This window comes from Calonectris borealis, chromosome 3 (assembly GCF_964195595.1).
Source record: "Calonectris borealis chromosome 3, bCalBor7.hap1.2, whole genome shotgun sequence".
Taxonomy (NCBI): domain Eukaryota; kingdom Metazoa; phylum Chordata; class Aves; order Procellariiformes; family Procellariidae; genus Calonectris; species Calonectris borealis.
This window is the reverse complement of record NC_134314.1, coordinates 72,490,179-72,561,712: the sequence shown is the minus strand read 5'-3', so window position 1 is coordinate 72,561,712 and position 71,534 is coordinate 72,490,179. Positions and strand designations below refer to the sequence as shown.

At 44.9% G+C, this 71,534-nt stretch overlaps 1 protein-coding gene across 7 annotated transcripts; it reads left to right on the top strand.

Annotated features, from left to right (window-relative positions):
• The first annotated feature begins 35,963 nt into the window (after positions 1 to 35,963).
• On the top strand, positions 35,964 to 68,046 carry AKAP12 (A-kinase anchoring protein 12). Of its 7 annotated transcripts, none has more exons than XM_075146161.1 (4): positions 35,964 to 36,229; positions 45,830 to 46,016; positions 58,224 to 62,038; positions 62,814 to 64,913. In XM_075146161.1, exons 1-4 carry the CDS (start codon positions 36,092 to 36,094, stop codon positions 64,824 to 64,826), a joined length of 6,153 nt encoding a protein of 2,050 aa, XP_075002262.1. In that variant the 5' UTR covers positions 35,964 to 36,091; the 3' UTR covers positions 64,827 to 64,913. The 7 variants fall into 7 exon arrangements, with proteins under 7 accessions (XP_075002262.1, XP_075002263.1, XP_075002261.1 ...); XM_075146162.1 differs by lacking the exon at positions 35,964 to 36,229 and adding an exon at positions 65,387 to 68,046 and having other exon boundaries at positions 45,630 to 46,016; positions 62,814 to 64,751; XM_075146166.1 differs by lacking the exons at positions 35,964 to 36,229; positions 45,830 to 46,016 and adding exons at positions 49,127 to 49,491; positions 65,387 to 68,046 and having other exon boundaries at positions 62,814 to 64,751.
• Positions 68,047 to 71,534: the final 3,488 nt, after the last annotated feature.

Below are 71,534 nucleotides of genomic sequence, written 5' to 3'. Positions count from 1 at the left end.
GGCCAGAATGTTTATGTAAAGTAAGCCAAATTCAAATACTTCCCCAAGTGTGGTCGTAGTAATATTTCCCTGCTCCATGCACTTGAGTGTAATATATTACATATACATGAGGGAGTATATATTTGTGCATGCAGTTTTTATGCAAGATCTTCAATATTTGCTTCCCAAGTAAACTTTTTAACTTAAACCTTTGAGTAACAATTAGGAAGAGAGCTAGACTGCTACATGCCAGCATAGGCTCAACTGGACAAGACCCTGAAGAACCTTTTTAAGTCAACCCTGCACTGCATTGGGGGATCTTCAGGTCCCTTCCAAGGTCAACTGTTCTGCGCACCTATGAACTGCAATGCTGGTAGAGGTGGTGCTGGGGAAGCACAGAGCTGAAATACACACACACGCTCTACAGGGACTGTAAGAACTTTTCTTTGCAGAGTACTAATAAAAAAAAGGACGTATCAAATACAACTCAAGCTCACTTTTATGCAATACACTAAATCAAGATTTAAGTTATGACATTTTAAAAGCCAAGTTGTTTCCCACTGGGCAATTCCCATCATGGTATTGCAACTCAATTACCATCAACATCTGGTCAAAGTTAGATTCCTAATGCCAGAGAAGACTTTCAGCTTTGCAGGACACAACCTGTTAGCTGCCCATACAACACAGCACCTGCATGTTCCCATCACATGCACAGTTTATATTTATTCTCCAGAAAAATTTAAATACGGCTGTATTTATACCAAACATGTATTATATACATGATATGAAACTATGCCACTATTCTAGGATGTTGTTTCATTTTTGCCCAGAGGCTCGAGGGGAAGTCCGAGAGGAGAAGAAAGCCTCATGTCTGACTTGTGGCAGCAGACCAGCTCCTACAGAGCTTTCGGTCAGCCAAAGTCTCTGCAAGGAGACAACGTCCCTGTATTTGCTGGTTCCACGGCTTGGCCAATACACATATTCCCACCCAGCTCCAGCTTATCTGGAGCACGTATCATCTTGGTGTCTCCACTGTGGTCAGAAAAAGCTGTATTTGCCAACCTGATTTTTTTCAGGTGTTTGAGGTAAGTGAACTCCCCCTGAGGAAGGTTTTTGGGGTGAGCAACAAAACCAACATCTCGTAACTCCAATCTGCTCTTTATGACATTAGCCTGAGGTAGCAGTTTAATGAACCAAGCCCTTCACGTCAGTTCCATAGAGTTGTTGATTTTTTCCCTATGTTTCATAAGTTCAACCGCTGTCATTCAGTATCAGATATTAGTGCCTGGCGAAAGCTTGTTGTTCATCCAGGATGAAACCTGGATCTAATTCCGCTTCTGGAACTACTGGAAGTCAGACAGACTTTAGATCCCGCTTTGTTAGTAATAACCAAGTATGCAAGTTATTTAATTCTTATTAGTAAGAGGAAAATGGAAAAGAATAAATAAAAGAAGAAAAATAATGAAGATGGCAAATGAAGGAACAAAGCACAGGAGTCAAATTTGCTCTTTTGGGTCAGAATTGTATGAAAGCAGACGGTGTAAATATAGATGAGCCTAAGAAGTTATTTCACTAAATCACTTGAAATATTCCTTTAAATTTAAATTTTTAAATTGAGCAGTGTATAACTTACCACCAGCAGTTTTTAAGAAGGCTATGTTAAAAAAAAATAAAAACTTTTAAAAGCACTTTTATCTGCAAAAACATACTGAAAAGGGAAAAGATACTCTCACAGAAGCATCAAAGCTTACTTTTAATACTAATTTAGTTTTAAAGAGAGACACTAAATCAGCACAATGTAATCAAATGGTGCTAAAAAACATCAGAAAGAGATAAGCAGCAAGTGAAAGATGTCATAAATTTAAAAAAAAAAAGTAGTCTAAAATATCTCCTGAGAGAAGGATATACTTGGAAATTAAGACTACTGGGGAAGACCCAGAGCCAATGCTTTAGTTCACAGCCAGCGTGCTGTTTCCCATCAATTCTTCCTCACAGTGTTGGCCACCAGATCCCCAGAGATGGGAGGAAGATCTTATGTTGAGCTCGCGCCTGGCATCACCTATAGCAACTGCAGCGAATTAACAGGGTGGCAACAATTACCATGGAGCCAGGGAGGAGGCACCAGTCTCGGACTCCTGCATTTACTGAGTCCCTCCTCATACGTGCCTCCTCTGCGGTGGGTCACTGCAACAGATAACCTCACCCTCTGCTAAATTCGGACATCTCTGTCCCATGACTGCATTTACTCAGCAACAAACAAACCACACGTCAGCTTGGAAGCAGAGATAGAAGAGTTATACCCAGTACGACCATATGATTTAAACATGTCTGGGAGCTGTATAGACAACCTGCAATTATCAAACCAAGACTGTCACGAGCTGTTTAAAAGATAGATGATCTGTTTTGCAAACCCTTCAGAAAGGACCAACAGCATCGTCATCCCAACACCTTGCTGGGGGAAGGAGTACAGTACCCATGTGGAAGAGGTTCCCTACTTTTCTGCTGGGACTGTAGTTTTGTCCCTTTAAGCTCTGACACAAAAAAACCAAAACCAAACCAAGCAAACAAGAAACCCTAAACAAACACACGGCACCAAAAGCTCACTCTCTCCCACTAAGAGAGGATCCCATCAAATACATTTGTATCTCTGTGAATGGATTCTTACCCCAAGCATCTCTAATGCTCAAGTTTTTCCACTGTTTGAAGACAAGTGGTAGGAAAAAATACTGACAGGAGAGTACACTGTTTAATCCTGTATAAGGGATGATGAAGTGAACTACAGAGTCACATCCAAACATTTATAGATACAAGCCTGGATGCACAAGAGCGATTTGGCTTGCATACTTGGGAAAACATGTTTGGGGAGGACCTTTTCAGTTCATAACTCCCGTGAAATGACTACAGTACCCAGCTGCAGGGGCAGATGGATGCTGGAAGAGCCATACCTTACTTAGTGCATCTGAAATGGAAACAATCCAAGTAACCATTTACTCATGTGCATAAACTTGAATCTTAAATTTAGCAGCATTTCACCTTTTGACCTTGAATTTCACATTGCCTTAACCAGCTTGACTTGAGCCTGAACAGCTACAGAAATGTTTACAGCCATTCCCTGCAGCAAGATTAAAGAAAGCCTTGCCTGGATCTTGAAACTAATGTCTGGGGACCGTTCAGACGCCATCAGCACTGGAACCAGTTCGACTGGAGCTCCCTCACCGCAGACATTTGCCAAATTCCAGTGTCGTGCTACAGTGCTGCCAAGCCCCAGGTCTGGCCAGGGTGCCCTCCCCGCAGCATGCCCCCCCTACAAAGAGGGCAAATCCTTCTCCCCACAGCCCATCACCAGGTGAAGATATAGGATGCTTAGTATGTGGAGAGGCATAGAGGGCATATTAAAAAAAAAACAAAAAAAACCCCAAAAAACCAACACAAACAAAAAACCCACCAAAACTCTCCCAAGATTTATAAATTTAAATGCTGGACTCAAAAAATAAAGCACATATTTTAAACTCTACATGCTTTGTTTAAATGCCAGTGCCCAGCAGGCAAATTGATGACAACCAAAATTTATAACATACAGGTACCGATAAGAACTGGCTCAGCAGTTTTGTTTTGTTAAGCGCCATACGAGCTATTATCAGATTCACACTTGGGTTTTTCTTCATGTCTAAGTAGAAACCGTGAAGTTGTGCCAGAAACTTGTAGTCATTAAGCTGGCAGGTGGGGAGGGTGGGCAGGGGGAACCCCTGCGCATCAGTAGTTTGTTCACGAACAGTCAGCAAGGACTACCTGGCTTTGCATCCCGATGTACCTGTTGTGAATAAAGCCAAGGTTCACATAGCCACTGCACATATCCCTGCAACGTACTCAGTGCATTAAGGAAACGCCGATGAAAAAGAGATTAACAAGCTAAATATCACCTATTTCACTACTACAAAATTAGTCGCTTTCCCTCTTCAGCTGGACATAAATTCAACAAGTATTGTATTTTACCTATTGTTCTTCATGTTACAGTCATGTAATTAAGTGTTATACAATTGCTAATAAGTGGAACACTCTTATACATTCCCAAAAAAGACAAAAGTGTTTCAAAATGTATATAACGGAGGCATTTTTCCAAGATCTGGTTGTGCCAAATATGGTTCTTATTGAAGTAGACAGAACTTGTAACACAAAAACTCCAGTTATTAGCTATACCCTCCATCTCCTCCTTTGGACGCCTATGCAATGTTGCAGATCCATCCTCTAATATGTTAAGATTCAGGTAGCTCCAGATAAATTCAAAACAATTTTTAAAAGTTATTTTCAATATAGGTGAGGATTCCAGTATAGAGTCAACAGGTTATAAGTCTGTATTTATTCTAATAAAATTATTTTAGAATATTTTAAGTCTTCGCATATACCATTAATTCAGGTCTGGTACAGATGCTGCCACTAAACACCCTGTTTACACAGAACCATTCAAGATGGAAAGGACCTTTGGAGGTCCCCAAGTCCCACCACATGCTCAAAGTTTTACTGATTAGCAAGCAAAAGTGCTTCAAGTAAATTTGTACTTTCATGTACAGATTTAGAGACAAACGTGGCAAAGCTAGGTCACACATTTTAAGGCCACTCACCAGCTGTAAACAGGAGGGCTTGCTCATTCATGTGAAGGCATGCTGAAAAACCAAAGGCTTTGGCTTGAGGGCCAAAATCAACACAAGCAAACAACCCAGCCGCTCCCCTGGGCCACAAAAGCATTACAGCTATTTCCCTACCACCTCTCAAAGGGACAACTTTAAGACCACTCACCTGCTTGCCCGCTTGAATGGGTTGCCACAGTCCAAGCAACATCCTGCAGACTTTAAGAGCACTGACCTAGTCTCTTATTTCAAACCACCAGAGGGGAAAATCGAAAAGAAAGAAGTTTAAACACCTGAACGAACCAGCTCTCACTCCACCCCCCGAGCCCTCAGCTGTTTTAGGTTTCTCTAGAACAGCCGAGGTCTGGCAGGTGCAGGTACTTCCTACCCCCACAGGTCCTCACCCCTGCCCACAGCTCCGGCGGGTTTGCACAGGGCTGCCAAGAGGTTGATTTGCTCTTTGTAAGACTCTCAGTAAATCCTGTGCAACTGATTTATCCATTTATCAGTCCCGACTGGAGATCAGCGCCAGCGGGACACCTCTGACACATCCCCGCAGCAGCAGCCGCAGCAGCCGCCACCCACCCCCTTTGTAACATGGCCGGCCACAGTTCATCCCCCCGTGACAGTTCAAATAATTGTTCAGCTTGGAGCCTGCAGCCAGCCTGGGATGGAGACATCGGTCCCCGCTCCTTCTGCAGGGGGGTTAGGGAGGACAAGGCTGGAAGCATAGCCCGCCCCACACAAGGGGGTGGGGAGTCGCTGGGTGCCCCGAGCTCATCTGCTCCCCACGGGGGGGAGGAAGGTGGTGGTGCCAGCTTTTTGCACTACCCTGAAATTGCTCCTGTCTGAAAATGTACTTCTTACTGTCGGATTTTTGCATTTTCCTTTTTTTCTAAAATATCCCAAACTCTCCCATTGCACAGAGCTTTCTTTTTCCTCTTTTGCCATAGGCCTTGGACTCACCTCGTTACCTTGCTTGCTCCCCTCTCCTACAAATTTCCAGCCAGCCCAGGGTTCAACTCATACTTGCAACAAGCCTCTTATCTGGAATACCACTTTCTCCTCGTGCCTCTTGGTCCCCCAGTTTTCCCTTTTCCCACCACACAGCATCTCCTCAGCCCGCTGCTGCTTCCCCCGCCAGGGGAGCAGCCATTACCAGCCCGAAGCCACGGAAGGACCTTACGCTGGTGCTGGAGCAGCCTGCGGTCACCAAAGCGTCCCGCAGACCTGCCGGGGTGATCCGGCAGCTGCCAGCCGGGAGGAGGAGGGCTGGCGGCGGGACCCCCGGCTGGCTCGGGGGGGCCAGATGTGGTGTGTGGGCTGCCAGCTGCAGGGACACGTGGTGGGAAGAGCTGTCCTCCCCAGCGCTGTGGTGGCACGGAGGTTTTGGTCTCCCAGCTGTTGGTCAGGATTAAGTTGTTGGTTCAGTGGCCGGCAATTACCCTCGCCGCGGTGGAGGCAGCAAAGCTGTGGCCCCTCCGCAGTCTCCTCCTGCGAAAGCCGAGGGGTGACTTTAAACCACCGCCTCCGGGGGCTTCAGCCCATGCAGGCGGCCTCGCCTGGAGCAGGTGGGACAGCGCCTGCCGGAAGCGCCCCACCGGCTGTCCCGCGGAGGAGGGTGCAAGGAGGCCGGCGGGAATAGCCGCTGCGGCTGAACCCTGCCTTCCAGCCAGCTCTGCCCGCTGTGCCAGCCCTCCCGGCACCGACCGGCACCGTGGTGCCGCGAGCCGCAGCACCGCACGTGCCTGGACTTACCTTGAGGCTATCGGCCCTCAGCCCGGCCCGGGACAGGGCTGGCGTCTGTGCCACCGGGGAAACGTCCCACAGGCGCCTGAGGAGGGGGCTGGTACCTGGGGAGTCTGGATGGCGTTTCAGGAACGGGTATCAGGCCTTGGAAATCCAACCTCAAAATACCGTGACCTGGCATGCAGGTGCTGACGAAGGTGTTCCCATAGCAGGACCTAGGCACGACCTGCCCAGTTTGCAAACATAGTGCTGTTATTTCGGTAGCACTTGCAGCCCCTGTTTGATAAGCCAGGGGTGCCCGGTCACCAGCCCGTGGCAAGCATTGCTCAGGGAGGGGAGCAAGGAAGGGGGGAGAAAACCGCAATTTACTTGCAGTCGTGCGCTTTTCCTCTGAAGTCGTTATCCCGCTGCCAACCCCCTTGGCGTTGGGGAAGTATCTGTGTTTAATCCCTGGTCTTATTGAACGTGCAAAATACCTTGCCTTGAGAGTCTCATAATTTAATCTCCTTTGGATAATTACTACCGACTAGACTAAGAGCTGGCAAAGGTCAAGTCATTGGTTATTCAAAGCAGGATTTCCCCAGGTTTACAAAAAAACTTCTACTTGACCTTGGACTTGTCGGCTGCAGCATGTGGTTGTTTTCACGACTGACAATCGCTGCCAGGTGGGTGTATACGTATGTGTGCATCTGTATACGCGCACACACGCACCCTTCACATACCTAAATGTGAACTGGAAATGGCCATCTTACTCAAACCAATGACATATGATAGCACAGATCACCTCCAAAATAATGTTAAGTAAAATTTATAGCCCTCCATGGCCCTTTGCATACATTTGCATATACTAAATTATTCTAAGGCTTACTAAGTAGTAAAGGGAAGGGAGCTTGTTAGCTTTATTTTTGTTCTTTCTCAAGAAAATTGATTTTATGCGACCATGATATTTTTGCGTGTTTGTCCATCCCCTAATATTGAACCTGTCCCTAAACAGTTATTCAGTAAATTGGTAGATAAGCAAATTACTACAGATTTCATGGAAGCAGGGAGCCAGTGGGAGAAGAAGGAATGAAATGGAAAAAGAGGAGAGAGACAAGAACCTTTCCATGGTGAGAGAGATACTTATAAGGAACAAGCCCATCCCACTTCCACTTCTCACCTGGTTACGTTTTCATTACACGGAATATTTTAATTATCACATATTTCTGCTTATGATTCAGTTGTTATATTTTAGAACCAGGAATCTTACTGACCTAAGTTTGGAAATCCGTTAGGAGACAAGATAATGTTTATAAAATCCTAAATTGCTACAATCCCACATGTAAGGGCCTTTACTCAGCCCTGAAAATGGGTCACAACCAATGACCGGGAGATAATCCAGCTGGCCCTTATTGCATCTCACCAATCGAAAATACTCCAAACAGGGCAAACTGACTTCACTGATCATTTTTCAACCTGTAAAGACTGAGAGACTGCAAAAATTTGGTTCAGAGGAGAGACTTAAGCTCAGGACCTCAATGCTGCTCTGATACTTAAATCCCATCAACTTTATTTTTGAGAAAGTGGGTGCAATAACAAGTAAAGTTCTCCGTCAAAGTGTAAACAACACACAGAAAAAGTGTCAGTTTCCAGCCATTCATTGCCCATGCTGGCAGGAAAAATTGAGGACTTCTATTGCAAGACCTGGGAGACACACTAAGAAACTATGGTTTCATGCACTGATAAGAAAAATGAGTCTTGGCATCATTTTTCAAGTGACTGTATTTTCCCCACACCCTGCAGGAGCCTGCCAAAACCCAGCTGCAGAGCTCTGACCCCCTCACCTTCCCAGACCCGCAGCCCCCCGGTGCTTCCCCCCAGGCCTTGTTCCCCCGCGTGCCCCAGCGCGGGGACCTCCCCGCGCCCCTACGGCTTCTTGCCCCGCCTGGGGAGCGCCCGGCCGCTGGGACGTGCCTTACTCATGGGAGCTGACCGGCAGTCCCAGCCTCTCCCTCCTGGTCGCTCACGTCTGCTTCATGGCCAGGAAGAGAGGTTTGCAGCTTTTCAGTGGTGCCACGCAGCTACAGCGGGGAAGGAGCAAAATCGAAGGGGCAACTCGCACGCTGAATGCGTTATAAGAGTAAAGTACCAAATAAATCACCCCTTGTCCTCTCCGAGGAAACGAGATTAATAATTATGTTACTTCTCTTTGCACGTGGGGGGAGGATCCATCCATGTTTATCCACTCTGTGGTGTCTGGGAAAGCAACACTGGTGTTTTTGCTCGCTGGTCTCCGCTGCCTCGCGATGCCCCAGCCGTGCCCGGCGCATTCCCCGCGTGCCCAAAGCAACTGGGCGGCTCTGGGGGTGCACCCCTGCATCGGAGTCCTCTTTCTGGGGAGGGAGCTCCCCGGCCAGAAGCGACAGGAAAACGCTTCTGATTGATGTATAAGAGGATAATTTATAAACAACATTTCAGTCTGAACGTTTTAATCATGGAAATGTGTGTAATTAGAAATCTTCTGCCCGTGATCAATACGCTGATACTATTGGGGCACAATGCAATAGCTTCTTAGCTCTCTGGGTAAATACTGCCCGGCAGTTCCAGAGCTGAAGTGGAGAGAAACGCCTTGGCTGCCTCTGGTAAAAGGCTCAGAAGCTGTTTTTTTAAAGAGAGGCCAGATTGCCTCTGCACCCGTGGGGGTGCAAATGTTTGTTTGCAGCTCTTAAGTGCATACTTGTGTCTTTCATTTAAACCATTCAAGGTCTGTGTTACTACTACTCGACGAACCCCTCCTTTGCCAGCAATGCCCCCTCCAGCAGGTCTTGCTGCTTGGCACTTGGTCAACGTAGCCCTTGCCTGCAGCGGAGCAGCAACGCCAGCGGCGCAGGTTTTGTTCTTTGATTTAAATATAGTTATAACGTCTCCCTAAGGGAGGCGGGGAGGGGGGCGCGGAGGGTCCCTGCACTGCCGTGAGCGGAGCTGCCCGGGCAGCCCTCCCCGGGGGAGAGCGGGAGGCTGTGTCCGTCCTTGGGGACCTCAGAGCCATGCGGAAGGGGCTGGGGACGAGGCTGGAGCTTTCATTTTTTGTTCTATGAGCAGCAAGAGGTGCAGCACGGGTAGGTTTGTGTCCCTGTGTGCGTACAAAGCAATGCCAGGCGGAGATACGGCTTATTTAAGTTGTCTGTTTAAAGTGCCGGGAGTTAGAGAAATTTGTAAATCACCTTCTTGTGGTTTGGTGCTTTTTTTTTGAAAAACAGTTTAAGAGATGAAAGAAAAATTAAAATAATGACTCAAAAATGGCAAAAGTCTTCAGCAGAGGTGGTGGCTTTATTTTGCACCCAATACTGCGCAGCTAGAGGACAGTGGGAAAGAGCTAACGTACACATTCGGTGTGATGTGTGCTGTTGTCAGTGGAAGTAGAGGCATTTGGCATTACAGAACTTTCCACATCTGATTTTTCAGTTCAAAAAAATAATCAATTAAACAGTACTTCTGGTTGGTTCAAAACCCTTTAAAATATTTTAAACTATTTAAAATATTCTGGCAAATTAAAAAATATGTGTGTAAACCTGGAAAATTTGAAATGAAGCATTTGTTTTTAAACATTTTAAATAAAAAATAGTACATTTCAAAACCATACTCTCTCGGATAAAAACACAGCTATATTTCAACATCGAAAAATACTGAAAGGCAAAGGTAAATTGGAGTTTTGGCTGACATCTTCAGAGCAAAATGAAATATGAAAGGGTGCATTACGTGGCTTTTTTCCCTATTTGCCCAGTCCCTGTAAGAAAAACTGGCTTGAATACACCCGAGATTTTATCTAGAATCTTTTACTGCTGCCTCCGACTCACCTATAGCCTGATTCAAAGTCTATTGATCAGTTATGAGCCCTTCCCCTGGCACCCGCCCAGCCTTACTGGGACCGGAGGAAGAAAGGGAGGTGGGACTACAGAGAAGGTGCTTAAAGATAAAATCAAAGGCAAGGTTACCAGGAATGAGGTCTTTTGTTTGAACGTGGAGATTGTTGGCAGGGATCAACATGCCAACAACTCATCGTCTTTCATCCCTCTGCTTAGATTTTGACCCAAACTCATTTTAAGTTCTTGATCAGCGCTTTGATAAAATGTATAGACTTGATAAAAGACTTATGTTGATTTTATCCTATTGAACCAATGCTCTAGGATAAGATAAAAAGATATTGTTGCTGAAAGATGGGAATGATTCCTTCCCAACCGATACCTCATTCACCGCTGGTAGGTACAAGGTCTTCATTATCAGCGGCACATAAGAAATAGTCGCGCTTACACAGGTAACATCGAATGTTCGAAGCATTTTGATTTAGAGAAAATGTGTGACTCAAGCAAAAGCATGTGGCAGAGAAGACAAAACCTCTCAGAAATGTGTTTTTCAAGATGAAAAATGGAAATAAATAGATCTTCAAATGTTCATTTCAGAACAGGGGGAGGATTTATTTTCTCAGCTTTTCATGATTTCCATGGGAAAATTATAGGAAATGGTTGGATTTATATCACTTTTGAATACTTCAAAAAACATTTTACTGCCTGACATTAATGGACAAATATTTGAGCGAGATAGAGAAGAAACTAAAATTCACAATGAAGCCAAGTTTTCTGTTGGGGCTCAAGCACTTTGATTTTATTTTTTCCATCACAGTTAGGGAGGACTAAAAGCACTAGGGCATAGCAAAACCCAATCCTTTTCCTCAGAAAGGAGGAGACCAGGGCTCCCATTGGTGGCTGTGGGCAGCACGGCACGGGGGAGGGCAGCTCCTCAGAGGGATGCGGCTCGGGACAGTGCCGGTGATCTGGCACCTTTTTTTCCAGGTGACTCTAAATTCTGCTGCGTTGCTGCCTCCAGACACCCTTGACATAGGCAACGCAAATGAAGGCAGAGCATTTTTTGCCGAGCTTCATGGGCTGGGGAAGGGTCCCAGTGCAGACCTGTTCTGCCTTCTCTACATGCTCAAAGTTTATAAAAAGAAAAATCAAGCAGATCCTCCCTGCCCCTGCCATGCTTGGTGAGATCTTACCCCCAGCCAAATCAACAGTGAAACTCCTGCTGCTCTCAGGGGGGGCAGGATTTCACCCAGAAGTGTTATCTGAACTTTAATTCAAGAGCATATCCTGGTGACTGCTGAAGCATTGCAGTTCACTGATCAGAAAATTTTGAAAAAACCCCATCCCTCGGGATGTTTAATGAACGTGATCCACCTATTCCACTCTGCAGCTCTGAAGGCCACAGAAGGGTTTATTCCCATGTTGTGTCACTAGCTGCTAGCTGCAATGCTTCTGCTCTCCATCAGTAAAAAATCCTCTCTTTGAACCTACAAGTTTCCACTATTCATAGTCCCTAAAAGTCCTTTACCAACTGTACATTTCGTAAGTAATGCCGTCATATGAAGCTAATTTGCTGAGTATGATGTTTCTTTTCCTTTGTCATCTTGAATTACAAGCAATTATGACTTTAGTCAAACATCATATGAAATGAGGGTCACATAATTTTTTACCCAGTGAGCTGCACTAACACTGTATGAGCTGTACCTGCAGTATGAAAGCCAAGGTTTAGATCAGTCTGTGGCTTCCTAAAACACGAGTAAGAGAAAGGTACTATAGTGTCATGAATAAGATAATTTAAAGGCCACCATTTTAATATGTAACTAAAAAAAACCCTAATGGGAGTATGAAAAATGTAAGCCAACGGGAGTATAAAATAAGTAAGCCAAACCTTTAGCTCATGTCACCTGGTACCTCTTCATTCCTGCCTAATATTTTAAAAATATTTCCTTAAGAGGTTCCCAAAAATACTAAATGAAATCCTTGAAATCTTTCTGAACATGTGGCTCCAAAATCTGGTAATACAACTGAAGTACCCCTTGGTTTTTCAATCACTGAGTAGGAAAAAAAGGTAATTGGATGAGTATTCTTGCTCACAGTAAATATCGTAAGTGAACAGTCACTCAGCATTATGCTCTCTCTTTTTTTCCCCCACCCAGTTCTTTATACCACTAAAAATTGTTCAGAACAATGTAAGGAAGGAGGCAGCTATACAGGACCTGTGGCTGACCGAGGACCCGGGGTGGCATGTAGCCTCCACAAGACCCAAAGAGATTGGCAGGCTGCTAATGGAGCCATTGCTTAAGTTGTTATATCCTGGGGGAGGACTTATTATTTCTATTTTGAAAATAGCTTACATTTTAGCTTAATTTCCTCTGATGGAGTGATACCCCATATTCCAGTGCTGGCAAGCTTCTAAAGGCTTAGAAAGTTGGCTAAGTACATGAAATTTTAGATAACCATACAAACCTCTTCTGAAAGCGGAGGGCTCTACGGACTTTGCAGTTTTTCTTTATGTCAAAAGTATCATATGAGCTACCTCTCACATTGTGTTCCCTTAAATCTGGGCCAAATTTCCAAAGTGCAAAGACTCACAAATAAATGAAGACAGTTAAATGTTAGTGTTTTGAGCCTTTTTGCAAAGTTTGGTAATGATTTAGGATTTCTTACCCATTCATTCTGCCCTATTCAGGTAATAGAGAGCACATTGCTGCAGGGGAAGGAAAAAGGCGAATAAAAGGGAAGAGGTCTCAGTTGACTCTCTAGACAGAAGGGAATTAGTATCACAAATGCTTGTTCCCCTTTTGCACTGATACTAATTTGATACTGGAGTGAACGTTGCAGACTTGAGTTTTGCAGGGTTGAAATAACTCACTTCCTCGGCAAGACCGAGCATTTAAAGATAAAACAAAGTACATGCCCATATGAAAAATTATTATAGTCCATAAGGAACAATTTGAGTTAAAAAATCAAATTGCTTAAGATTAAAACCTTGCTGGTGCCAATAGCTCTGTGCATGTAAGGGCAGCGGCATGCAGAGGAGATGTGACAGAAAGTCATCACCCATTCCAGCTCTACTTCCCCACAGCCCTCCAAACAGAAGCAGTGCTTTTACCGTGCTAAATTTAACCTAATTCATGTTGTCCCCCAGCCACAGGAACACGTGTACCCATCCGGGACCGTGGGTGGAGGAAGGGGCAGAGCAGGCAGTGCTACCGGGGCTGCCCACTGCCTCCACATCTGGAAGCACGGCCCGACTCGTCCCTCCCGCGCAAACCAAATAAATGGGGGTAAGGGAAGGGGTGAATAGACATTTTCAGGGGAGGCATTTTGTCAAAGGGGCAGAGTGGCTGAGCCGAGCCGACAGCTCGCTCCTGCTGGAAAGGGTGGTCCTGCCTCCTCCTTCTCCCTGCTCCTCATCACACAGCATCTCCCCTTTTCTCTTGCTTCATCTCTTGCTGCCGTCTGTCTGGTGCACTTATCTTCCACAAGCCACTGCTACTTCGTCAGCCAGAAGAAAAAGTATTTATTTGGTTGGGTTTTTTCCCCAAGGTTAGCTTCCTGTGGGATGGTGAGCCGAACCTGCTCACTGAGGCTCAGATGAATTCACTCCTGTAGTGAACTCCTGCCCTAAGAAGGTCTGGAATGCATCCATTTTCATCCAGCGCCATCCTTTACCTTTTAACTGCTGCTGGCTGGGTGACCAGCTTCATTTTCACAGCTACCGTGGCTCTGAATGAGATCTGTGCGCTAGAATCATTCTTCGTGGCCCTCCTTTTATTTCTCTTTCCATTTAAATGAAATACTGCTAACTGATCCTAAGGATGCTACTGGTTTTAAACATGAAACCTAAAGACATAAGAAAAGCCAGGCTTGCAGGACAGGTATCTTTTACCCGATCAGCTGCAGCATCTGGAGATAAAAGGATGCTGAGCCCAGTAATTTGGCCTCTTCCTCAGCTGTATCAGCTGGGAAAACAAACCTTGCTGCTGGGGCACCTCAGCTATGCCCTGTCCAGTGCGAAAGCTATCACTTGGCTTTACAGGCTGCAAAGTATCTCACATTTCCCACAGGGTGGGCTGGCAGGATCGCTTCTTATCTCGCAAGAAACATAGGAAGGAAGGACGTTTCTTCTGAAGACAGTTAATCCGTATTGATCGCCAGGACTTTATGCAAAGATGCATGGTCAGGGAAGGAGGAGAGCAAAGCGTAGGGCAGCACTCTCACACCCTGTCTCAAAACAGACAGAAACGGTCAACTCCGTTTCTTTCTAGGTCAACTTCTAAACCAAGCCATAGCGGTGTTGCTATCAGAGTGTTTCTGTTTTACTTTGCCCTGACATCAGGAGGAATGGCAGGACGGGATCTGTCGATAGGCAGCAGCTCCGTCTCCTGCTATCTTTGGGCTTTAGGTGCCAGCCCCAGCGTACTTTAATGCTCTACATGTCCGCAGGACCCTTCAAGCAGAGGGGGTGAACCCCAAATGCTGGGACAGCATTTAATTTCCACTGAAGCCTTCGCAATAAAGTTTTAAATCCTCCCAGCCAGAGAACATTGACCTTAGGCAATCCTTTAACAACGCTGGCATTTCTGAAGCAGTTTAAATCTTATCCTCTTAGAGCACCTTACAAACAGTTTTGTTTAACAACACATCTAAGACCAAAACCCCCCATATTCCCTTTTTGCTGTGGCAGCAAGCAAGAACAACAGGGTAAGTGCTTTGCTTGTGGCTGTGTAGGAGTCCATCACCAGCTAAGAATCAAACACCACCCCTTATTTATCTTTATAACTAAATCTCCTCCCTTGACACAGCAAAGAGAGGTGGCCACTTCACTCGCTTCAGTGAAAGCAAAGCTGCAACCACGCTTGCTCTTTTCTTCCTTTCCAAGCCAGCAGTGCTTGCTTGCTCGCTGGATCGTGTGAGGTGACGAGCCTGTTCTACATCATCTCAGGACATGAAAAAGATGGTTCCGCTAGTGCTCTGTTACCTAAGGTAGCTATGCTTTCCACACAGATTGACAGCATCCCCGTCCACTGCTGTGAGTACTATAGATCTCTGCTACAGAGCCTCTCTAAATACACACAATAGCCTAATGAAACACAGGCATAGGTGTAAGTAGACACAAAGGACCATATTTTCAAAATGCAGGAATCTTGATTTGTACCAATAAAAGCCACAAGACACTGCATTTACAGGAAACTGTACATGCATAATTCATACCAGTGAATGTAAATGGATGCTTGCATATGTATATAGCTTTTTGCATATGCCTTTATCAATACACCGGAGTAATCACTTGTCTATATATGCAACATGCATCTTCAGATATGAGATTAGAACATGTCCCTGCTCTCTCGATAAGGCCTTATAAGAAGTCCTCATAAATCTCCACCTTTCTGCTGCCTTCTTTCCTCCCACTGCTCTTTATATAACCAGTCTCACAGATCTTTATTATTCTTTGTGGCATTTCTAACACCGTTTTCTGCAGAGTGACCTCAGACACTGCTATTTTTAAGTGTTGATGTGACTTATCACTTAACCTGCTGGTCCTGAGCCATATTCTGACCACCTTGTGCTATTCCACCGGGGCAAACCACCCCCACACTTGGTGCCTACAGCTCCTAGAGAGCTTCCCTTGACCCAGACTCCTTGAGTTTGACCCCCTTATGCGGGTGAAGGGCTACAGCTAGAGGCGCGAAGATAAGCAGGGGCATTGTAGGTCTGTGTAGGTCACATTAGCAGTGGCCTTAGGACTGCGGGAGTGGTAAAGTCACTTTTGTGATGCCCTCCCAGGCATCTCTGGCCAGAGATACAGATATGTTCTTTCATATTCTTTTTGTATATCCTTTAACAGCATTTTGTGCCTGCTTTTAAATGCAAAAAGTCAAAATAAACATGTTTTTTTTTAATCTCAGTATTGAAAAGGTTTGGGTTTTGGTAATGATCCATATTTCCATAGAAATACAGCCAACTACGAGATAGGAATCTATTTAGTATTTTCTCAGTTTGGCTTTGTACTTCATTTAACAGGGCAATTGCAAACCTCAAATTGTTGTAAGCAACACAAGCCATGGATCTGGCTGATAAGAGTGCCTCCGACTGATAGTACCCCAGGCTGTAAGGGTAAATGTTGCCAGAGAGGCCGTGGACGCAATCCTCCTTTGCCAATAGCTGAGTAAAGGAAGAAACGACCACCTCTCCCCTACCCCAGGATTTTGATGTGGTCCCTAACCGGAGAGATCCGTGCCCTGAGTTCGTGAAGCCGGGCAGAACATGGATCCGCGCCGTTCAGTCATTACCTCCCTGCACCACCGGTCACCTGGAAGCGCAGACTTTATTCGGATCATATTTCTGTCACATTAGTCAGAGCAGACTGTGTTTATGCTGGGTTTGGCTCTCCGTCAGCTCCTGGAGGCGATGCACCATCCGGCACCCCTTGGAGAAAGCTGTTGGAGAAAGCTGAGCTGGCAGCACCGATGGGCACCGCTTCAACTGCTCTGCACCACCAGACTGCCGGGTTTTTGGCCCGGCATCAGGTGTCCTAAAACTAGATTAGCTGCCTGATGAAGCCGTGGCATTAGGTCACTGCTACCCCAGCGCGGTTTCACAGAAGCAGGCAGAGGGGTGCCCGGAGGCGGCAAGCCTCCGCAAGCCTCTCACCGCCCGCAGGGAGCCGGGGAGGACACAGGCTGGGTGATGCGCCTCCGCTATTTTAGCTTTTTATTCCCCCTATACGTGCATGTGTGTGCGTGTGAAGAAAGGCAGAAAGGGCTCTGTAAGAGCAGGGAGGAAGGCAGAATGATGTTCAGCCCTTAGGTGACTCCTTCACCCCACCAGCTTTTGGAAGTGGCTGAGCGCTCGTGGCTCCCCTTGACACAGAGTTTACAGAAAGTTTTCACACAGCATGCTGCGTCCGCAGGGGTGGGTGGCTGTGATACAGGCTGAGGGAATGAAAGCTGAGGAAAACACGGAAATCCTCTGGTCTCCAGTACAGATGCTGAGGAATGCGTCCCGTAAACCAAATCCAGATGGCCTGAATGATGAGCAAGGGCTATCTTTAACCTCTTATCTTTCCGGCTTTGTGTTTCACCATCATGCTAAGTGCCCCCTGTCTTTGCAACTAGTCTAATGATTACTTTCTCCAAAGGGTTTAGGCGTGATTCAGAAACATAAAGGTGACTCCTCGCAGCAGATTGAGTTACCGGTCTGTGCCACACCCTCACCTCCACGCCCCACGCCTGAGAAATGTGGCTGCCAGCATTGCTAGCACAGGCTGACCCCCCGGATCTGCCTGGGGGTGGGTGCACCCCGGAGCCACTGCAGCCGCTGGCACGCCACCAGCACGCAGGTGCGTGCCCACTGTCCCTGCGGATCACAAACCGCCTCTCCTCTGACAACAGCAGTTATAGCCTGAATTTAAATTCTTTTTCCTTCAGAACTATAGCTTTGTGGATCTTTTTTATATAAAAATATGTGACACTTTAAAAGCTGTAAAAGTGTAATGCTTTCATGTAGAAATGTTAGACACCCTCACTACGGGAATTTAAAAGCAGTGTCATATCAAAGCTGAGCCGGTTGTGCGGAGAACCATTAAGTGGCACCATTTCGTGTACGTGTGGATGGTTTAGTCAAGAGAGAGAAATTGGAAATGTCAGGAGGGATGAGTGATCCGGGCTGCTGGCACCCAGCAGAGCCCCAGCCGCAGCATAGGGGAGAGATGAGAGTTTGCCACTGATTTATCTGAACTAATTTAGTCCCCATGATGAATGTAAAATGAAAAAAAATGGAGATATTTGCATTAGGACATCACCTTGGCTCCCATAGAATAGCAGGTAGAAACGTTTCAGTGTAGCTAATATTTGTGAAACCTTTCAAAGACATGAACAAGATGCTAAATAGGTTTATTAGCATCGCTCCCTCAGGATGCAATAACGTATCTGCTTACAAGATTTGTCACTCATGCATGGCACTGCTAAGCGGCTGATCCCTGCTGTGATAGCACCGGTGTCCTGCCAAGGGCGCCAATGTGCCCTCCACAAAAGGGAGGCCCTCCCTCATGCCTACCTGGGTAGCATGGACCCCCTGCCAGAGGACCCCGCATCCACCCGGGCAAGCCCAGCCAGCCCCAGAGGGTGCTCCCGCCTGTGTCCAGCTTTAGGGCTTCATTGCTGGAAGTCCTCGAAGGCCACAAGACTCATGGATGTGGCCTGCCTGTCCCATGAGTGGAGGAATCCACCATCCTCCCATCAGCAGCAGCTCCACGGCAGCTAGGGCATCCGTGCACAGACGTCACGGAGCTGCCAGAAATTCATGCCTCAGCGGTATATGGGGGTGGTCATGTAGCCATAACTCTGGTTGGGGATATTGCCATCTACGGTGGCACTAGCAAAATAGATATGGAGTTAATTATGTTTTGGAGAACGATATTTTCCAGCTACTTTATTTGAAAAATGTAACTTATCTATAGCCTCTCTCACACGTCCATATACACTCACATGCACATACAAAGGCAGTCTTTCCAGAACAGGGGAGAAAATAGGCCAGCCTACATGAATAATGAAAACAATGGCATTCCCCAGGGCCATATTCTTACACAGCTGTGATCATGGTGACTCCATTATAAAAGTATCACCTTCTGAATTCAGAAATTTTGAAACTCTTTCTTTATAATTGAACTGCAGATTTATGTTTAAATCAAATGTTACTGCTATTTCAATTGTAAAAATAGTCGTGTCATTAGGTTGGACTTTCATCGCCGAATCAGGGGGATCCCCACATCCTCTGCTAGGAAGATCGCTGCCTGCAGCACTCTCCTGTTACTGTCTCCTCTCCCTATCCTGTGATCCAGGAACCTGCTCTGCTGACAAGAGCAGACCGAAGAGGCCAAGAGGCAGACATGCCACACGGCCCCTTCTCTGGATGAACAAAAATTCAGCTGAAGAAATATTTTATAAAGCTTCTCCTTCTTTTTCTTATTTCCAGTGGGGAGTATTGGCTGGTGTGGCGGCAGGGTTGCTCTGAGGTCAAGACTGGAGAGATCAAAGGCAGATGCTCTGGGCTGCAGCGCCGAGGTGTCCGGTGGGTCTCTGGGATACTGCCAGGAGGGGGGCGGGCCCCCGGGAAAGCTCCCATGGGAGAACAGGGGTGTGCCTGCCTTCCCCCCTCCTCTCAGGCGCTGTACCAAATGGGGTGTCCTTTTCCCCTACTCGGTTGCAGTGAGAAGGGAGGAGGGAAAGGGATGTCACACGGGAATTTCATGGTTTGCCTGTGGCAGAGAATTAACCTTGCTTATTTGCTCGATAAACAGTGAGACTTCATTTCTTTAATGTAGTAGGCAGCTCCTAGGAAAGCAGTTGCCGCTGCTGGGAGGGATACTGCTCCTCTCAGCTTGGCCACCTTTGTCCCGGGCATCACTGCGGGTAATACCATAATGGTTTCAGAAGCAGCATGCAAATAACAGGAGCAGCAATGCATAACAGGCTAACACACGTGAATATATCTCACTTTGGGAATGAACTGCAACCTAGAGAGATCAGACTCCTCCTTGCTAAGAGTTCACGCTGCCAATAATGCTCTTAAGAGGGGAATGATTATGGGTCCTGTGTCTCAGCCGTGACACATCTATGAGTGAGCTAAAATGACACGCTAAATCAATTCAAGCAGATCAATGCTAACTTGTGTGAGCACATGCATAGGACTTCTCTATATACTGACATATTTCCAATAGGAGCGCTTTGCCAGCACAGGAATGTTTTAAATCCTTGGCAGCTTCACTACCAAAGCTGCTTTGGTTTTGAATTTTTTTAAAATCATACAGTATATTGTGGGTAAAGCAACTACCCCTTCCCCAAGATGAAGAAACTACCCCAGCAAATACAACGATCTGGCAGCGTGGCTTGTCTATCTGAGACGCTTCTGCTGACACAGAGATGCTGATGTGGGTTCGCGGCTCCTCACACCCCTGCCTGCCGCAGCCACCGCCCTCGAGGTCTGGAAGGCAGATGTAGCTTTTGCAGGGCCAGACGCAGCTGAACGTGAATGCTGGGGATCAGACTGCGCCTTTTTCAGTGTGTAGGGACACAACACGTGGCAAGAGGGCTGGGGGCAGTAGGAGGGCACTGCACATCCCACACCTCCCTTAGCCTTCCCTTCTTGCTTCAGTAAATCCAGATGTGGCCACTGTACCGGCGCTATCAGAGTAGGTCAATGCCTCTGCCAGGGACAGAGTTTGCAGGTGTAGAGGAGGGTTTGATTAGTACAGCCACCATCGCAAGCATACCACGATGGGTATGCTTTTGTCTGCAAGAAAGCTCGTATTAAAACCAGTATTTTAGCAAAAGTGAAATCGAACTCCAAGCCTAACTAACCAAAATAGTTATATTGTTACAAAACCCACGTGAAATCAGATGAGAATGACTTATTTCAGTTCAGCTTAAAGCAATGCCTACCTGAATCTGGCCAAATCAAATAAGTCTGGTTCAAATGACTGGTCACAACGATTTTGCACTAGCTTAATTAAGTGGTTTCAGGTCAAACTGACAGTTAAATCGGTGCAAGATGTCAGGTAGGCATGAGAATATTATAACCGTATACATGTGAAAAACAAAAGTAAATATTTTGACTAGTTAACATGGGCCGTGTGATAGGCTATATTACAAAGTACAACAATTATTAGAGCTGAAGAGAAACATTTCACTGCAAATAGTATTTTAATTTAAAAAATCATGTAGCTCTGAAGAGGAGCTTGTATGATGAAAAACTTGCTTATTTTTTCTCCAGTAACATTTGTTAGTCTAATGAAAATGTACTTTCTCCCTACAGCCTGCAGTTCGGTGAAGTTCTTAAGACTATCATGGCTATAACATAAAAACTACTACACAGCACGCAAGAGTATAACAATGTACGTATAGTATAGGAATAATAGTATAAGACTTAATATTTATCTGGACAAGCTAATAAAATTAAACTGACCTGTGGACAGATATTTATAATCTGGAAAGACAGGGCTGAAAGATCTCTACAAAAACATATGGCAATTCTCCTCATACATCTCAAACTAGCTATAGAAAGACTCATGTCCCCTTCTGCCCCTGTAGTTGCCCCTCCATGTTTTCTCATCGGGTTTGCCACCCGAGGGCCTCTCTCCCACCCTCCTCCAGAACCAGGCAAGCTTTTCAAGACGGTCCCAATGTCCTGAAGAAGGTGGGAAGCCCATAGGATCTTCTCACAGGAGAACGTTCTTCTAGCATTTAATTTGGAAAGGTCACCCTGAACCTTTTGCTTTCAGAACATATTTTAAAAGTGGTGAAATCCTGCTGTTAAAAACTGTCATTAAGTGCTGGTGATCTGAATTATACATACCCCAATAAAGACAAGATAATTTATCCTTTCTCTTGGTGTACCAGATTTCTATTCCCCTGCAAAATGCAGGCATTAAAAAAGTCTTTTTTTTTTGTCTCCTGGGTCTCTAATACTGTTTCAGACAAACTCTGTTCATCTCTTCTGAAGATAATTAATTTTTTTTTTAGTGAACTACAGGTGATTATATTGAAGTTCGTACAAAAGGTAACTCTCAGACCAAGACATAAAGCCTAACATTTCCAGCTTCATGAGATGGTCATGCTTTGCCTGGAATGCCACATTTATCTCATGTAATTCATATTTCAGATGTCTTCAAATATCTCCCCTGCTTTGGTTAAGCTATTGACACACACAATGCTTTTCTGCATTTCTGGATTGCAGCAGAACATTCCTGAGTAGAGAAGGTGCCAGATTAAAAAGTTCGTTTTTAAAAACACTTTATATTATTGGACTATTAAAAGTTTAATTGCTATTTCATAATACTCTGTGTTTACTTTTTGTATTTTGCCTAGATTACGTAAACAGACATCGGGTTAATTTTTATTTGTAGCTGAACTTTTTGCAGTCACTGCCAATTCTGGCTCCCTTGCCCCAGCACAGTATTTTTCACTGTGAGCATTTGCAAGCACAACAAAGGTTGTTAAAATCTAAACAAATAGGATTAAATAAAATTAAAAAAAAAAAAAAAGAAAAAAAAAGAAAAGGAAAGAAATACATTTCCACTTTTTTTTTTCAAAATATCATACTGATATTAAATTTTATGGGGCACTTTCTTACCATGTTTGATTACACGAGATAGTAAGATTAGTAAGAAAGCCCCCAGAAACTAATGGTCACCCAAGAAAAATTATGCAGAGCAGTATTTATTCTGTGCATTCAGAGTTTAATTTTTTACTTTGGCTTCTGTAACAATTGGATCAGAGCTTGAAAGGTTTTTTCTCTGAAAAACAGTGGCATTATAAAATCAGAGCTCTTCCAGACACTAAACAAATCCCAGCATTGAAAACTAACTGCATCTGTAGTAACCCCACATAATCTCATGTCTCCACTGTCTCCAGAGATCTCATCCCACATCATTGGGAATACTTAAAAAAAAATATTGATGCTGTTTATAGTGACCAGGCAGAATAAATATCAAGAGCCCGACAATTTAAGAGGATTAAGATTACTTTTGCAGAGACACTACTGAACAATGCCTTTTACTCACATTACATATTTGTAGCAGAGCAGTATCATTTGCTGGAATTCTTCTTAGCTGCATATTTTTATCTAATGGAATGCTCTGAAGTATTTCCTCCCTGGATAGATACCACGGGATGTTACACTGGGACATTACGCTGTAACTAAGGATGCCCCGTGAAAAACAGGCTACTTAGCCATTTAGTCTTTCTCCATTTTACTTGCATCTTGCATCGGGTTTCAATAACCAATAACTAAATTATTCATCTGCTTCATGTGCTCAAGTGCAGAGCTGTGGATTCTTCTATTGAGTCTAGACAAGCTGGAACACTGGCGCAAACTGAGTAAACATTTGCTGAATCCACCCTGCTTTCCATCTCATATAACCAGTGGCTGAAGAATGAAGGGATATAAAAATAAACATTTACATTAACCCATCCATTAGCTTCTCTCACCTGAGCAACTTCTCTAGCTATACTGCAGTTGTTAGTCGGGAGAGCAGGGACATGCCTGATAGGTTCTTGGAATATTTGCTTTCAAACAGAAAATTTTGTGGTATTAAAAAAAAATTAAAAGAAGCTTTACTCTTTCGAAAATCTCCTCCTAAACCCATTTGTTTCTGCCCAAGGATAGACAAATGTGTCCGATACAGGATACCTGGAAAACTGGCAAGGGAGACATTGTAGAACAATGTTTGGACCTGGAACATGATGGCATTGAAAGTAAAACCAGCAAAGAGAAAATAGTTTTTACTTCACAATTTGACATGACCTTGTGTACCGTGGTAGCAACACGATGTTCCCTCAGTTTGGATAAGAAAATTGTGCGTGATTCACAAAGAAACATTTTGAGCTCCTTAGTCTCAGTATTTATGGATCTGTCAACTCTTCCACTGTAAACACCGATGCTGAGGATCAGATCTCTGCTGCGAAACGCTGCTGCGGAACAAAACGTCACCAACAAGCACCACAGGCAGGGCTTAAGGGTGGTATTCTTTCTCGCTTTCCTAAAACTGTGTAAGTCAGTTCAGCTTTTTTTAAGGTTATGCAAAGTTCAATAGAAAGGAAAAAAATAGCAAATTCAGGTACTCAAAAATATCTCAATGATTTTGAGTTGCTATGACCAAAGTTAACTTAAGGTATATTTAACAATTGCTTCATGACACGGACCAGCATCTTTTGTAAAAAGCATCTGAAATGGTTTTACCGAGGCTGAGGCTCAGACTGGTCTTCGTACATGTGCTTGAGAAAGGAGTCTGTGAAGCGTAAGTGTAGGGTGCTTTTTGGAAGACTAGGATTAAGTGTAACAATATCTCTGGAATATCCCAATTAAGACCAGTTGCTGATAGTTAACTGGTGAGAAATGTGATTGAGAGACCCCTTCCACGACCATTTTCCCTGGCAGCAGACCCAGTGAAACCACTCTAACCTTCCCTGTCCTGGACACCGTTCCCCTCCCGTGCTCCAGTCCACCACCCCATCAGTACTATTTGCCAGGGGAACTGCATATTTTTTCCTAACGCAGAGGGTCTCAGGGATCCGCTGTATGTCACAGCACCCGCTGCTGCGGGGGGGCAGGCAGAAGAGGTCGGGGAAGGGGGAGAGTGGATGTTACGCAGGGGAGAGGCGCTGCAGAGAAGCGTAGCTTCGAAGCACAGCCCGAAAGCGGCAAAGACCTTTCTTCTCCCTTTCTCTAAAGGTTTCGGCAGGCTCCAGGGCAGACCCCTGGCCTCCCACAGAAGCAGGGGGGTGCTGCGCGGGCACCAGGCTCCACCGCGGGGCGGGAAGGAATTATTTTAGGAAGCTGAGATGTTTCCGCCACTGAAGGTCTTTGAGAACGGGACGGATGAACAGCAGTCAAGAATAGCTCAGTTACACTTGATCCTCCCTTGGGCCAGAGAGGCGAAATTGATGATTTTATATGATTTTTTCCACTCCTGTAATTCCGTGGTTTAAGCAGGGCCATGGTTCAACTGCGGCTGTAGATCACATCCTCATTAACTAACACTGTACGTACAGTTAACCATCATATGCATCTCTCAGTGGTTTGCATTTACCCTTTCATGAAGTACTATCCTATATCTACAAAGTTATCAGCTAACTAAACTTCTCTTTTATCATAAAAATAACGGTTCTTGTAAAAGCTAGGGGCACTGCTTCCCCCCATAAAAATTCCCAGAGCTAAAATCCAAACAGAAAGGCATAGCTGAGTGCAATGCAGCCCGCAGATGCTCCCAAGCTTCACAAGGACAAGTGCCACTGATGCTGCATTTAGTCCTGTGCCGGAGAATGGGAGCACAAGAGAGGGGAATTCTTTCCCCAGCACCACCCTATTCACATGGAATTTCTGCCTCTGCACCACCATCCCCTCCTGGAAAAAAATATTCTTAGAGCTGATGGATGGGAAGCCCACAGCAGCTATGTAAAGGCAATCAACTCCTGCAGCATTTCTGACCCTTGGAGGGGAAGAGATCTCCTGCCTGTGCCTTTAGGGGAACCTGCAGATATATGGCTCTGGGCTGCCTTACGTTGCCTTTTGGACTGATGCACACACACCATTTGTTTGAAAGGGATGAGATAATCACGTGATAAACCTCTTGGGACAGAGGAGCAATCTGACTATCTGTTTGATACCGCAGTGTGGATGTCTAGACAGAAAAAAATGACTAATCAGCTAGCTTACGCCCCTGTCTCACATTACTTTTGGCAGGTAGGCACATTATTACATGCTTTTGAGGTAAATGGCCAATGGATTTGAAAGTAATGTGCAAAGTAGTTTAATCACATTTAGTGCTCACTGAAATAGAGATTAAAATGACAAAATCATAACGTTAGATGGAGGGTGGTTAAAAACCTAGAAGACATTACCACTTTTTCCATTGCCAGGTTTATTTTCCGACACCACAAAAACACAATCTGGGGTAGTTTCCAAATATATTTGTTGTTTCTGGGAATCAGATTTAAAATACGCAGTAAGGGAGATAAAAAATAAGAGCAACACTTTATTCCTCAAGAAATCTGTCAGTCACTACATAACAGAGCTTAACAAAAACATAATCTATGAGATAGAAAGCAATGTCATAAGCATTCATCAAGAGCTCTTTTCCCCTGTAACAATCCGGTATTGAACAATATCAATGTCACACCGCTGAGCTGAATGAACGTTAGTCTGATCCGGCAGGACAGTGCCTCTGCTCTCATCACTTCTGACCTCTGAGTCACAAGCTGACAGAGAGGTTGGCCTTAACCTATAATTTTCGTCACACAGGTTGATCCCTGTCTATAGCTCTATGGGCGGCACGCCGTTGCACAGAGGCTCACAGGCATCACTTGCAGGTCTTGGCCCCCGTGCTGGGTCCCAGCTTGTCATCTGAAAGATGTACGAAAATAAAAAACCTGCGCAAAGCATAACTGATCGTCTCTGACTTTCTGGTGTGCCTCGCACTTCAGACTTGAAGAGTAACATGCTTTTAAAAAGCAGCCCTTCTCAAAAACTAAATAACTTCTCTCAATATAGGTCAGATAACTTCAGCACTGAGAAGAGACTGCTGACGAATAACGGAGGTGCTAAGTTCCCGGCCGCCGGCTAGAAGGACAACCCAGAGCTGTGCCGGTGCCGGCGGCGGGGGGACCTTCCCGGGCCCCCAGATCAGCGAGCACCTCGGCAGCCGGGTGGCACGGGCAGCTCTGCCCGCCCCGGGAACGGGCACGGGGAGACCCACTGCCCCACTGGTGGGCTTACACCCCGAATGCGCACCTATTTGTGAGGAGCTGGTGCTGAGAAACGCCTGCCAGGCACAGACCACGTCTCTAACATAAGCTGAGAGTCCTCTGGGAACGCTCCTGTCCCGCAACCGGCTTTTTTGGGAGCAGGTTTAGGTCAGTACTGGCCACTCGTGAGAGTAAACTTCAGTAAACTCCACTTGAGTTTTGTTACCACGTAGTGGCCGTGTTAACTGCCTGCACTCTTAATGCAGCCGTTTGCAGGTTGCCAGATAGAGCGGCCAGAGGGATTTGAGGGCAGGTCTGAAAATAAGGAGAGTTATACAAAACAGGGGAAGGAAAGGTAAAAAAATCGGTAAAATTTCTTCTGATTTACCCCAAGTAGCTGCTCTCACTGCTGTAGACTATCACTACGGCAGAGGAAAAAAAGGTGCAAGTGCAATCTGTGACGTGTAAAATGGTATATGGGAAGTCCAGTGGGCAAATGGAAAACTCTACTTTGTGGTCACCTGCTGACTAGTGCAGCCTCCTTCCTTTTCCAGCACTGTACATCCTCCCCTAACATCTTCCTCAGCGAATCCTCTTACTTTGCCAGTCCGCTCTAAAATAAAGACTTTTTATGAAATTGTCTCCCTTTTGCTTTCACATTGCGTTTCCTCATCGCTGTGTTATTTAGATCTGCACTGGAAAAAAAAACCCTAGCTGTTCTGCATTCTGGCATCCAATTACTAATGCTGGTGGAGCTAGACGTTTTTGTAAACACGGCTGGACTATGGATGTTGTGCTTTGTTCAGGCTCCTTTATGACCTCTGGCATGCCACTCATCCTATGGGCCTCGGTCTCATCACATCAGGATTTTCAGACTTTCCTTTCTTACTTTTTATTTGAGGGATCTGGAGTTTTAAAAGACAAGGGGGGAATACAGTATTATTATTTTTATCCTTTGCCTGCTCCTCTGTTTTTCCTGCTGCCTGGCTTCCATGCAGCTGTTGAACATTTAAGAAAAACATGTCTCCCACTGAGCAAGTTCCCTACAAATGTGAATTGAGCTTCAGGCAAGAGGAAATGTGAGTCCTGAGGTCACTCCTGAAACCAAGCCCTCGCCTGGCTGCACATAATTCTGCTGTTGTGTTTTAAGGGTGATTTAGACAAAAATATTATACGTTTCCCGCAAACAGCATAAAAAGAAACGAATGCTGGTGATTATGAGATGATCATATGATCTTTCAAATCTCGCTGTGTTTTTCTGGTATTTCCAGTCATGCTTTTCGAGTCCGCTGCTCAGACCCAAACAGAGAGGGGGAGGATGCGGGATTACGGAGAGAAGATGGCCCGCTGGTGCCGACCGGAGCTAATACTGAGAGGCCCCCATGCACTCCACACTCCTGGTTGGAGAAGACCGAACTTTTCTTTCCACTTAAAGACGCTGGAGCTACACCCCCCTCTTCACCGGGGAGTAGTATTTCTGTCAGATATGAAGGCGGCTTCTAATCTGCTCTGACCTTGGTGAGAAATTCAAGTCCAAATGTAGTAACATAGAGGCTGACAGGTCAGTCTGAAGAATTTGAAGTGGGGGAGGCTTCCTTGCCTTCTTTCTTTCTGTCTTTCTCTCCTTCTTTCACTTGAAATCTTATCAAGGATCACTTCAAGTGCAGTGGCAGCCTGGCCGGCTGTAGAAATGACACCAGCTGTGTCATTGTCCCCGCTGTTACAATGGAGGCGCAGAGAGCATTTACTGGCTGGACCCACTACGTGCTACTACTGTTATAAATTCTTAAGGTGGAGACCCGTTGAGAAAAGCATGTTACCTTTTCGCGTGTTAAAACTGCAAAAGTCGATCTAAATTTTACATCTGCAGGTGATGCTTTACAGAAAGACTTCTGCCTCCACCCCATAGGCTCTCTATTTTTTGTTTTCCAAGTCTAGTACACAGACCCACACGAAGGCTGTGGGTAGTTCTCATCCCCGCTGCAGGTTTCCACCTGCCAGGTGTGTTAGTACCCTCTTCTACAATGACTAAGGCAAAACCTGGACTACAGAAATGATCTACGCTCCCTCTACTTCTCGCTTCCTTCCCGCATCAGTAATCTTTTTTATGCGCCTTGACAACAAAGGGGCTAAAAATGCTTTGAGCTCCAGTCCCAGTTCAGGAATTATTTAGAAGTCTGAAAGATGATGGTTATCTTTCTGGCTATCTTTCTTCTGGTTATTTTTCTGGAAGTGAGCTTATTTTTGATCACGCTGACAAAAGGTTAAAAGCTTCTGGTTAAAAGTTTGGGTGCTGCTTTGTACTTTGTCCGTCAAGCGACCAGCCTAAAATGTCTATTGATTGCTCACGACAAAAATTATAAATTATGAATGGCTGAGGCCTATTTATTGTTTGTATTGCTGCAGAAACAGGCACGTCGAGTCATAGACAGACCCCCCCTACGTTCGGCATTATATCAGGCAGAACAAAAGCGCTTTCCTTGCATTGGAGAATTTACAATCTCATTACAAAGCAGCAGAAACAGCAGATCTCGCGGCTTTCCCCAATTCAGCGACCATGTGCACCAGTCTAGGAAAGGGAGGAGGCATCGCCCACCTGGGGACCACCCGGTGGCTCTGCGTCCCCGAGCGCGGGGCCTCACCAGCGAAGCCTGGCCGCTGATGGGGACACGGGACCCCTCTGTGCCCGGACCCCCCTGCCAGCCTGGAGCTGACGGGAGCCTGGGGCGAGCACAGCGTGCCGCTGCACGCAGGCAGGGGCTTGGGGCAAAGCGGGGACTCTCAGAGGCGAAGCCTGATGTGTCTGCAATAGATACAGGGAAATAAGGAAATAATGTTGCTGAGTAATCAGTAATCACAGGTCAGCCACATCGCTGCCGAACTGCTGTCCCATTTTCTGTAGACGACATGTCAAAGGCATGATTTAATGAACGTTTTGAAGGACATTGCCCTCAGGCGTCAGGGGCAGCATAAGGCAAAGCATAGAGGCTCCTGTCTGAACATCTCAAAAGCAAATGAAGGAGGTGGGTAGCCATGACCATCATCAATACTGAAAGACAGATTATAAATATGGTGGGGTTAGGTGAGGAAGGCAAAGTAAATCGTGCTTGATGGAGAGCCAGAGGAATGCTGCAAGAGACGGGTCAAGGTAACAGGCTAGGGAAATTATCCTTGCAGCATCATTCTGGGTGGGCACTAGCAGAGCAGGACGGTGTTTGCTCAGGCCAGAGGAAGAATGTGACAGTACTGAGACAAGATCCTGGTGGTCTCTGTGTTTCCTTTTAAATTTGTTTTCCTCCTCTGTTTGCCAGTGTTGTGAATCAGAAAACATTTTGCCATTTCCTACCTGCAGCTATAGAGTTTTCCCAGATTGATTGACCCTGCTCGGGGAGTGCATCACGGGAGGAAGGATTCCATGGCCTGTGCAGCTTCCACACTGCAAACATCTCCTGGCTCGGCCAGGAGCCACAAAACATGATGAGAAACTGCCAGGGGGGCAGGTAGTCTGGGGGGGGTAGGTAGTCTGGGGGGGTAGGAGGGGGGCACAGAGCAGCTTCACATCCCGCTTTCTATTTATGGCTCGGGGCTCCTGAGAGGGGACGTGGCTGTCTGGGTGGTGGGCAGAGCCAGGTGCCTGTCGGGGCAGCGTCGGTGGTCTCCCCTCGGGGAGGTACTGCCTGCTCGTGGCACCAAGCCTTCGGGAGGGGAGATGGGGATACACAGGCTTGGCAGAGGCTGCTGGGGCGACTGGCAAAGGGCGGGCATCTCGGGGAGACACCCGAGCTTGCGGAGGATGGGGGTCTCTCAGCAGCAGAGGCTGGAAGCATGTCGCTGCCGGCAACAGAGGGAAGGTGTTTTCTTCACCTACTGACGTGCAGGTACGGGGCAGGCACTGGCAACAGGTGAGGAGGAGCAAGAACTCACTTGAACAAAGCCCTGAGCAACCTCATCTAAGGTTGAAGCTCGCCCTGTTCTGAGCAAGAGTTTGGACTAGATGACCTCTGGAGGTCCCCTCCAACCTAAATTATTCTCTGAGTCCACTCTAGATTCAAATTTAAATTTCAGAGTGGTGTTTTAGCACCTGCTGCCTCTGAACCCTGCCATTCTTGATAACATCAGCAGTGCCAAGGCATTTCTAAAAGGTCAGTGCTCTCTGTCCCAAGCCACAGGGGTTTCCTCCTGAAGACAAAACAGCCTCACTCACCTGCTGCTGGGACAATGGGGTAATGGCATTACAGGGACCTTCTATGCCTCTTTATCTCTCTCTCCTGGGCATTCCTTACTTGACGAGGAATTTCCTCAGAGCACTGCCTGAAAGGCTTTTTGGATGAGATGCATTTATCTGTGCAGCAGATCAAACACTGCAGCGGAGGTCACATTCTTCCATCTTTGCCACTGTCACTAAGCTTGCCTGTAAGCTGGTGTCCACACTGGCTATCTACTGTCCTTGCACCTGCACACCACGTTATTTATTCTCCTATTACACTGCATGACTACCAAACTAATAACATGAAACTAAACTACAGCCTGGGTGTAGCTTTCCCCTCCTTAAGAGGAAAGCAGACCACTTGGCATTATAGAGGAATGATGAAATGGAGTCCTTTGAGCTTCTTCCTCCTCTGAAAAGAAGAGTCACATAGCATACTTCTTTTTTTCTTCTTTATAAAGCCAAATTTTTTTTTTTCCCCACTGAAGAAAAAATTTTCAGCCACTGTCTCTTTTAAGCTGGAACACCAAAGCACTGCCTCCTGGAAACACCAATATTTTGATATGGACAGATCAGAGGCTGTCCAGCAACCAGAGCTCTTACAGGGCTGAGACAGCATCATTTGGGCAGTGACCAGGCCAAGCTGTGCATCTCTACAGCCAAACCCCCAACGGGATGGACCTTTGCAGTCTCTTGCCCTGTCCCATGCCCCCTGCCCGTGGGCAGGTGATGACAGGTGGGCTACTGAAGCTTAACGTATTTGTCCAACACCTCCTGGGAAGAGCAGGGTAAGTGAGGAGCTGGTGAGGAGAGAAACTATACTACAGGCTGGATCTGCCTCTCCTGAAACGGCTCCGGGATGTCCAACAGTGGTCTCTGGGTCCTGCAGTCATGTGCAGTTATGCACTGGATGACACACTTGTTATTCAAATGTATGGCTTTTACAGAAATAATCGTCAAATTCAAGACTGAAAGTCAATTTCTGCTACTAGCATTATTTTTTAAATTGCACAGATGTGTGTCTTTATCCGTTGAATAGGTCTTTTCTGATCCAGATCACCTCCCTGATGTGAACATATTAGATTTAGAGGTTCTGTTTGTTTTGTTTATCAGTGTGATTTTTCTGGGGTATGTTTGCTCCTGGGAAGTAAAGAAAGGGTTTTCTCCCAGCTAAATTTGCAAAATTTATTCCTTTCTTGTTGTTTCTTCCTATGGCCTTATCAATGCTGCTTGCAGGCAAACTATTTTTACATGTCTATTTTTTTATATATATATTCCTTTTACACCCATCAGTATTTCGTTAGGCTGATACATATTGGCTCCTTAGGCATATGCATTTATTTCTAACAGCGTCCTGGGATTTCCTATCACAACTGGACAAAAAAGGCGGGGGAAAAGATGAAGATAGCTGGTAAATACAGCTGAGGTGAAGTCAGAGCACTATATTCTCTATCCAGATCTAAGGTATGTTCTCAAGAGCTTCCCATTTCGAGAACACTTATATGATATGTTTCCACTTAGCTTTTATGCCAAAAATATCCTAGTGCGGCTCCGCCGCTGATAAAAGCAGCAGGAGTGTTCATGTAAACAGGGCTCCAGGCAGTTGCCAGTGCTCCCAGTCGCTGTCTTGCACAAACCTCTGAACAGCCGGCCTGGATCAGACACAGGGAGCCCGTGGCACGCAGGCTGGGCAGGCGGCCCCCTTCTCCATCGCATGGGACCAGCCCTCCCATCCCCACCTCGCTGCCGCCTCCCCGGCCACCCCACTGCTCCTCAGGTGCAGCCGGAGCAGGCGGCAGCAGCAAAGCTCGTGGTCGCTTGCAGGGACTGACAGAGTCAAGGCTGCAAGGAGCAGATGGGGAAAATCATGAATGAGGCAGAAGATGGCAGGAAAATAGTTCACCAGCACTGGCTGAGACACGTGGTTCAACTCTTCTTTACAAATGCGTCAGAACCGGTTACATCAATTATAAGTGCTTTAGGAAAAGCAGCAATTTTTAAAAGTAAGTAAATTAAGCCTTGTCCACAGACTCTGCATTTTAAATCTCATTATGAAACTTATCCAGATTTCAAAGAAGTTTAAAACAATTACATGCTAGCTGCAATGCTAAAAGCTTGTCCTGCTTTTCAGAAGGTCTGTGCTTGGACCTCTTAGTAGGAGTTTCCTCAAAGATGTTTCACTGGAAATAGGTCTAGATAACATGCCAGGAGTGCTTTAATTATTATCCTTTTGGCTTCCTTGGTTTCATCCTAAAAAGTGTGTATGCATACTTCTCTCAATAGCTTGAATATTCCTGCCTCAGCGCTAACACTTGGTGACTTAGGAAGAGGACCATCTGAAGCATATGTGACTCCACTTCACTGGAAAGGCTGTCAAGAGAAACAGACTTCGTGCCTGAAAAACACTTCGATATAGCAAGAGGCAGTTGCAGTGTTCAGGGCAAAGGTCTGCACAATAACCACTGTAGCACACAGGCAGAAGATAGAGAAACACAGGCCGATGCATGCCAGAGTCAGACCTGTCATTCATCACGATTCCTTCTGTACAGACAGGGTACAGAGCATTGTGAAATGCTAAAAGGGAACCGGCCTCTGGGCCAGAGTGGAGATGTTGGATATCTCTCTTAAAGTCCCTATGCTATATTTACTCCAGGAAAGAAAACAAAAGCAAATAAAGAAATAAATGCAAAAGGAAAGGAGACGGAAGCTGTGCCCATACTGGGGATTAAACAGGACTGGGACACTGGCCCATGGCTGCCTGCACCACAAGTTTGCAGAGACGTACTGGTTCGGAGAGGGGAGAAGTTAGGCAGGTACACACAAGCCATGCTGCACCGCTTGACCTTAAAATCAGAAAGCAGTCCCCAGCACATTTTATTTCACCATATAGATGTAGTAGGAGAGTTCCAGCAGAAAGGAAGAAATCTGTGTTCAGAAAATGACCAGTGGATGGGCGTTGAGGGGGGTCTCACTCAGCTACAGTGTTTGCAGCATCTGCGCTTTGAGATTGCTGGGCACGGAGCCGGCAGCGCTGGGCGTGAGCAAAAGGACTGAAGAGCAATTTTAGAAGGGAGGAAGTAGGCTGTGTTCTAGCCACTTGCAAAGAAAGCATTTTGTGGTCAACGAGCAGTGAAGAGAGAAATGATATGGCACAGACCTTGAATTATGAACATTTCCCTTTTTGAGAAACTCCCTGGCAAATCCCTGATCTTCCCTCCCGCCGCACGCACCGTTCCTGGCTGCTCCGTGTGCCACTGAGCCCCACGGCTGGCCCTCCCCTCGCCAAAACCCAGGAGACGTCTGTGACTGTGCCCAGGGTCCATGGCTGAAAGGGAACCGAAGATAGCCCTGCAGCAGCCGGGCTGGCCTCAGCGCTCAGCGGCGCCTGGAGAGGAGCAGCTGAAGGCAGGGAGAAAGGCAGATTCTGTAGGGAATGGAGGTGGTGCCGGCTCTTCCTCCACCAGAGACATGGGCATCGAAGGATGACAGTCAGGAAAGGCTGGGAAAGGGTTCCTCGCTCCCCTGTCACAGGTGCTGGCTGATGGGTGATCCAGGAGCAGTAGGTGGCTATGGGGAAGTTCTTCTATAGAGACTCGGTTAGACACTACTGAAAACATAGACTTGCGGCTCTTCTCTCTGGAGCTGCCGGGCACCACAAGTGCTCTGCGTCTCTGGCCTCAAAGGCTGACTGGAGGCCAGAGCATGTTAGAAATTGGTCCTGCAGTGAGCACTGGAGCGCTCTGCCCTTTGGCGTGCAGCTCCTGGCAGCTCTGGCCTGGCAAAGCCTAGGGTTAACCACCACTTTTGGTGGATTTTGTTTCCACTCCCTGAACCAGGTGACCACACAACTGATTTTCACTCCCTTCTTACTGTTGCTGCTCTCCTGTAAAACAAATGCCTCGATACTAACTTCCCAGAGATGAGGAACAAATAATGAAATATTAAGAAAACTGTTGAGCAGGTAAGTGGCTTTAGGACAACGTGCTCCTGCTGTAACACACACACACACATATCTCTATAAGAAAAAAGGCTGATCTGAAAATGAGCGAGACTAAGCAGAAAGGGGGAGATCCACCTGCATGATCCATGACAGCAGTTTTGTTCTGCTGAACGCCAACGGCTGTGGTAGGTTCTCGTATTAGCTAAGGAGAGTTGCTGCAGGGGCTTTTTCAGTCATTGACTTGATGTCTTGATATTTTTAGGGAAAAAACTGACCAGTGTGTGGAGATCAGGCAATTTGTAGAATGGATTTTTAAGAGAATGCTTTTTTTCTCAATGAACCGGTGTTTTGGTAGGTGAGGACTGGTTTAAAGGTTCTAAAGGAAATTGTATACGGTTCTACAGTATGTACTATGAACACTTCAGATCATACTTGATTTTAACCATGAACTCCATAGAGGATGGATAGATTTACATGTTCAGAAAAAAAGATTTTTATACTCATGGTAAAGAACAGTGAATGGATCCGTTCGCTACCCATTTGGCACATTGCGGTTGGTTTATTTTAATGTATGTGCTATTTCCTTGCTGATACTTTTGGAAAGTACTGGATAAGAGCACGCCTATGTACAGGTTGGTCCTGCTTTTCTGGCATGGGAAAAGAAGCTTTGTGTGTTCTGGGCTAGCAGAGAAACTATTTGCTTTGCTTGCTTATGCCATGTAATCTGGCATGAATTAATAGAAGGGAACCTGTCCTGTGTGACAAAAACAAAAAAGCGGTTTGTTTTTTTTCTCCAAAGTTGCCTGAGACATGCAACCCTACTTTTCTGCATCAGCTGAAATCTGGACGTCCTTCTCGCAGACAGGCCCAGCATGGCTGAGATCTGCAAGCCCACGCCACTGAAGGCTCGGGGCCCCGGAGCCGAGCCCTCGGGTCAGGAGCCGGCAGAAGATCCCCGGGGGGGTGCAGGGCAGCGCGGCCGGGCGGGGGGCGCAGCCCCTGGGACGGAGCCCCCCGGGAGTGCTGGCGGGCGGCGGCTCGTCCCGGCCCCGGTCCCGGCGAGGGCGGGGAGGGGGCTGAAATGCTGAGTCAGCGCCGCGGTGCTGCCGCGGAGGGCCGGGCGGCGCCCCCACCCCGGCGGCACCGGCGGTGCCCGGGAGCGGAGCGGTGCCCGGGAGGGGAGCGGCCCCGGGCCGGCGGCGGGCAGGGCGCTGCCCCCCTTGGCCGCTCCTTATCAGCCCGATTTGATGCTGCAAGGCGTGTCCGGGGTTCTGCTCATGTGATGGAGCAAGAGGCAGACGGGCGGGGGGACCAGGGGAGGAGGTGATTTTCCTCGCTGGCTCTCGCTCGCTCTCTTTTTTTTTTTTCTTTTCCTTTTTTCCTCCCCTCCTCTCGCTCCCTAAAGGAGTTTGCGGAGAGCCGGGCTCCTTCATTCCCGGCTGCGCCGCCGCCGCCCTCCGCCAGTCCCCGCCCGCGGCTCTGCACGACCGCGGGGCAGCGCCATGGGCGCCGGCAGCTCCGCCGAGCCGCCCGCCCCGCAGGACGGGGCCGGGGCCGCCGCCGGGCCCCCCCGCACTCCCCCGGAGCTGCTGCCGGCAGAAGAAGCGGCGGCGCCCCAGCCGCCAGCGGAGCCCGCCAAGGTAAGGCAGGGGCGGCGGGGGGCCGGGGGGAGACGCGGGCGGCGGCTCCCGCCGTAGCCCCGGCCCGGGGAAACTTTCCCGCCGCGGCGGCGGGCACCTGCCGCGTCTGGCGGGCACCCTCCGGGTCGGGCGGGGAGCCGGGGCGCGGCGGCGGCCGCTGCGGGGCCGGGACTGCGCCACAGCCAGCGCCGCAGTCATAAAACTCCCGCCGGCGGCGGCAGCGGTGGGGCGGGGGGCGAGGGCGGCGGCGGGGGTGTCCGCCGCTTATTGTGTGCGGCCGTGGGGGGGGTGTGTGAGGGCCGCACCCACCCGCAGCGGGGTCTGCGCCAAGAAATCTCCTGACTGCGGTCCTGCGGCCGGCTGGCAGCGGTGCCCAGGGCTCCCGCGGCTCTCCGCAGCCTTCCCGCCCCCCCCGTCTCCCCATCCTCTCCCCTCCCGGGGATGCAGGTGGGAGGCGCGTCGGGGCGCGGCCAGCCCGCCGGTTTTGCAGTTTCTTCAGCTGGGCGCCAGCCTCGGGGAGGGTGGGGGGTGTGTCCGTCCCCCCGCCCCATCCCGCACCCCCCAGCCTCAGGCTCACCTGAGCCGCAGCCCCCGCCCCGCCGCCGCGGGCGGGGAAGGGGGCGGCGGTGGCCGCGGCGTGGGCTGTAGCGATGGCTTTCGTGCTCCCCGGTGTCATACCGCATTGGGGGGGGAAAGGGGAGTGACTCGCCAACTCTCAGCCAGTAGGGAGTAGAGGAGCTCGAGGTATGTGTTATTTTTAATAAAGACGTTGAAGAATTGAAAGAAATTCTTTTAAAACATGTCTGGTGCTTAAAAATAGATTATGAATGAACCCATTTATCCCTCTGGAATAGGCGCGTTTAGGGGATTCTGGGACTGAAAGGGAGGTTATGTGCATCTGCATGTTTACACAGCGTTGCTTTGGGGTTAGACGTTAGTTTGTTAGGAGAGAAATAATATCACGTTATGCCGAGATCCCCTTCTTCAGGCTCTTCAGAGTTTGGGTCCTCAGAGCAGGGTTACTCAGAAGTTTCTGTAGCGGTGGTGTGTGGGTGTGTTAGAGCTTGAGAACTGGTTATGACTTTGTTTCTTTGACCTTGTGGTTCAGATTTAACTTTCAAGTTGAATTTCCCATAGTTCCTGGCTGCCACTAGACATCCTTGTGCGTGTTTTGACAGATTTGAAAACCACACTAAGAATGAACTTAAACTGAGATTTATTTTATTTTCTTTTTAACCAAATAAGCATTAGGGATTGGTGTTGGTTAACAAAATACTTAGCAGTTGTATTGGGCAATTTTACAGTTCAGGTGCTGAAATTTAGACACGAGTGAATTTACAGAGGGCAAGCATTTGGCTACTGTGGTTGTTTAAAAATGAAGATAGTGTGACTTTCAAGAAGGGATATAACATTCATAGTCATATTTATCCAGTTATGGGAACTAAGACCCAGAAAAAGGAGAATACCATTAATGCTATTCTCAAATACAGATTATTATTATTATTATTATTACTGTGTTTTATGTCTTCTACGCTTCAGGAAAAATGTTTTCTAATAGATTTCTACCTTGTTATTTAAGTAGAACTGTTTAAAGGTGGGGAAGTTCTTTTATCATTTCACTGCTGTAAGAAGTTATATTACTGCTGTTCTTCTAAAACAAATTTTTGCCTTCCATTACATTAAATAAAAAGGAAAATAAGTTTTAATGAAGTTTAGTCACACTTTTTTTTTTGTATCTCATTTAGTCTGTTCTTACTACAGAAAGGTAGTTTCGTGCAGATTTGCGGCACAATTTTTCATCGTTATTCCTTTCAGCCCTTTGAATTTGAAAATTACCAGATCCTGCAATGTTCCTGGACAAATCTGTCAAAGAAATAATTTGCTTGCAGAAGATACAATAGGGACATTTTGAAGGTCTTCTTTCTTGCGCTTTCCAAATTAAAATGCTTATCACAACCCCCTCTTTTAGAAGAAAAACTTTGAAAACTGACTTTAATGGAATCCAACTTCAGTGAGCCTTGGCAAGTCAATCACAAATAAATTGTCTAGGCAACTAGTCTAATATAGGTTATAAAATCTCACAGCAGTTGTGGTTTTTTGTCATTTGAAATTCATTGAAATATTTAATCAAGTTTCTTTCACGACATAGTTGTATTTTGTACAGGATGAAAAACCTCTTTGCCTTTTCTTCTAAAAAGGGCCAAATTTATAGTCTTTAAACTGTTTCGTTATTCACATGTGACTCTCTGGTCAGATACCAGTTTTTGAGGTGTCCTAGTAACTGGAAGGGGGAGTATGTGTTTCAGTGTTTCTCGCTTCTACAGCCTAGGAGATGCGAGAGACCCTGTAAAGCACTTGGTCTACAGTGCAAGAGGGATTTAGGAGCCTTTGGGTGTTGGCTCGCAAGCACTGCAGGTTCAATGTGGGCTTAGCGGGTTAGGACCTCAGCTGTTCACCTCTTCCTTTCACAAGTTGCTGGTGAATTACACATGAAGCAGCTCCAGAGTTTCCAGCCCAGCATGTTACTGGGACTTGAAACTGGTGGGTTTTTTTACTGTTCAGACAAGGCTTAAACTCTGACAGTGGAGGAGCTGCTCCTTATCTTGCATAGCCACCCCGCTGCGGGAAGCCGCCTCTGCAGGGGAGCGTGACAGATCCTGGAGGAACTAATCCATTCGCATGCCTGAACTGAATTCATCAGATTTGTGAATCAACACCCGAAGTCCTGTTGAAATCAAGGGAGAGGGTGTGGTCCCACAGAAGGCTGATCTATCTGATGGAGTTATCTCCTTGCTGTTTGAGCAGCAATACTCTTTTCCCCTTCCTTTTCTTCCTCCCCTATCCCTCTTCCCTGTGTTGCCCCAGATGATGCAGTCCCACTTCGCACCGTGTCTGGTCCTCACCTTGCCTTTCCATAAGCAGGTTAAACTCACTAACCCTTCAGGAAACAGTGGATTTTTTTTTTTTTTTTTTTGCTGGGTCAGTTCCCTGATGCATTAGTGAGTCCATGTCACTCCTGCGACGCCCAGGTGAGACCCAGAGCCAGGACAAGGCAAGCATCTGCAGCAGGGCAGGAGGGGAAATGAAAAACCTTTCCCTGTTGGTGGCAGTGAGCTGGTAGACCGTGTCTGCCTGTGAAACCTCCTCGCCAGACTGCCCTGAGCAGCACAGAGGCCTGAAGCTTGGCCTGAGAATGATTTAACAGATTTCAGTAATAATAGTGCTAGAAGTAGGAACAAGGTCTTTTTAGTCTCACAGAGGAGACCAGACAAACCTCGGGTGTCCTGGACTGACAAAAGCTTTGAGGTGTCCCGTGGGATGGCTCCTGTGCTCCTGCCTCCTCCCCGGGGCACCAGCAGCTTCCCCTCTGCTGCTTCTGGCACTGGGCGAGCTCGTTCAAGCAGCTAACCCCCTAGAAAGCTGTTCAGCTTCTTTGGCAAGGTCATTCTCTGCTGATTTGGCAAGATGTCTTGGCTTCTGGGACTCGGACAGCAGAAGCAGCAGATGCAGGAGAGCAGGCAGGACCTTGTGACCGGGATGGGGCAGGGAGCTGGGTGATGTTTCTGTTGGTGGCAGCACATGGCTAGATTGGTTTGGGCACCTCCATCTTGTGAGCTCCCTTTCTGTTCATTGCAGTGAGACGCCTCTCACCCCACTTCCCATTTGGATGCGGAGCATCAGGGAGAGCTGGAAAAAGATGCCAGCGCGGTGCCCCCGCAGCGGTGCCCTCCAAGGTCCCACGGGCCGCAAAGCAACTATGAGCCACGTGGGCGATGCAAGGAGAGCTGCGTCATCCTACCAACATGTCAGCTAAAGCAATTGTGATCACCCCCGCTTTTATTTTATTTAGAAGCTCAAGGTACCAGTTTTAATACAGGCTTCTTTTTGCGGCCCTGCTGAGGGAACAGCGACCTGAAACAGCGTAGGGAAACTTTTAAAGAGAGAATCCGGAAAAAATACTGGCATGCTAATAAGCTATTCTTGCAGCAAAATCTAGGTTTGGCAGAGATCATCTTTTATGGGAATTGATGGCTTTAAAATGTTGTGTGGTGAATTCCTGGCTTGCTCGCATACAAGGGCCCCCACTCAAGAGCAGCGAGTCATTCAAATGGTGTTTTCGGGATGGTTCCCATTTCTGAGTAGTAACTTGATTATGCTACCTGCCTTGTAATGAGAGCAAGTGTCTGCTAGACAGTAAATATTTGGAACTGTCTCTTCTAAAGAGGTTACCAGCTGAGATGTCGGAGTGTCTTATTGTCTGAGTGCCTGACAAATAACAGCTGAGACAGGCTTACATCTGCTGTTTAAACAACTGCGTTCTGGTGAGGGAGCTGAGTCAGCCTGAAAATACTACGTTAGCAATGGTAAAACTAAGCTTAATCAACTACTAGAGGAAAGTCCCTAGACTGCGTCTCTAAGACGCAGTTTGAGGCATTTGATCTGAATGACAAGGCTGCAGGGTTCTCCTGATTCAACAGGGTCTGATTCCCTATAAACACTTCTCCTCCGACTGGGAAGGAAGAGACTGGTGTAGTTCGGTGGTAAGGTTTGGAGGTCTGCCCGTGCCTGTGGGGTGGCTGGGGAGAAAGCATAAAAATGCTGAATTGAAAAAAAATGCACAATGGAAATTGGTGTCATGGATCCACCAAAAGCGTGAACTAACCCCCTAGCCATATAGCAGATAAGAGGGAGGTGGTAGAGGGAGTGTCCGGGCACTTTGAAAGCCAAGGCAATTAGCTTGTGTTTGATGTGATAGAGGCTAAAGAGATGCAAAGAGGACGGTCGGGTCTTTGAAAGTCCTTCTGATTGGAAATGCAAGCCGTGGTTGTCCTTACTGAAAGGAGAGTAACTTGCTTTGTGCTCAGTCCTTGTTCTAACTGATCCTTAGCATCTGGACGAGTTGTACCTCTGTGAATGCTTAGGGAAGGTGGTGTTCGAGGACGGCTATGCAGAAAGAGCCAAAAGATGTGAGACCTTGGAGGGAGCTCAGGTGAGATCAGGCTTAAGGTGTGGAGCGGAATGAGGTTGGGAGTAATGCTTCCTTCACAGGTTGCAAAAAGAGATCACAGAGGTGATTTGGGAGCAAAAACTGTCGGTTTTGTTTTAGCCATGTGGATTTCGAGGGTAGTCATCCGTAAGGAGGTGTCCCAATGAAGTCAGGCTGAGAGTTAGGACAGAAGAGGATAGAACTGAGGGATTGAAAGGTAAGGAGAAGGCTCTTGGCTTTGTCTGCAGGAGATGTTGCCCAGAAATAAGGTACTGAAATTAAGTATGCTGTTATGTGCCTTACAGAGTAAGGGCCTTATGTTTTCTCCACCTGGAATTTGCAATGTCCCACGAACCTCTAATGCCTTAGCTAATGCAAAACAAGACAAACTGCTGTGAACAAAGAGTTGGAATGGCCTAAATTCAGGTTTTTTTTTTCCTAATGTTGGTGTTTGAAGATCTTTTTAATGAAGCAGTGTGTGTGAAGAGCAGACCCCCTGAGCAGACCAACAGTGCTGCAAGCTTTCCCAAAGTTTCAAAATCAAACTTCAGGAAAAATATTAGAGACCATTATGTTAGTTTGCTCAGTTGTTCAGACAGCTGGATCCAGCTATTTTAGTAATCTAATGTAGAATCAGTGTAGCAGGATTAACAGAATGAGGCAAAATTAACTCTGGTGCGTTTGGGCCTGGTGTGAGGAATCCCTGGAATGATTTGGGTCTGGTACAAGGAATGTTGGGAATGGTGGTGATTGCTGGTGGGGGAAGAAGCTGGGTCCTGCTGGCCCCTCCAGAATAGTGCATGAATGAAGCGTGTGCTAACGTACAGTGAGAGATTAGGGACCTGCCGTTCATCCATAGCTCATGTAATTCTTTGTGTTAGTTTTCTCTACATGTTTTAAATTTTGTATGCATTTAATGGGGTCCAACTGTTGGATCTAACGCTATATGCAAAATGGAGCAGAAGCTGCTGTTGGTTAGAGTGACGTGGGCAACAAGCCCTATGCATTTTAATCCCATTAGCTGTGTGTCAGCTCTTTGCTTCCACCTTTGTGGTGGATATGAGGGAAATCTTTAAAAAATACGTGGATGATGTATGGTAGTGGCATGACAGAAGCTGAAGTGTTGTTTCACTGACAGCCCTTTGTTTTGGGAATGAAGAAGCTGAAGGATGAGTGAACTGGATAACCAGTTCTCTTCAGTTTCTCCTGCATTTATGAGACAACACATTCATAAATTAATTAATAATCAAAGGAGAGCGATGAATGTCTGCTGCAGAAACCTCATAAATGTTGATAAACCTGTCAACTGTAATGTCTGTTACCTGTAGATAAATACACAGAGCTGAATAACGAGATTCCTAATACCGTTAATTTTGTCTTTAGGGTTTTTGCCCATCTCTCTAAACTTGGACTTTATATTTGTCTAAGCTTTACAACTATTCTCAATGGAATTAAGAACACAGCTCACTAAATTAGACATAATTGGACTAAACTGTGGTTTAGATCTCTTCAGAGAAATGGAGCAGTTAATGTGAGTGAAAACTGAAATTAGTTTCTTTTGAGGAGTAATGCAGTGGGACAGCCTGCACTGACCCTCATAAAGAGCCTGAGCAACTTTTCTCAGAACAGAAAACTTTTTCTTTAAAACTAATGATGCTGTTGTGTCTCCCTTCGCATTACAACCCTCTCAAAGATGCATATTTTCTTCTCCTTTGCATGCATTTTAATTTGCAAAAAATACTATTGTTTTATTAGTTTTGATTATGCAATTATTTAAAGCAGAACACTTGATTTGAAAATCTAAATTTGCCTTCCTATGACCAAGAATCACATCAAACTCTTTCCCAAGAGACTGGGGTAAAAAGGTCCCTGTTCCCTGGCAGGGTAGGGTTATACTGCGGGTCTGGTCGAATACTGAGGTTTTTTCATGCATTTACATTTTTACTTAGCTGTGACCGATGGCTCCTGCTTTCAAAACTGAATTTATGTACAGAGTGAACAGGGATTATAATTATACTTGCTGGTAGTAAAAACTGCTTATAGTCTTATATTTAGTAATGTCTTTACATTTAATTCTGTTTTTCATACTGGAAGGTATCACAGCATTTTACAGATCCAAAGGGTTATTTGCTAGATCCAGTGACTTCTGAATTTCGGTCACAAATCTTTGGGATGATACATAGTCACTGTTTTCCTGAATGCATCACGACTGTAGAATAAATTCAGAGCTGCGGGAATAGTTAATATTTTGTCGTAACACTCAGGGCTCAATTTAAAAAGGAGACAAGTTGTACTGCCTTGGGGTACCCAATCCCTTTGTACCCCAGTTCCTTGCAGAGTCCACGCGTCCATGTTAGGCACTTAGGCAAATGGTAGATGTTACGTGTCTATACGTGTATGTCTATGCATATGACTCTGGCTTTAAAATGGTTTACTGACTGGGGGAGGTTTGGAAAGAAAGGCAAGGAAATCTTTGAATAAAGTGAGGAGTGCTGAGATATTCAGTGCTGTTGCCTTTCTTGTGACTTCAAAGAAAGTGCTAGTTGGTGCTAGTTCTGAGGGTGGTGTCTTGAAATACCCATCCATGGATTTATCTTCAGATGGCCAAGTGCCCTTAGAGCCAGCGAAGTTAAAGTTGTTCTTGTGCTTGCAGGACTAGCAGTTGTCTTACAAGGATGAATGAGTAGAATTTGTTATTTAAAAAATAGTAATTGTCCTTTAATAAATCTGTATTGAAGAATCTCAAAGCCCTTTAAGAATTAGGTTGTTATTTTCTGTGCCTATTTGTTGCTAGTCTTTCATCCATTACTACCATCCAGTTAATGCTGTGTGCAACTGCAGAAGAGCTTCCCAGAGTTTACATGCCTTTGTTCGGTGGTGTGGCATTTTTATTCCTCCTGAGTTCCTGTGTTTTAGATTTATGAGAAGGATGATGTGAGAAGCGGGAATGTAATCTGAGTGTTGAGCCATTCCGTATTTCTTCTATTTAATATCTGGTCTCAGCATGTGAAAACTCTGAAGCCAAATTATTCCATCTGTGGTATTGGCAGTAGAGCAGAATGGGATCCTTTTTCGTGAGGTGGATTATGTGGCTGTGAAAGGCAGCTTTGAGGAGCGCAGCAACGCCAGGTGGAAACAATTTGGCTTAATTAAGGGCTTCTGAACTGAAAATTGGGAACCCGAACGCACACTTTGTTGCCTGTGGAAGCGGGGGTATGGCGCTTCTCTTGGATCCCGCCTGGCGTGTGAGGAGGGGGTTGAATGATAAGAGGAAAGCCATTTGCCCGGCACTTTGTATGTTGATTTGAAATTCCATTGCAGCCGGCTAATTGCTAATAAAAATAAATAAATGGATCTCCCCATTCAGAAGCTTGTTTTAGTGGCTTTTGGAAGAGAATCATCAGGAATGTGGCATCTTTCTGATCTCAGTTTTGTGCTTCGAGCGTTTGGATGTTGCACTACACTGAAAGATGGGATGTATCTGTGGGTCCTTCGCTTAATTAACAGGGCCTCAATGGCAGCATTTTGGGAGTACAGCTGAGTAATAAGACAATGATATGTAATCAAGGTTTGCTGTTCTACCAGAGGAACTTTAAACCTACGCTTTAGGAATAGAGATTTAAGATGTGGTTAATTAGTTGAAACAGCTTCTGTTGGAAGGTAATACAATCGGTTGGAAAGCTAGTTAATGAAACAAATAATTAAAAGGTAAAGAAGTTTTGTTTTTTTTTTTTAATGACACCACACATTTCATACTTTTTAAATAAAAATATGCTTCTGAAAGTATCTTCCTTGTTATATGGCAAGCCAATACAAATTCTGAAAATAATTAAAATGTATCAAATGTGGAAGCTGAAAAAGTTTTGGTTTTTTTTTTGCTCATATTAGCAAATCTAGAAAAAGTATTTCATAGTAGAGTCCCAAAGAATTGCAAAGCTTTTCCCCCCCTGTAAGAATAATCTCTGCTTAATAACTGAGGCCCCAAAATTCTAGTTTTAATCCCAGTTTCACTGAATTTCCTCATGGGATTTATATATATAGAGAGTCCACTTTCTGTCCTGAATAGTTCGGTTTCTTTGTAGTTGTATTGTTTATGATGATAAGATAAGCACATCAGCAGAGGAGCGATAGATACCAAAGGCTGTAATGTAGACGGGATTCATGCATATATCAGAGCAATTGTGCCAGACATTTTGAAGAACGAAAAATATCTTTCCATCAGGTAGATTCACCTTATCCTGGAGTTTTCCTTCATGCTAGAAACCAATTTCTACACAAGGTTATAGGCCATTGTCTGTAAGACTTGTTTCTTCCACATACTTCATGTGGGAGAACAGTAAAATAAATAGTCCCAGATTATGTCCTGGTTTTTTTTTTCTCACAGAAGTACTTTGATTTATTAAAGTTAATAATTTTGAAAAGGAGGAATACTGCACAGACGCACAGAATTATTTATTTCTCAAAATGCTCGCATGTATATATGCAAAAGCAGAATGAAAGAACAATATTCTGTGGGCAAGAAAACCTGGCCTAATACCGATGTTCTTTTTTTTTTTTTTTTGTTCTTTCTTTCTCCTTCTCCACCATCCTTCAACCAATACTTCACCATGCAGGTTTTAGATGCAAGTTTACCAGTACCTGATGTTAATGAAGACAATTTGGAGCATGATGCCCCACCACAGGAGCCACAGCAGCCAGGAGCTGTTGCAGCACCTCAGGAGCTGGATGGGCAGCAGCCAGAGGTGGCTTCACCCCTCCAAGAACCAGCCGGAGAGCAAGCAGGGGCCGCTGGCACAAATGGTAAGTAAAAACCTGTGTTCAGTGGACAGATCGTAGAGGCCTGGATGCTAAATGGAGTGAGAAGTTGAAAATGGGGCTCAACTAGCCATCTCCTAGTGAACAGGTAGTTGCTCCAGTGATCTCTTGGTTGCTCAAGTGTTTCTTCTAGGGCATTGTTTTGTTCGGACACATTTTCTCCGCAGCAGAGTTCAAATAACAAATGGGTTGTGGATTGAAGCTGTCAGTGTTGGTGGTGAGGGATGTTACCGTTCCCCCTTAGGGGTGGTTCTCTGCTCTCAGTGCACCCTGCGGTGCCTCTGCTTGCCTGCTGCCCATCTCTCGACCATTCACCTGAAGGAACAGCTCAGTTTCCACTTCGTATGTTGGGAGTTTCTGCTGCATAGGCCTGTCTCTTCCTTCACAGGGCAGAAATCCTTTTATGTTCATCCATTAGTGATATTAATGATAATAAACTATTTTGAACTTGCAGGAAGGGACAGGCTGCTGATCTGTTGGCTCTACCTTGATTAAAGTTCCCTTTCCTACTGCTTTTAATCAGATTTGCGTTTTGACCACAAAATGTTTCTCATTGTAGGCATCCCCTGTCTGCTCTGTCCTGGGAATCTCTTTCTTGCCTTGCTGCCCAGTCAGAAATGTGCTGCTCTTTCTCCTGTGCAAACTGGCAGCCTGCCCCTCCTGCCCTCATCAGCCTCTTGTCGCTGCCCCCTTCCCTCTGCTCCTGTTCGCAGCCGCGCGGTGAGAGGTCCACTTTGGCGACCCCGCTGCACGCTGACCTTTTTGGCAGGAGTGGCAAGAGGGAGGGATAGTTTACAGTCAGAGCAGGCAACTAACGCTGGTGTGAGAGAGCAGGGGAGGGATGGGGAAAGGGTAGGATGGAGCACATTCTTCAGCGTCAGCCTGCAGAGCAGCTGAAGGCGTTTGTGTAGCCCTTGGTGTACTTCAGGGTTTGAATTCTAGTAAAGGCAGTTCTTTGCCATGCCTTCAGATTAATTGCCATAACACTGTTATTCCAATAGAAGGCTGCCATATTTTATGCTGAGCTTTTGTGCTTTTTCTTTAATCATATTGGTAGAGGCTTTTGGCACTGTAAAAATGGGATGCGACATGTTTTGTCTTTCACTCATGATAAACATTGCTTCTCTTTAAAATTTTACTCTTAAGTGGATTGGGATGGAGAGAGGATACTCATTAAACGGAGCCTTGAAGGAAGATAAAATACCCGGTGATTCGAAGTAGTGTCAGAAGATTTCATGTTGGTATTCAGCTTCTGGATCAAGTAACAGCGAAGGCCTTTAAAAGGGCATGAATTTCAAGTTAATAGTCAAAGATTATAATTCTTGTTGAATAATTCTGGGTTGTAGCTTCAGTCGTACAGAAATTGTGTTCCTAGGATGTGTAATGAAGAAGAGGTGAGAAGCTCCCTTTGAATGCAGGTAGTTACATGTGACCAAATGCGTGATGTGTTGTGGACATAGATAACATTAGGAATTCGTGTGTGAGTAGATTGCCTGAAAAGTCTTTGCTTTCTTTGATAATCATCTCTTACGTGGTTGTGTGATGTTGCTGTTTTAATCAGGATTTATTTTACTGTTGTCAGTGGAACCAAGCCTATGTGGTAGCATAATTTATGTGAAAGGGAAAACAAATCTACGGGTTTGCTCTCCAAGTAAAAAAGCCCTTTATGGAGGCGATACAGCATGTATTTTCTGGTAACAGTAACTGAAAATTACATCATCCATAGAGACAAATAAAACCTGTCAGGTCAAGGATTGAGAAGATAGTTCTTCAAGTAAAGACTACATTCAGATATTCACAACTGTTTATATCCACCCCTCTGGACCTTACAGAGTCTGGTCCACATGTCTTTAGGCAGATGAACAAAGGTGGGGAAGAGGTATCTCTTAAATGCTCCATGCAGAGAAATCTCTCCACGTGGAGAAATATACCATTTTAGCTCTGCACTTCTTCACGTTCCCCACTCATTCTTTATGTCGTCTTGTTTGCGAAGTCTATAAAATCAGAAATAAAGCATCCTGACACTGAGCACTGAGGCAACACAGGTAATTGCCTACAGTAGAGGAATGTTTATGATTGAAGGTTTTTTGGGTTGGTTGGTCTGTTCTTGTCATTATTTGAATCTCGCATTCAGAAGACCATTTGAGAGATGATCCAGACTCATCGAAGTTGCCACTATCAGATTATATTACCTGGGAAGTCTGGTAAATTAGCTGGGAAGTTGGTGCTGGCAATCAGAGCCACAGACAAAGGCTGTGAACGGCTGCCCAGGTATCTGTGTGTCATCAGAACTTTGGAGATATCCAACATAATCCATAGAAATATTGTTACTATAATAGGAGGTCACCTATATCAGATACTGATCCTTTACATTTTATTTTATCATATTGCAACCCTTTTTAATAGCAGTAAGAGCTCCTGGAGCGTTACATTATTATACTACAAGTAATAGAGTAGAGTAATACCCTTCTGAAACCCTTGACAGCAGAATTTGAGACGATTTATAATGTAATTAGGCTGTAGAGAATTCCAATTCAAAAAACCCAAACAAACGAAAACAACAAAAAAAACCCCAACCCCTGAGTGACTGTTAATAGGCAAAGGAGCAAATGTTTCAGCATGGAGAAACAAAAGTGTTTCATACGTTTTTTGCTTACGAGGGGTAAACTACTTAGGGCTTTTAGCTCGCATCTGTTGAGGTTTGGTCTGGATACTTTGTGGCAAACTCCATCAAGAAGGCATCGCAGAGGTGGGAGCCGAGGCGGCTGTTGCTTGGGCAGCGGCTGTCGCTGCCGAGCCGGCACCTCCTCTCTGCGGAGGGAAGAACCCGTAAATGCTTGACGTGAAGGTTTCAAGCCGGCTGCTCCGAGGCATCACGGCGCTGGTCTCCAGCCCCGCAGCGGCTGGAGGGAGGTGCCGGGCCGGGCTGCAGCAGCCGGCGGTGCCGCCCCAGCCGGGCGGGCGAGGGGCGGGGCGGGGCCGGGCGCCACCCCGGGGCCGCGGGCGCTGCCCGGGCGGGACGGGCCGGGGCGGGGGCCGGGGCGGGGGCCGGGGCCGGGGCCGGGGCGGGGGCCGGGGCGGGCGCGGCAGCGCTCGGGGCGGTGGGAAGGCGGCTGCGGCCCGGCTGGCGCTGCCGTCGGGCCGGCCTGCCCCGCTCCCCCTCCGCGCCCCGGCGTCCCCCGCCAGGCAGGGAGGAGGGGCCTCGGGCCGGGAGAAGGAAGTTTCTCCTGGTGGGGATGCTTCGGGACGCGCGGGGGACCGTAGCCATGACGGGTAAGGCAGCGCGGCGTGGCCAGCGCCTCAGCGCCTTCGTTCGTCTGTACGTTCTCGCCGCCGGTGAGCGCCCGGGTTTGCGTGTCTGACCTCGGGGGGCTTCCCGCTGCCGCGGGTTGGTGCCTCGCTGGGGTGGGCACGCCGGAGCGCCCCTTCGGCTCCCCGAAGTGTTGTTTTACTTGCTCTGGTAAGTGCTTCCTGGCAGGGCATTAGGAGTTAAAAGGTCTGGCTTAAATGTTTTTATCACAATGAGAGCCGTTTCCCAGCGGAGGTTGCTGAAACTTGAAAATTTCTTGTCACCTCGATGGGACGGTTGATGTGGTACTTGCAAGACAAGGCTTTTACAAATTTGAAGATGCTAACTAGGTTTTCCTCTGCAGTACTGGAATATGACATAATATCTGAAATTGAGGAACAGAAAGAAAAGACAGTGACTGTATTGATGATGCTATTTTGATGATCAAGATACAATGCTGTATGATAATCAAGAAGTAATGCAGTAAAGTATCTTAAGAGCTAAACTTGGCGAAATTGAAGGAAATGTAGAAGTTGGCATCATTTATGTGTTGTAAAAATATTTGCACGAGAGAAATGAAGCTGTTATGCTATAGCTGTTACTCTATAGCCGTTTTCATTTTAATGAAGCAAAATCCAGAGGAGATTAACACTGTGGCAGGGGGTGTGTGTACACACATGCGTGTGTGGCGGCAGGATCCCAGCCTGGGATATCAAAAACTCGATGCTATGTGCATTGAACTCTGTACATCTTATTTAAGAGAGTAGTGCGTGAGCCACTGAAGTGTGAGAGCTACACCATAAATTATTTGGCCTTTCTGAAAAGATAATAGTATTTGGAGGAGCAAAGAATTAAAAGGAAAAAACATTATCTTGCACTGCTGGTTTTGCACAAACTTGTGTGTTTCTCTGGGAAACAAAGTGGCACTATGAAATTAAAGGGAAAAAAAAACCCAAACAAAACCCACTTCTTTCCTAAAGATAACTAATTTGCATCAGAATTTCTCGCAGATTGATGATATATGTCTTTAGCAATCTAGGATATCTTTTTTATTTCATAATATGAATAATTAATTACTTTTTTTTTAGTTACTAGAGCTAGTGAATGAATTCAACAAATAGTGGGGGTTTATTCATGCAAAATACTTCAGCGTTACACTACGTATTGACAACAAAGCCTGTAGAAGTCAGGCTCTGTTTGGAGCTGACCCTGGGGAGGACTGTACGTGATTTGAATCAGCTAGTAGGGGAGGAGATATCCTACCGCTTTTACAATAGGGTTTTCATTAAACTGAATGTTTAATGAGCTTATCACCTGCTGAGTCTTTTTCCTCAAGGGTTCTCTATTTTTTTTATTTCCTTTTATTGTTAGTAATTAAAGGTTAAACTGTTTTTCAAAAGCAATCTCTTTATAGGGTTGCACAGTTTGATCGTTTGAGGTTTTCCTTATTTAATAATTCTTGTAGAAACTTGGATTTTCACCATAGCACAACGGCTTCTATAGTACGTTTTGCAAGAACTGCATCTAGCTGGTAGTACAAGTTACCACTTCTTTGAAGGGACAGAGTACCTTATTGGTATGCGGGAGTGTCTTAAGCCATCGTGTCTAATTTGTGCAGATGCAGCTATGTCTCCTTTGTGGTGAGTTTGTCTATGATGCTTATGTTACTCTTTATGCAGTCGTTTTGACAAAGAAAATTTTCAATCTCTTTTTCATTGTGAATTTTTATTAATCATTAGGGGTTCTCAAAAATGTCACAACATTTACTGACCTATATTGCTTATCCTGTTCTTGTTCTTAGTGGAGCAGATTCGCCCCCCAAATACTGGAGTGCTAATGTTGCATCTATCTTATGCTTGGTGAATACATTTTATTTTAAAAAGCGGAAACGAGTCACTGAACGTGAGACATGGACAGCATGAGTAACCATGAAATTTCATAGATATTTGTAGCATGCTGGTTTGGTTCCCAAACGGAACAGCTGGACTGGTTTGAGAGCAGTTTATTACAGTGAGTTCATTTAATGAAGAATCTTTAACTACAGTAACTGTATATCCAAGCCGTGGCTAATGACCCTTCTAGTTTAAAAACAAACAAACAAAACAATTTTAGAGGAATGTTACTGTTTTTTGATTTTTAGTGCTGTTTCTTGAAACATTGAAATGAAAGAAGAAATTTCTTAAAATCTTGAATGAATGAAATGTATAACTTCCCTTGCTGGAATTTGAGAAGCTAGCTTCTAGGTTGGAGCAGACAAGTACAGCTAAAGCAAAAACTTCTAAAAATAAAAGGTTTGTGAGGAATGTTACAGCATCAGAGCGGAAATGATTGTGCTTTCTTTTAAGTTACTTTCATATGAGGTTATGTATGATGTGCTTTTCTGGGGACATTGCTTTTGCTTTCTCAAGGAGTCCTAAGCCATGAAAAATTGCAGCTATTTTGCAACTTTTCCTTTTTTCTGTTTTTAAAAATGGACACAAAAGTATGTGAAATTTTTAAACTTAACTCTTCAGTTGCCACCCAAGTACCAGGGAACTTAATGGTATTTGTTTTTAACGCTTTGAAAGAAGAACGTGATTTGAAAGCCCATGGAGTGTGTGTATGCATTGTGAAATTTAGTATGCAAAAATGTCTGTAAATCCTCCCTCATTACTTAATTATTCTGAAAGAAACCCTTCCCCACAATTAACACGGCAAGTCAGTCTTTGGAAATAATTGAGTGAATAGAATGGGGAAGGAAGTGGTATGTGCTTTCCATGAAAGAAGTATTTGTACATTGAAGTGGAAACAAATATTGTGAATAGTAGGGAAAGGAAGGAAGAATTTGTGAAATATATTGTCAAGAAGCAGCAGTGCCACAGACTTGAAACCTTGTAGTTAAAAAAAAAAAAATTGTCAGAAGGGTAACGCCTGGACATATTTCTGCTTAATTTTGTTACTGCAAAGTGAGTGGGGTGTTTGTTTGATTTATTAAAACCAACCTCCTGAAATTTGAGGTCAAAAGAATCAGGATTTGTGGTATAATGTCCAATTCTTACACTCTGCAATGAAAACGTAAAAGCACAGCTTGCTTTTTTTTAATTGGTGAAGTATTCAATTTCATTAATAATTCCAGATAGCTACTTCATTCTAAATAAATCTGTTCAGCGTAGATTTTTTTTATAGATGTTGTCATTTCAGACTGTACTTTGGTTTTTAATTACTGCTTTTCTGTTTTTATCAGTTTTTACCCTTTATTGACTTTGCCGTTAAATGTTTCTACTAATAATTAGAAGAATTGTGCAGTTAAGGGACAACTGCATTTAACAGATAAAAGCTTGGTATATCATGGACACTGACTTCAAATTCATTTTTTAAATTGCCTTCTCCTGTTTCAGTGTCATGTGAGTTTTAAAGCAGTAGGTGTTTTTTTACAAGTCGTATTTGTGGCGAATCTAGGTACAATGGAGGCAAATGATTGTAAAATACCCCTTCAGCCTTACGGCTTCGGCATTTGTTGGTACTCGTGCAAACCTACTGAGAGTATCGTGTATGTGACCGAAAGCACGATTTGGCCCTAAATACTTAAACGTTGAATAAATGAAAACAGCACAAAGTCCTCTGGAGCCTTTTGGTGGCCAGTGGAGTTTGCGAGGCGGGCGCAGGGTGTGTGTGACATCCATCTGAGAGATTGAGAATGTAGGGAATTCGTGGAAAAAATCCAGTGCCGTGCTGCAAATCCTTTGGGGGAAAAGTCAACCAGCTCCAGATGTTGACATGGTTGACTGCGAGCACATGAAGTGCTGTGGATTTAACTCTTGCAGCCAGAGTGCTTTTTTTTTTTTAACCCTCTGGCCACTGCCAGGGGAGAAACACATTTTCACTTCTAAAGACAGATGAGGTGGCGGAAGCAGTTAAGTTGCACTGCCAACAGTGTCGATCAGCCTACTAAAAGAGAAGTGTTATTTATTCATTTCATTTTTAATGGGATGAGACAAGAATTCAGTCATTCTGAAAATATTAATTTTCCAACATCTGATCAGTATACTTTTGATAAAACAGAAACAAATTCTTACCATGGACTAAGCTACCTATGAAATTGTGAAATCAAGCACTTTTGATTCCCTAAGACCGTCAATCTCCTGTGTTTCTTTCAGAATAAAACAAAACACTTGCAGTTATTAAAACACAAGCAGCACCTTGATTCAATTAAAAATATTTGAAAGCTTAACTGGTAAGCAAGCAGTTAAAATAGAATTTCAGCTTTAGTTCTTAGTCACAGTGGATTTAAATAGCAAAGGGGATCAATTTTATGATATGACCTATGATTTTATCACTGCCTCTGGATATATTTTTATTGTATTGTTTTCCTTGATTAGCCCATAGCTGGTGAAGTGCAGCCCTGCTCAGGACAGACCTAAAGAAATTGTATTCATAGCAGCGTGTTACTAGATTTTTATTTTTTTCTGGGAGGTGTTTTGATGAGGCTTAAAGATGCTTTCACATTCTATAAATTCATTCAGAAAGTGCTAGTTGTCATGCCAAAATACCTGTGGTAGTGACACACTACAGTACTCTGAACAACAATACCTTGTGTGAATAACTTCCAGAGCTTTCAAAGTGGAGTTACTCACGGTTTGCTTTGCATTCAGAAGTGCACTAACAATGTTTGGGCACCAAGAATGTCATTAATAAAAACGTCATTAAAGAATCCGACTGCTAAATATGAAGTTCAGCGTGTACAGTCGGCTTCTTGGGTCTTCTGTTTCTTTTGTGCCCCACTGGATGTAAAAATGCTCTTTGGGGTATATCTTGTGAAAGTACAACTTGGATATATATTGCACTGCAGGCTTGTCTCACAACAGCGGCAGCCTCCTGGCAGCTGGCAGCGTGCAGGCAAGTTTCCTGAATGGCATCTTTCTCCTCAAATGCTGAGGACGGGCATTCAGTTTAACAGACTCTTCCAGTGATTTAAATGGGAAAGAAGCAGACAAAGTAGAGACTGGGAGCAACAGCAGCAGGCCACTTAACAGCTGACATCCAAGCTCAGTGTTACCTTGGGGATGAAGCACCTTCTGGACAGCTTAAATACTTTTTGCTGTGGAATTGAAGGGGTAGTGCCTGGACTAAGTCTACAAGTATACCCACTGTGCGCTACGAGGGAGCGATGGAAGCGTGACGTATGTGGCATAGTTGCAGCTTTTCAGACTGGTATTAAAAGTACGTGTTCAGTCAGTCAATATTTTTGTTAGTTTTTCCTTTTGCAATTTATTCAATGAAGTATTGCAAGGTAGCATGTTTGCTGGACTCACAAGGAAGACCTAATTACTGTCAGCCTGATTTAACAGTTTTGAAAGCTTATCACTGTCCCTCTAAACTCTGTGTTCTCTATTTTTATGATTGCATTTGCTGTCTTAATGCATACGCATACCTGCAGATTTTGTGATAGTCATTCAGCTCTTTTCACCTGCAAAGCATTTTACAGATACAGAGTCTTTGTCTTAAAGTGTTACGAACACATCGATTTATAACTGGAATAAGCGAAAATCCTTTGAATGCTTATCATGAATATGAAGAGATGCCTTTATACACTAGTCTTACATCTTATCTCTCACTTTGGAAATAGAATACCTCACTCATTCGTATTCTGTATCATTCGCCTCTTACAGTAATCCTGTTTACTTGTGAACGCCTGAAACTCCTCTTAAACACTAAATTTGTGTTCCAGGAATAAAATAAAAAAGAAATGCAGCCTCAACTGCAACTTTTTGTATTTTTTTGAAATCTCAGGATTTTCAAAATGGTAAGCATGCGTTTCCAGGGGCTGTTTGGAAGAGGAAGGGGGAACCCTTAGAAAGCTGTGCCTCTAGCTGCCTACCAGTTGCCTGGAATGAGTCACGAGTGTCTTTTGAACGCTCCTCTGCTCCTACTGCCTGCCTGCTTCTGGTCTTTCCCACTTAGACCCAGCATTCGCCACTGGCTCTCAGCCCCATTTTTTGCTCTACCTTTGTCTGAGTCGTGTCAGATGGAGATAGAGATTTCTGTATGTCTAAGGGTAAACACATTGGCATTAATGCAGGACTGAGGAAGAACAGAAGGGAGATTCCATAGACCTTGTTTCCACCAGAGATGCTAAGAGGCCTGGCTCATGAACAAATTTTTATTTAACGTTAAATGATGGGTGTTTAATTTCATAGCTGGTTCAGCCAGAAAAATACTTGTAGCATAGACAACGGGAAGAAATACCACCTTCTTCACCCAGGAAAAAGAGAAGAGCTAATACACCTTTATCTATCTATCTATCTATCTATCTATCTATCTATCTATCTATCATCTATGTGTGTATATATCTAGAGTATATTAAAGATTATAGAGTATATTAAAGTACCTGGCACTAAATAATTACAAAATATGTGATATGTACCCTAGTGTTTGAAGAAATGTCTCTAACGTTGTGAATTCCCATTAAGCCATGATAAGCTTTCTGTTAAATTACATAGTTTGACAGAAGTGGCAATTAATTTCTTTCTGGACTTACGAATAAATGAATACAGATACAAAAGTGGTTCCTTGGCTTTATCCTTGTGTAGTCTCAGCATACAACTGCATAATGTTTGATTCATAAGAGTCCAAAAATATTAATAAAATAAGCATATCAGTTTTTCTTTGGTAACCATCTTAAAATGAAAAGAGAGTGGAAAAGTGCTGTTGCTGCTTCTAGCTGTGCTTACGACCTTTTTTCCCTTCACTGACTGAAGTGTTCTTGCAGTGAGCTATTTTTGCTCGTGGAGTGTTCTGGTGTTTGCAAGATGTATATTAACAATAATCCTGGCTGCTTCAGAAAAATCTTCATGTCTTCTTACTCCGCTCCCTCACAAATTACTTGGTTTGAACATCTGTGTTTTAAAATGTTCAGGGAGTTAGGGTGTTATCAGAGGTCAGACTTCTAAGTGAATTAGGAGTTAACAATTAAAGTAAATAATTTAAAACTGTTAGATAAAGGGAAAAATAAAAAGCTTTGCTTATGTCAACTGAGAAACAACAACCAGTAGGCTGCTGATAGTGAATATAAACATAATTTGCCCTCTACATAGCTATTAGAAGCCAATATACTTGTAGATTTGGTTTTGTTTATTATTTAGTTGTGTTTCAGCCTTACCTAGAATGCATTGTCTATGTGCTTGTGAAGCTGCAGTTCTTCTCAAAGAGGACATGGGCAAGCAGAATTGAGGAAGCATCGAGGCTGGAAGGGACCTCTGGAGATCAGGTGGTCCAGCGTCTGCGCAAAGCAGGGCCAACTGCAGAGTTAGATCTGCCTTAAAAGATAGATCGAATAAAAACTAAATCACTTTGGGGTTTCAGTAATGCATGTACTTTTGAAAGCTGTGTCCTGTGTGCCTTTGGGCATGGAAGTAGCAAATGTACGACTTGAAAGAAAGGGGTCATGCCTTCTCCCAAGATGCTGCTGTTTAACTTTGATTATTATTTTTTTTTTTTTTGTTGTCTTAGCATTCCAACAAGTTTGGTCAGAGAGAAGAGCACGCTCACTCATGCCCTTGCACTTTCACCTGTTGCACAAAATCAAGGGTCAAGAACAATGTTAAACTGAAATCCTGGCGGTATCCAAGCCTAAGAATCTTTTGGTGTCTTGAACGTGCCATAGATTTTATCTTCACATGTTGTCCTGTTTGTCATCAGGCATGTTCATCACACAGTTATTACTATTATTAAAATTCTTATTATAGGCAACGGCAGTTTTACCTGCTCATTTTTTGTGTTTAAATGGCAGAACTTAAAGGCTTAGTGTCCTTGTTCCTTTCCACCTTTTCCCTCCGAAGTTAGTTATTTGGGGCATAGGGAGTTTGTAATTTTGTGTTCTAAACCGGATGTGTGCTGGCTTCTTAACTGCTGCATTTCAGGGGGCTTAATGTATATGCCAGCCTGTGAACTTAGGCAGCTCATGGCCAGAGGGAGCGATAATACTTAAATTGTCCCCGCAAGAGTGAGAGGGTGGTTGCCAGTGTCCTGAAGGTAAAACTCAAACGGTGCTCAAGAAAGAGATAATGCAAACACAGACTTATGAGCAGTGGAGGGTAGGATTTTACCTGCCTGCATAGTAACAACCTCATTAATTTGAAGCAATGTGGAATTGCTTCTAGATGAGGTTTCTGTCTGGCCGTAGCGGTGATGTGATGTATGGGAGAATTCCAAGATTCATGATCTTTAAAACAAATATGTTGTAATGTAACTGTTTGGGGGGGTTACAGGTTTTCAGAAAAATAAGAAATTTCCCCTAAGCGTTTTCACATCTTAGTATTCTTTTGGGACAGAGCTGTAAAATGAGCTTGTCTTTTCTTGTTATCATTTTAGGTCAACACACTTTTTAAATTTTTTTTTCTTCTCCCTCAGAGGTCTCTCTGCGTGGAAAGGATACTGAGCTTTGCTTCAGGAATACATATATTGTTCTGTATATTCTTTGAGTAATGATAGGATAGAACTAATTTTTTTTTCCTCAGGTAAGTTTGCCTTAAAGTAAACAAAACAAAACACACCCCCCTCCCCCCCCCCCCCAAAAAAACCCCAACCTCCCCCCCAAAAAAAACAACAAAAAACTTGCAAAAGAAGGAAAGAGAATGAGAGAATATAAGCTCGAAAAGTGCATTCGCAAATAAACTTTGGAAAGACCCATACGATGATATGAGGAAGGAAAGGAATTACAGTAATCTTAGAACAAAAACTAGTCCTTAAAAAAAAATTAGTAGTAGCACATAGAAGAGGCACACAGATAATAGAACATGTCTGTTTAGGAAAGTTTGGTAAAAGTGAAAAAAATTGCATATATTTATATAAAAGTATAATATAACATTAAATTGAGAAAGGAACTAACTCTTCTATTTTTATTTTTTCTTCTCTTCTTTAAACAGTTGGCCAGACAGAACATTCCAGTGTAACTTTGAAGGAAGACACCGAAAATATGGAGACAAGTCCATCTGACTCAAACACCAAGGACGGTGTAGATGCTGAGAAAGAGGATGCTCATACAATTAAACAGTTGCCATCTTCGGAAGAAGATGCAGAAGACCTTGACCACGCATCTGAGCCACAGTCTTATGATCTGGGTTTTAAAAAGGTTTTTAAATTTGTTGGATTCAGGTTCACAGTAAAGAAGGAAAAGACAGGAAAATCGGAACCAGTTCAACTGCTTACTGTAAAAAAAGAAACACAAGTCTCTGAAGGAGCTGATGATCAAAAAGAAGTCAGCTCAGAAGAAATAGCGATGCCTGAGGATGCAGGCTCTGCAGAAGACAACACCAAAGACACACTGAAAAATGAAAAAACAGAAGACGAATCTCCTAAAACACCAGAAGCAAATGAGATTTGTTCTCAGTCAGCTGCCTTAGCCACTGATACTGCATCACCATTAAGAAAATTTTTTATTCAGGGATGGACTGGATTTAGAAAAAAGAAGAGTTTTAGGAAGCCTAAAGAAGATGAACTACAGTCTCCCACGAAAGAAGAGGAGCAAGAAAAAGAGGGGGCAACATTAACAACTGAAACCAGTGAAAAGGAGGAGAAATCTGAGTTCGAGAAGCAAGATGAAGAGAGGAATGTGACAGCAGTAACTATTGAAGCGCATGAGAAGGAGGAAACTGAAGGTGAAAAGCAGGAGTCAAAAAAGACTGTGGCAGCCACAGGAGTCGAAGCAAGTGAGAAGGAAGAGCTCATCAAGCATGATGAGCAGGGACAAAAAGAGGATGTAGCAGCAGCAGTTGTTAAAGAAAGTACGAAGGAGAAAAAAGCTGAAGAAGATGATCAGGAAAGGAAACTGGTGGAAGTCTCAGAAGATCTTGGTAGAAAGGAAGAAAAAACTGAAGAAGGAGAGAAAGAAAGTGAGGTGACAGAGAAACCACTAAAAACAAGGTCAGTGGTACCTGTTATCGCTGACAGTGTGAATGGAGAATTGAAAACATCCTCAGAAGTCCTACCTGTGGCAGAAAAACTGGAGTCAACGGAGAAGTGTGAAATAGATGACAGAACTGAAATATCGTCTGAAGAGAAACTTGAAGCAGGATCTTTGACAATTGAAATTTCTAGTGAACAGCCTAAAAAATCTGAAGGAAGAGAAGGAAATAAACTTGCTCCACTGGGGAAAGAAACATTTGATGAAAAAACAGAGGAAGCAGAATTGAAAATGTCACCCACAGCAGAAGACATCACACAAGGAGAAGCTCTGGGTAGAACCACAGAGAAGAAAGAAAGCAAAGAACATGAGATAAAACTGACTCTGGGTGTTCCTGGATTGAAGTCCTTTTCTGCTTCTGAACGTTCAATTGACACAGAGGATGATCAACAGTCAATCAAACCCACTGATGAAGGACTACAGGGGAAAACTGGCATAGTTATGACTGATTCTATCAAACCAGATGAAATAACCACGGAAATAACTCCTGAAGAGGCAGCTGGAAAGAGGCTTCCAGAAGGTCTCACAAATGAAGCTGAACTGCTGTCTTCTCAAGAAAAAACTAAACTACAAGGCAGCCCTTTAAAGAAACTCTTTACAGGTACTGGATTAAAAAAACTGTCTGGAAAGAAGCATAAAGGCAAAAGAGAAGAATCTAAGTTAGGGGAACAGGGAGAACCAATTCAGCACTTATCAGATTCCCCAGATAGCCCAGAGGAACAAAAGGGAGAGAGTTCTGCTTCTTCTCCTGAGGAGATGAATGAAATTCCTTCTTTGGAAAAATCTGTAGATGGAATGCCGGTCACTGAAAATGAAGATGCTGCAATTTCAGATGTGGAGCGAAAAAGAGAAAGTGTTACACCCTGGGCATCGTTTAAAAAGATGGTGACTCCCAAGAAACGTGTCAGAAGACCTTCTGAAAGCGATAAAGAAGAAGAAATTGATAAGACAAAGAGTGTTGCAGTGTCTGCAACTGAAAACACTGTTGATGAAAATCAGGGAGAATTAAAAGAAAATGGGATGGACCAGAAACCAGAGAAAACCACAGAAGAGCCCAAAAGAAAAGTTGACACCTCCGTATCCTGGGAAGCTTTTATATGTGTAGGTTCTTCAAAGAAAAGAGCCAGGAAATCATCTTCATCTGATGAAGAAACTGAACATAAGCTTGGTCGAGAAAGCCAAAAAATAGAGGAGTCTGGACAGAGCAAAGAAATGGCAACAGATGCAATTCTTACTAGCTCTCAGGAGAGTGACCAAGGGCAAGGGAATTCTTCCCCAGAACAAGCTGGAAGCCCCTCCGAAGGTGAAGGTATTTCAACATGGGAATCATTCAAAAGATTAGTCACTCCAAGAAGGAGATCCAAAACCAGAATGGAAGAGAGAACTGAAGACTCTGTTGTGGGATCTAGCCTGGAGCATTCAACATCAGATGGTGAACCTGGAAAAGATGAATCGTGGGTTCCATTTAGAAAACTGATGCCTGGGCGTAGGAAGAAGAAGTCAGATGGCAAGCCAGAACCGACTCATCTTAAACAAGCAAGAGAAGACATGGCAGAAACAACTGAAGAAGATTCAGATATTCCAGCGGTTGTTCCTTTATCTGAATACGAAGCAGCAGAGCAGGAGAAAATTGAAGCCCAACAAGCGAAAGATGCTGAAGTGATGAGAGAACGAACCTCAGAGGAAGAAAGAGCAGAAAAATTAGAGGAGACCCTAAGAATTGAGCAAGCACATGAAGGGCTGGTGCATGCAGTTACTGTTACCGTTGTGGAAGGGGAAAGGGCGGTTACCAGTATTGAAGAAAGGTCACCATCTTGGATATCTGCTGCTCTGACAGAGTGCATTGAGCAGGCAAAAGAGGAGGAAGAGAAAGAAACTGAAAAACCATTTGAGTCGGATGTTACTGTGGAAGAAGCAGTGGTAGCTGCTAAGACAGTGCCAGAGACGAGAAAGGATATAAGTGATGACACCACAGCAAGTGAGCTAGAGCTAACCTCAGAAGCAGTGACAGCTCTGGAGGAGACTGCAGAAGCTTCCTGTGCTGAAGAAACAATGGAAGTGTCCCTTGCTGAGGAGACAACTGAGATGGTTTCTGCCGTTTCACAGTTGTTAGAAACTCCAGATACTACAGAGGAGGTTACACCTGTACAAGAAGTAGAGGCCACTGAACAAAATTTGAAAGAATTAGACAAACAGACGCAAAAAGTTCTTCACGAAGTTGCTGAAAGAGTAAAGTCAGCAGATGTAGCACAGCTGGTTAGTGAAAGAACCATGGCAGAAACTATAATTACAACAGGGCAAGGAATTGAGTCACAAGTGAAAGATGTTGTAGGCCAGGAAACTGTTTTGCTTGAACAGTCCTTGAAAAAAGGAGAACACGAGGAGGATGGCCTCCAGCCCCAGGGGAGTGCAGGGAGCATTCAGGGCCCAAACGGAGTTGAAGAGAATGTTCTACGTGAAGGTTCAGAGGGAAGCAAAATATCTGCTGCAATGAAAGAAAGCACAGAAGGATGTGAAGATGTGGATGTATTGAGAGATGAAAGCCAGTGGCAGGCATGTGAAGAAGCAGTTGTAGAAGAACATGAAGAAATATCTGAATTGCAGAGGACAGTAGGAGAACCTTTGTCACACGACAGAGAGTTTCAGAGCATCAAAGCAGTCACTCCTAAGGAAGAGCTGTTTGCAAAGCAGGAGCCTTCAGAACGAGAGAAACTGCCCGTAACAGAGTTGACAGTAGATGAGACAAGAAATGAATGTATTCCAGAAGTACAGACTGCAGTAAGTATAACACAAAAGTTGATTTGTCAAAGAAAAAATCAGCAAGTGTTGGGTATTACACCTTATTTAGAACCAGGTTGTGGCAATATTACTGTCTGAGGCAGCCTGAGGCAACTGAAGTTCACTTCCAGTGAGACACACACAGATGTCCAGAAGCAGCAGCCACTGAGGCTTGTGTGCAGAGTGAGGTGGATGTGATTCCTACAGAAATGGGGTGGGAGATGGGGTGCATGGATCCGAAGGTGCTGAAACAATTGCCATTAGGGCTCCTGCACAGCACAATGTGACTGAAGATATTATATGAACACCTGAGATAACATATGTAGTTCATATGGTACCATACATAGTGGATGGTATCTTCAGTTGTAGGCAGAGATACAATTGTAGCTGAGGTACCTCTGCAAAGGGAGGAGATGAAATGACACCACTATCTCCAGTTTTAAATGCACAGGAGTTATTGTGGCTGACGTGTTCCTACCTTCTCCCCTACCTCCCCACCATCTTTCTGGCTTAGTCGTTGTTTCAAGTGCTGTCGGCTGTCCCTTGCTTTAGGCTGTTCCTTGCTTTTGGCTGCCCTTTGTTTAATGAGCTGTGTGTCCTGCGAAACTGAACACAAGCTGGGATCTTGGTGACCCACTAATCTCGGTGTCATCACCTCACGCTCTTCCCATAACCCTCCTCCTTTTGGTCGTTTTCTGGTGCTTTTTCACCCAGAACGTTCCTGGTCACTCCCTGCTTGTACCCTTTTTCACAGGTCTGTTGCAATTCTCCACAGGTGCAGGACAAGACAGAGGATGCAACCTCTTCCTTGGGGCTTACAGCTGAGGAGCCTGTGCAGCTTGAAGGAGAGGGCAAAACCCTCACCGTGGGACCAGAGTGCACGGAAGCAGTTGTCACCATGGTCCCTGGTAAACCTGAAAGAGAAGATGAAATTCCTGACTTAGACTCACAAGAACAAACTTGTACTGAAGGAGTTCCTGGCAGGGCACCTGCCCAGAAAGAGGAAGAGGAAGATGATGCTGTGCTCCTTGGAGTACAAAGCACAGAAGTCACTGTTACTGAGGTTCCACTGCAGAATGAGGTAAAAACCTCTGCCCTTCCTTCAGAAACAATTGGCTCAGAAGCAGCTGCAGAGCAGAGTGTGAGGGATGGGGCTGACAGGCACATTACAGCAAAAGATTCTGTGCCCATCCTGGAGCCACAATGCAAAGAAAAAACAACTGAAACCCCATCCCAGAGTGATGAAACCGAAGGTAGCAAAATGGAAGATGCTATGCTCAAAACTGAAACACACTTAGAGAGTGATACCACTGCCCCTGAGGCTCCCATGCAGATTGAAGCAGACAGCATAGCTAATTTAGCATCAACGTGCCCAGATATCTCTGAAAATGGAAGCACTGTCCTCACTGACATAAGTTCTAAGAAATGTGAAACACCAAGCAGCTTAGCTGAAAAAGAGACTGTGGAAAAGGAACAAGAACTTGTAGACACCTCAAACTGTCAAGACTTTCAGAAAGAAGATAATAAAAATGAGCAATCGATGGAAAGAGCCAAAGAAGTATTTGAATCTGGAAAGCAGGAAGCTGTGAGAGGTGATGAATGTTCAATTGCTGTCCAGCAAGAGGTTTTAACTGTGCAAGAGGAAGGCTCTGACTCAGCCTTGCTACAAGCTGAAAGCTTGGAGGCTCTGAAAGTGCCTGTAGCAGCTGCAGCAGTTGAAGGGCATGTCATGGCAGAAACCGTAACGCCCGCAGACACGACAGCCGAAACTGTACAGCCCTTGGCAACCACACCAGAGCAAATGGTTTCTGAAGAGGTCCCAGTTACTACTGTTGACTATTCAGGCTGTGGGACTGCAGAGCTTGGTAGTGCAGAAGCACCTGAGCCTCAAGTAAGTTCTGCTTCCATGAACGGAATATCAGAGGAGCAAGAGACGCCCCAGAGTACAGGGCAACCTGAACAAAATGGTGTTCCTCTAAGTGACAGTCTGTCTCTCACCCACATGGAATTTGAGAAGGATGTTGTTCAGTCTGTGACTATAGAGTCCCAGAGTACGGAAATTGTATTGAATGCCATCCAGACGGCTGTTCACAAACTTGCAGAAACAGAAGAGTCAGCTGCCTTTGAGTCAGAGCAGCGCATGGAGTCCGTAGGGAAAAGCCCATCAGAAACAAATATGCCTGAACTTCTGCAAAGTACGCAGGTGGATCATCAGCTTCCAGTAAAAGAGGAAGAGATACGGAGTAAAGAACGAGAGCTCCAGCAACCAGGAATAGTGAAAACCGCTACCTTAACAGAGTCTGCAGAAATTTGTGCAACTATAGAAGAAACAAAAGACATGCTGTTAACTTCCGAGATGCTGAAATACGGACAAAGTCAGAATTCTTTAACAATTGCGACTAGCCCTGAAGATGTTTCAAGGGAAAGTGTGAGACTTCAGAAATCAACACTAGCACTAAGTACTTCAGAAGATTCAACCAAAGACCCCCTAGACATACATCCACCAAAATTAAGGGAAAAAGAAGTTGGGCAGATTATGGAAATCCCAGACCAACATACAGGTCAACAAACATGCAGAGAAAGTGAGGAAGAACAACATCACCTGCCAGTGGAAGATGGGAAAATAGAGGCATGGGAGGATGATAATTGCCAAGAAGGAACATCTTGTGATAGTCCACAAAGTCAGAACTCAGTGGCTCCTGAGGCCTTGAATGTAAGTAGCATTTTTCAGCCAGCAATTTATTTTTCCAAAATAGTTTTGGGGGTCTCTAAAACTGTGTGTCTCTAATTTTTTTTTTTTTTTATTCTGGTGAAAGGCAACTGCTCCCCAGTTTAAACAACAGGCCGCAGGTATTCCCCCCCCCCCCCCCTCACTTTACTGCCTCTCTCTCTCTCTGGCTACTTAACACTTTGTTTTTTTTCTGTACAGCTACCCTCACTTTAATAGCCTTTGACCTGGCCTGTAGTTTAAGGTGATATTTCTGTGAGGTAGAAAATGTGGTTTTCAGTTTTCCTAGACACGCACTCATATGGCACGTGTTTAATGTATGGGATTTAATCTGCAAACACGCTTCCTCTCTAACAAAGCTCTTTTTAAAATCCTAAAGGATGTGAGTGTTGCCTTCCATGGTAAACCTGGAGTGACTTGTGTACCAAAGCTCTTTGCACTTCAGTGGAATCTGAATCAGAAATTATAGGTATAGTCTTTCCCTAGGATATTTACTGCACTTGCTTAACTAAGTCATGAGACCTTTAGCTCTATCTTTGAGAACTGCTTGGGAAAATAAGATATTCTTGAGAGAGTAACTTGTCAGTAATAAAGCTTTTTTACTGTCGTCTGTCTTTCAGATGTGCTAAGCATCCATGTGGCGTTTGGAGAGACGCCAGTCCTAGAGAACAACTGACAATCCTGCGACAGAACCAGGAGCTTTATTCACTACCCTTTATTCTTGGATGTTAACATCTGCTCTTTTGAAGACCTCACCTTTTTTGTCATTTCTATTAAAAAACCAATGCCTTTAATGTTGGCTATATCCACACGTGTGTTCCATTTGAAGGTCGTAATTTGCCTCTGCCCAAAATACACCATTTAGATTGGAGATGCGCAACTGAGTGAATGGACAGACCACTAAAATTTGTGCCACAGTTACTACCATCCCCTCACTTAACGTGTGTCCTGTCTGTCCCATCTCCTTGAATCCCTCCACTCATCCCTGAATGCCCCTGCCTTCTTTCTGCAGTCTCCCTTACCCTCCACATCTTCTGTAGCTGCCTTGATTTGACCGATGAGCGGCCATAGATGCTGCTCGACTTGTGTGTGAGGGGGAAGAGGGGGGCTGACTGATGAGAACACGAGACTTCTGGCCGAGTAGCAGACGTGTCTTTGTCAAACAGCAGGAACTGGATCACGCACAAATTCTTGAGCAAGGTGCTCAAGATTGCTGCCTTTCAGTCCCATTCAGGTATCTCTATCCGTCCTTCAGTTGTATTTGTGCAGGCCTGATTTAGTCAGAAATTACTGCTACAGTCTAGCTTGATGGGAGATTGAGAATACCCTTTTTCTGTTGTTCCAGACTTCAGGTCTCAGGACTGGACTGTAATGTGTTGAATATTTATATGTATGTCTTAAACCCAGTTCTGATTTTAATGTAGAGCTATGATACTTCTGTACCATTTAGGCGTACCCTTAAATGAATTTTGTAGAGTAGCCTGGAGAGGAAATTGATACCATTGGAGTGGAAATTGATAACAGGTAGTTTCCTATTTATTGTTCCAGGTCTTTCCCCTTGTAAAATCTCTCAAAAACTTGGCTGTCTTGCTTTGAATATTTATATGTATATCCTAAACCCAGTTCTGATTTTAATGTAGAACTATGATATTTCTAAACACAAAAGGAGAGCCCTAACCTGTGTCAGATCCACCAATCGCTTCTACTTGCAGTCCCTGGTTTCTGAGAACCCTCCAGACTTATTTCCCTGCCGTCTTGCTCATGTAGCAACCCCAGTGGTACCACAACCCTCAAATCGCACCCCTCTCATTCCAAAGTCTGCTCATTTCTGGTCACTGCTGCGTCCAACCCCAAGTCTTTACCCCCACCTACACCATCTAACATCCTTTCTGCATACCAAGCTTCCTCCCTTCCCAACCCCTGCCTGAATCTCTTTCCCACCACAGCATTTCCTGAAATCTTCCCCGTTCCTATCAATCCTCTGTCTTCACTAAGGGGGGAGTAGGAAGGAGGGTAAGGGCTTAATGATGAATTCTGCCTTGGATTGTAAAAAGTTGATGAGACCTTTGGCGTGCTGAGATCTTGTAAGGTGGATTGGACTGACAACAGCTGTAGACCAGAATGAGCAGGGTGATTTAATGATGGAAAGAAGCCCCAAGACTGCGAGTCCTGGGATGTCTGTCCACAGCAGGAGTTGGTTCTCTCTTTTGTTGTTTACATTAAAATCAAACACAGGGTACAAGTCCGTACTTTCTGCTCTGATTTCTAAAGTGAAGGTTACAGATCGCACTTTGTGAAACTGATGCCCATCAAGTTGAACAATAGCTCACTATCCTACCTGTATAGTAATTTATTTTAAAATCAACTTCTAGTGTACAAATGCTCTTGTTATGGCAGGTGCTTGCCTCTCCTCGAGGCTGCACGTACAGCAAGCAATGTGACTGATTGCACTGGTGTGATTGCACCATCTGGTGCTGCCCTGCATGGAAGCATCAGAAGATTTTTCCTTACCTCAGAGCAAATTATATAAATATTTAAAGCCGAACAATGTGGTTTCAAACAATCCAGTCTATCTCTGTCCACCGTTAGCGGCAGCTTTCCCCCTTAGCTTTGGGCAATTCCAACAACCTCGGTTGGTTTCCACAGGTTTAAGTTGGCTTGCAAGTTAATCATGCTCTTAATAACACCTCACAAGTGCAAACTTGGCTGAATTTGTACAAATTGTATACCTATGTACGTTAAGCCATATTGCAATAACTGCAGCAGGTAAAATGAAATAACAATAGCATGACCTGTGTAATCCTGATTCTTATGTTTGTAGCTCCAAAGCTGTTAATAATATGTAAAGTTAATTCTTGTCTGAACCTCATTTAAATAAAGCTAGCTTTACCACAATGTAAATTGTCTGTTGGTAGTAATTGGACAGGCGAGTGCTTAAACTTGCCTATTTTCTCCATTAATCCAGGGCCTAGGTAAGCAATGCAACAAACTTAACTATAAAACAAATACAAAAGCTTCTTCTTATAACTGACAGCTAAAAAAATACTGCACCCGAAACCATGCTAATGGTGCAAGGAGCATGCCTCCACATAAAGATACTACTTTGTTCCAGCATATTGCTTTGGCCTCTGAAATTCTCATTCGAGACTGTGACTTCTGGCTTGTGCTTAAAAGCTTGAAGCTTTCTCTGATCCAATGTATTGGGTTACCAAATTTGATTTTGTGTTTTTAAGGTAGATTTTCATTGATTAAATAAAATACAACTACAACTTTGTTCTAATGTGTGTACATGGTGTTTTTTTCAGCTTGCTTAGTGTAAATTATTTTCTGATGGTTGCTTCATCTTCGGAGAGTTAGATTTGCTCCCGACAATTCATCTGTTGTTGACTGACGTTCAGCTTTTGATGTGAATTAAAGGAACTAATTACAGAACTAAACTGCTATTTGGTTGTAAGTTTCTATAAAATATGCATACTTCAGAAGAAGTAATAAGAATAAGGTACTTCTTCAGACTGTGAAGAAAAAAAACCCTTCATTAAATTCAAGATAGATAACAGTATTCAGTAAGCCAGAATGAAAAATTAGTAAATCATATGCCTGCCGGTGTAACTGAAGTGTAAAAAAAATTCAACAAAGCAACAACAAGAACGTCCACAAAAAATTGGGCACAGAGTAGTAAATTAAGGACCTTAGGCCCGTAACTGGTATCTTCTAGGCTCCCCCACTTCTGCTTAGCTGGGGTATGCTCCTCATGGCACCGAACATCCGGAGGTGCTTGTGATTTATGTTCACAGACCTTGGACTTCCGACATGAAATTTTTCCAGCTGCCGACGTTCTGTGGCTAAGGATGTTCAGCAGCATTTGTATCTCAAAAGACTTGCATAGATTCACACCTGAACTCATTTTGTGAAGCTCCATGTTTACCTTCCTATCTCAGCTAAGATGCTAAATCCAGTATCTGCAAATACTTACCTGCGCTGGTCACAGCAAATGCAGGGATGCCGGAACACTGCCTGTCCCTCCTCTTGCTTTCATACTGCTTCAGGGGGCTCATACTGCAGGCGACTGCTCTCACTGCCCAAGTCTGGCATCTGGAGGTATAGGTCAAACCAGCATCTCCCACCAGACTTCGCGCTCAAGGCACACACCTCTGCCAGTCCTTTTTGCAAGGTTTACGCATTTATATTACCCTGTTACTAGTTAACGTGAAGTCCCTAAACAGGCATCAAAATAGGTTTTGGAGAGCAAGCCTCTTGCATCCAGGAAGGTTTGTGTGCTGTTTTCTCTTTTGTAAGGCTGTTTTATTGGCAATAGCTCAAGTATCCTGCCTATTAGCTCAAGCTATGGAAGCGGATCTGGCTTTCCCGTTCAGATCCAGAGCATATGGGAGGCAGCTGTGCTCGTTGAGGAACCTGCACAGCTTGGATAACAGCAAGTGCCTGGGGATGGGCAGGCGGCTTGCCAAAAGCACAGAGGATTCCTGAGACAGCCATGTCTGGATGCCGAACGCTGGATGTTTGTCATTCACTGCCACATGGGAGGGGAGCAGGCCTGAGGAGGCTGACGGCCCTGCAAGGAAGGATATGGTTTGGAATGAGGAGCGACGTGGAGCAGAAGGCTCCACAGGCTTTGGAGTCCTGATTTCGGGGAGATGGATGAGGTGGGGTAAAAGAGGGTAACTCTTAGCTCTGTGAACGTTTGAAAATGCTGCGAACAAGATGGAAGCTGGGTCACCACAATGTTAGTATCTAATTTAGGGTTGATATCATTTGTAGTTGGACGCTAAATTTAGTCTTTACAAAAGTGAAAATGAAAGATAAGGGTGTAGTAAAGGCCTGTGGCTGTTCTGCTCCAACATCTTCTTGAAAAAATATCAACTCTTTAAAATCGGAGGAATGTTTTTAAGAAGTGTCTCCTGTTCCTCCTTGAAAATGACATCCGTTTCCAGAGCTTAAAAAACCCACATGCCTCAGTCCTTGGTGCTGGGACTGATGGTATGATGAAACGAGGGAAGCAGAAGTCCAATATGCCATGGGAGTTGCTTTCTGGGGATGGTCTCTGGGTAAAGTCCTGCGGCAGCTTGACCCTGTCCTCATAATCTAGCTTACACATATGTCCCTGTCCCTCCTACCAAGGCACCAGACTAGAACGAATAACCAGCAAGATGCCTTTTCCTCTACGCAGCTAGACAAGAGGGAATTGTAAAAAACTGCAAGGAATTTACAAGCCAGCTGCTGTCCTGAAAGGCAGACACCTCGGGAAGCCTTCGGGAAGCAGCCCGACAGCAATCCCTGCCTCCTCCCCGCGCGACTGTCCCCTTGGCGCGGTCTTCTGTGGACCCTCGGCCTTGCAGTGATGCCGGCTCCTCTCCCCTGCTTGAGCTATCTGTCCCTCTGCTTGGTAAGCAGGTTCCTTGTGAACTTTTAAATCCATTTCTAGGAGGTTTTCAGCAGACAGTCCCAGGGTCAGCATGACGTAGTCAGCAGTGCCTGTCATTTCCCATAGAAACGGCTGTATGAAGCAGAAAACCTGACACAGAACCGCCCGTACTGACACTTCTCCCTTTCACCTTTCCAGTGGTAGCCATGAGGCTCACAGACTAAAAGACAGAGAGAGGCGATGCTCAGCCAGTATCTGAGAGTAGTTACCTGGGTAGCACATGCCCAGGGCCTCAGGGTGCCCAGACCCAAGGCAATCCAGGGTCCCGGTCTGCCTCGGCTCCGTACGGCGTCGGGAGCGAGTGTGAGTTTCGCACGCTTGTGCATCTGGCCCCAGCACCAGCGCTAGGATCGCCTCGTGTGTGTGCCGAGACCCTCTGGCAAGACATCAAGGGAGGAGGGCAAACATGGGAGGAGGCCGACCTCGGGATTTGAATTTCGCTTGCTTTTGTAGTTGAAGAAGTGGCCGGAAAAAGTCAAGTTTTCAAGGCTGGCTCACTAAAGCAAAGGGGGCTGGAGGGTTACTTACAGCTCTGAGGGAAGGCTGTGCTTGGGGAAGACAGGGCAAGGGGGAAAAGTCGGCCAAACTGTTTGAGACGCTGACAGGAAAGGTGGCCTTCCCACAGTCCCTGGTGGCAATGTGGGTCTTTATTCAGAGGAAACTTCTCTTAGCCGAAATACGTTTGTTTTTTTTAATCTCCCAGATGGTTTTTTCACTCTCATTTCATGAGAGCAATTAAGAATTACAAAGACAAATATGACCTGCCCGTTATTCTGGAGCTGACACGAGCTCTTCTAAACTAGAATATTTGCTGGACAATCTTGAAAATAGCATTATTCTTTTTGGCATAAGTCTCCCTGCTGGGGAAATGCTTTTATTGGATTTTTGCATAATCTGTCTTGATCCTGCAATTGGATTCAGGCTCATACATCCTCTCTCCTCCCCACAGTAGAGCCAGTTAATGTCTTGCAGATGCAGGGGAGGAACCTGCATCAGTATGAATGGTGTGGCAAAGGCTGGGCGTATTGCTTACTGATCTTCATACAAAAGTATATTTAATTTAAAGAAACCCAGACAAACCCTTTAAGCCAGTATTGATATCGATTGGTAGAAGTAGGCTCATATTCACTATAGCAGCATATTGACTATGTTGAAATTACTATTTTGTTTTCTTTAAACATAACTTTAACTCATAACCAATAGTTGCTCATGGACAGAACAGATATAATACTTCTTTCTGTAATCATTTCTTGATGTGTCTCAAGGCTCTGGACATTCCTGTTATTTATTAGTTATTTATTTTTCCAATAAAAGAGGCATCACATTTT

What these genes read in the sequence shown, in the direction of transcription:
- AKAP12 (XM_075146160.1), top strand. Translation starts at nt 45,689, where the DNA reads ATGTATATATGCAAAAGCAGAATGAAAGAACAATATTCTGTGGGCAAG. An exon ending in AGGGGCCGCTGGCACAAATG is followed by an intron (nt 46,017 to 58,223) that starts GTAAGTAAAAAC and finishes TTCTTTAAACAG; the next exon opens with TTGGCCAGACAGAACATTCC. An exon ending in TTCCAGAAGTACAGACTGCA is followed by an intron (nt 62,039 to 62,813) that starts GTAAGTATAACA and finishes AATTCTCCACAG; the next exon opens with GTGCAGGACAAGACAGAGGA.